The sequence below is a fragment of the Pterocles gutturalis genome, unplaced genomic scaffold (genome assembly GCF_000699245.1).
Source record: "Pterocles gutturalis isolate BGI_N339 unplaced genomic scaffold, ASM69924v1 scaffold2656, whole genome shotgun sequence".
Classification (NCBI taxonomy): domain Eukaryota; kingdom Metazoa; phylum Chordata; class Aves; order Pterocliformes; family Pteroclidae; genus Pterocles; species Pterocles gutturalis.
In genome coordinates this window covers 123,601-195,379 of record NW_010099999.1, presented here as the reverse complement: position 1 = coordinate 195,379, position 71,779 = coordinate 123,601, and the positions used below count along the sequence as shown (strand labels likewise).

Below are 71,779 nucleotides of genomic sequence, written 5' to 3'. Positions count from 1 at the left end.
GTTCCAATTTTTAAATGAGTGGTTGTGAAAATCCCTAAATGAATCACCTCCTGCATTTTGTGTATGGGAGTGGTGCCACGGGTACAGTCACAGGAAATGTACCATCAAATAGTCAGAGAAAGAGGGAGTTTTCAGGCCCAATTTGTCATGCTGTTAACAATTACAAACACACCTGAGCTGGAGATTCAAATCAGAGGAGTTGAGAGGAGGTAGCAGGTACCCTCACTGTCTTACAGGTGGGGAAACTGAGGCACTGAGTGGGAAGGTGGCTTTCCAGATATCACCTGCTGGCAGAGCTCGGATGAGTGGCTGGACCTTCAGTTCCACTTATTTGCTCTGTCCCTTTGACAAGTACAAGGGATTCATGCTGCCCTGTAAATCCGTCCCTGTTTCCTTTCTGAGAAGCCTGTAACTCCATGCTACAGGCAGTGTTCAGTGTTAGGTTACCAGAAGCAGCAATAGAAATCTGCCAGTGAAAATCTTTATTGTTCCCATTATCTGGACTGTTTTGAGCATCGTCTCTGTATGGAGGGGTGTTGCAGGGTGTAGACATCACCCCCACATGCACCAGCAATGCTTTCTTAGGCTTTAGGAGCTGCATGCTTTGTTCCTCAGTAAGACACCTCCTGTTTTACCTGGTTATTTCTTTTAATAATACAAAATGATTGTGGATAGATTTCTGTGGCAGAAGACATGCCACACTGTTGTGTCCACAGAGTCTCTTATAAGCACAAAACTGCATGGACAGGAGGATTTTTCCTGCTGCTGCTTTTCTGGCAGTGGACTCCCAAATTAAAAACACAAGGGGATTTTAAACAGAGCAGCCTTATCCCACAGTAGGATTATCCCTGAAACATGGCCCCTTCCCCACCTCTAGCCATCCCAGGGAGAGGGATCTCCATCGTAGCAACGGTCTAATGTATCAAGTGGAGAGATGAAGGATGCCAGTGTAATACCTAGTCATGCTGGGATTCCCTTCTGCTTACAGATAGAGACATTCCTGTATGACAACAATTTAAAAAAAAAAAACCCAAAAAATCCCCCGGGTAATGTAGAACTCTGCTAGAGAGCTGCAGCGTTCAGGCACTGGCTTGAATTTTTATTACCGTGATGAAATGACACAAGCTTTGCCTCTCTCCCTCTTTGCCTGCCGTGCAGCTTCTCGCTCTCTCTCCCTCCGCATGTTCCCTCCCCGCTCGTGGAGGCAGGGATGCAGGTAGGGCAGGCAGCTCTGGGCTCCCTCCCAGCCCTGGGCTCCCTCGGCTGCGATCCCCTGGGCTGCATCATTGGCATGCGGTGCCCGGCAGGACTGCATCACTGCTAGAGGAGATGCCAGCGCTGAGCCTCCCTGCACCGCGCAGGCAACACCACCGCCGATGACTTGGGCTGGCCAAGGTAAGAGACGGTCACTCCCTCTGCTTCGCTGAAAAAGGGTCAGACGCAGTTGCTGGAAAGCTGGCAGCCTGTGGGGTCTCGGTGTGGAGTGCTGGGAAGCCAGGGAGGCTTAAGGGACAGGGAAAAGCTCTCTATAAAAAACTGCAGCAATAGATGCTACTGAAAACGAGGATGCTCAAGGGTGCGGAGTTGGGGTCTGACTTGGGATGGATTGGTGGGAACTGTCAGGGGCTCCGTTAGCTTAATGAGATTGGAGGGATCAGTTTAAACCAGCCCCCTTAAACCAGCCCCATACGCTGCCCGCGCTCTCTGCAGGGAGCGGAGGAGCTGCGGGGCTGGAGAGTTTTAACACGGGCTGAAGCAGTTTTAAAGGCGCATGTCCAGGTCGCAGTGGGCTGGTGGGGAGAAGGTGTTTGCGTGGGGAAGGGGCTGTCGTGCCCACATGGGAGCTGGGTGTGCTGGCGTGGGTGGTGGCACCCCAGGACTGTGCGTGGGTGTGCCAGTGCCCCCTTAACCCATTGGTTACCCCACTGCCACTACCTGTTTTAATTGTGCTCCCCTCACTACCCTCTCCAGTCTGCAGGAGAGCTTGAATGCAGCTAAAGCTAAAAACTGCAGTTAGTCACCTCTGTTAGGTGAAATTAAGCCACAGAGAAAGTGATGATGTTGGGAGCTGGCAGGGCTGGCTCTGAACTGTTGTGAGATGTATGCTGTCTGGTGAGAAGTTTCTGTGCATGGGTGAATGCCTATAGCACAGCCTATAACACAGACACACATCCCTGCAGGGGCTATATTTCTTTCAGAGGACAAGCGTTGTTCAAGGGAGGTTTTCATTACATGTGTCAAACTGCAGTAATATGATCAGTAATGCCAAGATCCCATTAAAAATAGTGGGTAGGAACTGGCTCCACAAGGAGGTTAATTGCCATAGGTGACCTCACTTGGGTAAAAAAGAAAAAGAGTAACAACCTGATGACTATGTAGGTGAGGAGCAGCGTGGTGCTCCATGTGTGCTGAGGGGATCCCTCGCCGTGTTTAGGTCAGGCACCTGTAAGCACACACAAGACCTTACTGCTCTCCTGCCATGGGGAGTCACGGCAGGAATTACAGGTAGGACCAGAGTAAGTCACATGTCTGACATGGCATAAAAATTGCTGTGCCGTGACTCCTCTGGATCCCTAGTATTATTAATTGGGGGAAGAGAAAGGAAAAGTGCTAATTCTCTGTCTTGTTTAGCCAGGTATTAAATATACCATAGTGCTGCACTGGTCATCCCAGGGTGAAAGCGCTGAGCCAGGTGTCTGCTGCTCATTTGGAAGCACACCTTAGTGCCTCTACCCTAAATGACGTGCAGCCCTATCACTTCACACAGGGGGATGCCTTTGGTCAGGCCGCCCTGTCCTACAAGACAACCTGGAGGGAGGAGTGGGAGCTGAGGCAGCATCCAGGGCTGCTTCTAATTCATCTTGCTGATGGAAGAGCCCTCTTCCAGCCTCCAGCAAAAAGGGGAGGGGAACATCTCCCTCCCCTGCAGGAGGTGTGCCCCAGGCAGCGGTCACCTGCACAGGGGCCGTGAGTCTCAAGAGCTCCAGGAGGTCCTGGTCAGCTCCCGATGTCTCCCCTCATCAGCACCTTGCTGTGAAAGCCATGTCCACTGGTATTAGACGAACTCAACTGGAGATCACATCTGCAGTGACACCTTTGGTTTTCCTGACACGATTTTGCGAATGTGAGTGCTGGGGGAACCCTTCCAGAGCATCCAAACCAGACCTAGAAAGCAGCAGACAGGAGACAGCACTCCTGTTCAGCTTGTCTCCAGTTAGGAGAGGTCTGTCCCATGAAGCAGCTGTTCTGTTTGCACCCACCTGTGTTCTGGGACATCTTGGGATGGAAGTCACTGGTACCTGACAAGTACGGATTGAGGGAGCTGAGCTGGAGGTGGAAGCCCAGCCTTCGTACCTCTTTGGGCCAGGCTCTGATGCAGCCTCTCAGTCTGCAAGGGCACAGCTGGGTGCTCCCCAAAAGGCAGATGACTTCTGCACATCTGGCTGCTTGTCTGCTGGTGGGGTGTGGGCACCAGCTTTTGGAAGTGCAGTGAAACTGAATGTGAAAAATCCCGTGATGAGAGTAAAAGCACATAGCCTGGTGTTTGGTACAGGAGGTGTGTGAGTTTAGGTTCAAAACAGGAACTGATCCAGCCCATACCTGTAGGGGAAATGCAGGATGCTGAAGGTACATCCCGTTCTTGCTTGTATAACCTCTGAGCTGGAGCATTGCTTTTGGTAAAACAAAGCAGGAGAGATGAAAAGGGCAGGAAACCCCCCGTGATCCACAGTGATCCTGTCCCACCTACACAGCACACTGCTGGACAAAACCAGGTGAGGAGGGTCTGGTTTTTGAGACACAGCCTGCATGTGATGCAGTATGAGCCTGGCTCCCTTCCTTGCCTGTGCTGGGTGCCAGCCCCCTGGGTCCTCCTCGCCAGCTCTGAGCTGTTGTGGGTGGCTTTTTTCCTGGCCTGGCCACAAAGTCCCAGGGTTGCTACAGTCCTGCTGGGGAAGCCAAAGCCGGCCTTGAGAATCCTCTTCCTGCATCATCAAGTCAGCAAATTGATTTTCCAGATCATGAGCTGAACCTCTGAAATTGTTCTCTTCTGAAAAGATTATGGAATTACTCCCGTGCTAATGAAGGCTTTAATGTCGTGGTGACTAAAAGTCCCATAAGGACTTTAACAGCCAAAAAAAAAAAAAAAAAAGACACTGTAGGAAAGGGGAGCCTGCGTCACTGCGTCGGACCCTACTTCACCGTTTGGGGCAGAGGCAAGGAGGAAGACGACTGAAGTTGGAAAACAAGAGAAGGGCGAGGACAGATGTGTGGGTCTGCCGGGCAGCGGCTGAATCCATCAGGGATATCTTCCGCAGCTCCCCACTTCATCCCTCTCTCTGTCAGGGCAAGCAGGGAAGGGAACACGTTACCTATTCCTTTTCCTTTCCAGCAGCAATCTGGCAAATACCTGTTCCCTCGGATAGTGGCAACGGGGACAACTGGTGACCAGTGACCATCTGGGAGAGCCCCGAGGGTGGACAGCAGAGTCAGGTCGCCATCCCCAGCTCCCCAGGGCAGGCTGCTGCAACCTGCCAGGGGATTATCTGAGTTTAGCGCTTACCCTTCTACCCTCCCGATGCACTGCTGTCGAGCTCTGTAGTTCAGGACTGTGACACTGGTTTGTGAAGAAAGAGTAGGACAGTGTATGCCCTGACCCCACCAAAGGAGTTTGGCATTTATTAGGGAGAAAAATATGCTTCTGGGGATGAGTCTGCCGTGATCCTGCCAGCTTTCACAGAGCTGCAGCCTCACCTCTGCTTTACTAACCTCGGTTTTATTGCGCCGTAACTCCGCGGGTTGCAACCGGGTTGTCCTGGATTTGAGTGAGAGCGTTTCGAACGTTCCTAAGAGGGAATGGAGAAGCGGTGCAGGGAAAACATCTCCTGTGGGCTGCAATACAAGGGGAAGGCTGGTCTATATTTAGGTAAGAGCTCTGCACAGAATGGATAATCCTCTTTCTGTACATTATCCAGCCTGGGGATTAGATTGCTTTAAACTCCCCCCAGGCTGGGAGGGAGAGGGGATGGGGATGCTGATGTGGGGGCAATGGCTGGAGGCAGAGAGGGAGGTGCGGGCAGGTTGCTGATGACTCATGTGGCCGCTGACAGCCTTGCCAAGCCCTCCGAGAGGTCACCACAGGCCCAGACGCAGAGTGACACACGAGTGACGTGCAAGGCGAAAGGGAACATTATGGCATCCCGATTAAGAAAGAACACGGAGCTTTATAAATAATTGCGGAGACGAGGGAGTGCAGCAGCAGGTAGGAGGAGGGGCAAGAGACTCAAAGCAGCAGTTTTTCAAAGTGTGATATCCTCACTAGACTTTTTTCAAGCTGTTTCTCTAACCAGAAAAAAGGACGCTTTCTGAACTGCAGCCGGTACATCTGAGAAAATGCTCCAGACCCACCTGCTTGGGCTGGCTCTGCAAATGCAATTCCAGGGATGCAAGTCAGGTTCATCTATCCGGAGGGCAAATAGATCACTGTCAATACTCCATTAAAATGTTGAAGAGAGGCCAATAAAACAGCTCAGGGCCAGCAAGGGTGTGGGGGGGGGAATGGGATGGGAGGAGGGAGGTGGGCTGGATTGCACCAAAGCCTGAATATTTCACTCATGGTCATGGGACGAGTGCCCTGTGCGCAGAGAAGGCAGATTTCTGTATGGTTTGTCTTCCTTCACTTCACTTTCCAGGCTTTAACTAAGAAATCAGTGCAGGGTTTTGATTTTGTCAATTCCCTTTGCATTTTACTGCTGCCTGGAGGTCTTGTCACCTTGTCCTAGAGGTACATCCCCCTGGATGCTAACCCTGTGGACCCCCACAGTACAGCTGCCACCCCCCAAACTCACCCTACCACCCTTGCCTGAAATGCTGAAAAATCGAGTTTATTCACAGGAAGGTCAAGCGCACCAAGGCACTTTTTTTTCCCTGCTTTTAAATCAATTTGTTCTACTCCCTGCTGCTTATCCGATATAACCTAAATCAGAATTTCGACCCTATTGTATTTTCCCTTGCCCAGAACTGGGACAAATTGAAAGCCTTGTCCTGCTGTTCAGCGTTCCTGCTTTTACTCACATCATCTAGAGGATGTGATTTAAATAATTTTGGGGGAGTATGAGTTAAACAGGGAATAAATGACTGGTCTCACAAGTTATGGTCTAGGAAGGGAAATACCTTGGCTGGCCCTGCAGCTCCTGCCTTACCTGGACACATTCAGAGTCAGTGAAAACCCCAGCTTGTCCCTGCGTGTGAGGTTAGAGCTGGAAATCTCTGGAGACAGCCTGGATGGAAGAGGGACAGCAAAGAAGGGAAAGACCAGGGAAAGCCTTTGCCTTTAACGTGAGCTAGTGTGTCTTTCCTCCCCGTGTCGAACATCCTCAATTTCCTGTTTAACTTCAAGTCAACACATCTGTCACGCGAGCATCTCCCGCTGCCTGGTTCCCCCAAGCCACCCCCCTCCCATCTGCTCTCCCTCCTGCCTCCAGCCTCCCTCCACTCCTGTCGCTGCCTGGCTGGGGGGGGTGCGTGCGTGCGCCGGGGTTTTCTGCTGGCTGATGGACTTTTCCATTGCTTGTGTGCTTCAGTACCTGGATGTGGTCGCAGCGGGATGATCAGCTTGGCTTGCAGAGCATTTACTTCTAATCTCCGGCTTGTGACATCCTAGCAGAAAGGGGAGACCCTTTAACAAGCAGATCCACGGGCTAGGAAGAGGGGAAATGGCTGGGGAATGGCTGTGATGAGATATTTCCTAGTTCTGGTAAGCGATGCTTTTCTCTTTGGTACCTTTTCTAGACAATCAGTCTGGATGCAAAAGTAACAATAAGGCTTAATAGGGTAAAAGGCAGAGGGAGAGGAGCTGAAAAAGAGACAGAAAAAGACAATGAAGCCTGTTTGGTTTGTACTGAAGCTTTTCTGGGGGGGCCATTGCTCATCAAAGCAATTTAATTACTATTAGTGAGAGGCTGGGAGCTGAGCAGATCAGATATTGTGTGTGCCCAGGCAGTTGGAGCAGCTTTCCCTCGCATGCAGTTTCATCGCCCACTCTGTGTCTTTTTTCCCTGATGATTTCCAGCTTGGTCTGGGGCACATTAGGAGCTCACAGCCAAGCACCAGTGATGCTCTCCATGGGGTAGTCCTAGGTGAGCCGCTACCTGAATGCTGCTTTTTTCTGCCCTATGCTCTTTACTGCAGGAGTTTTGGAAGGTCATTCGTGAATTCTTGCCCCTAAATTGATGCATAAAGCCCCTCAACTTTTCTAGCTGATAAATTATCTCTATTATGAAGTCTAACTGCATTTTTTCCCTGAAACCAGTCTCCTAAGTTCTGCAAATAGCTGATATATAGAGAGATAAAGATAAAGATGTTTGGAAGGAAGAGGGTCTAGCTGGACAACACGCTGCTGGGACTGAGCTAGCTGATGTCCTGGACAGTGGCTGACTCTAAATGACAGGTTTGTGAGTCAGTTTATCTCATAGGACTCTCAAAATGGGCATCCTGCTTCTGAGTTGAGTGATAGCAGAGCTCTTACACTAGGAATTAATTTAGGGCCCTTGTTTAAAGAGGATCAGGGAATAATAAACCTAAGAGCAGCCTTTGCAATCTGGCTGTATTGAATCTGCAAAGGTCTGTTGACAAAAAAAATAAAATAAAATAAAAAAAAACCAAAACAAAACCAAACCACCAACAAAAGGAAAAACACAGTGGTGAAGCTTTGGCAATTTTGCTGACAGGTACAAAGCTATGACCTTCTTGACAGACCTGTGTTCTACCCCAAAAAAAGGAGCAAAATTTGGTTTGGGGATACCAAAACAAATGATTTCTGGATTTATTTATGAGAGGCAGAGTTAAAAACTACTCCTGGAGAACACTGCAGAGATTATTTGCTTGTAAAAATATTCCTTTCATTATGTATTCATACAGAAACCTCCACTTGCTAAAAACTCACACATTTCCTCCTTTGATGTTAGACACCGTGACACTTAGAGCGGGGAACTCTAGTTATTGTGCTTATTCTAGAGCAACCTTGAAGTCTCAAGCACCGGTTATATTAAGTCTAAAGAAAAACATCCTTCTCTCCTAAGCAGCAAGTTTGGGTTTGGATTTTTGTTTCACGTCTGTTTCAAGGTGACAATCTTTTGTACCAAATCTGTGTCTGGTGAACGGTGGGGCGAACATGGGAAAGTGGAAGGGGCTTTGCATGACTCTGAATCCCAACACTGTGCAAGAGGGAGAAAGTTCAGGAATCACCAAATCTGTTGTCTTTGAGGGGTTGATGATTGATTGTATCTGTGAGGAAATCTTAGAGAGGAGAGTTTTTGCTTCTTCTAACCAAAATGCCATGGTTTGTTTCAAAAGGTTGAAAATCCTTCATTCCCTGTTTCCTGGAAAAACTCTTCTGAGCACCAGAAATTTCTATAAATTGTTTTTCTTGTTGAATTATCTTCTGAAACCTGCAGGAATGTTGGTGTCAGCGTGTCTTTGCTCTCACTTTAATGTTTGTGTGCACTTGACTTTTCTCCCACGTTCAGTCTGAGATGCTGGCCAGTGGTGACTGTGCTTTCCGGGTCCCTGCTGCAATGCTGCCTGGAAGGGTTAATTTCCCCTGTTTAATTAATGGCTCTGTAATATTTATAATGAAAAAATCTTCATACCCGTCTGCGGTGATTTTGGTACATCTGCCAAGATGAAATTCTCAGGCCAAATGAATATTACAATATGCTAGATATACAGAGTTCTGTAGCATCCCGAAGATATTTCCTGAGAGATGCTGATGTCTCTGGATGGAAACAGAATTGAGTGTGCTACAGAATTAATGAATGTTATGACTTCTAGTTGAGTTTTAGTATTTTCTCATAGACAATTGGGTTATAAAGGATGGATTTCCTTGTGAAAAAATCAACTTGGAAAGGGCAGGGAGTCATATGAGGTCCTAAGTGAAGAATAGTCCAGATCATTCCTGTGAAGACACTTGGCATCAGTGTCATAATGTCTTCAAGACAAGATAATCAAGGAGGTGCAAGATGAAACCTTTCCTTGCCAGGGAAACTTACACATTATTTGACTGAAATTGTAATCCAGTCACCTCATGCTTGTCTCTCCAGATTTTTCTTACCACATCTGCTAAATTACCAGCAGCTATTTGCGTTTTAAATGAGGGCTTCCTCCCGCACAACCCATCTGCTCAGCCTGTTTGTTCTTCCCATGCAGTCACGACTTTGTGATGATGTTTATGTCAGTAGAAACACACTGGTGTCGGGGGGAAGGGTGGAACAAGGTGGCCTCGCAGATTCCATTAGCTGGGTTGAATTCAAAAGAGGAGTTGTGTTAAAAGAAGGGGAAGAACCTCTTATGAAAGAGAATTAAGCTAGGGCAAGGGAGCTAGGAAGTTCAGGCCACTTTGGGAACAAACCTTCTCTTTTTCTAGTACTATCCTAGGGGATCTTTACAATTAGACATCATAGACCTTAGGTTTTCAGAGATGTTTTCTGCTCACCTTGGTGTGACGAACCTGGGGATATGACTATAGATACAGAGGGATGTGATAGAGATGTACAGCATTGTGAGTGACATGCAGACGGTGAGTAGGGCTGTTGACTATCTCTTCAAGTCCAAGACCCAGGCAACATCAGAACTAGCTGACAGAAGCCAGGTACAGATCCGAGATGCCTCCACCTGAACATTCAAATGTGAGGCAGTCCTGGCCCATAATCAGAGGTGTGGGCTTTTCCAGAGCCCTGCAACAACTGCGAACTTGTTCTCAAAAGCTTTCAGACCACTGCAAGGGAGGAAATCTGACCTGAATTCCTCTCACCTACTTCCACTGAAGCTCACAGTGGGCACCAGCGAGATCAGCCACTTCTTGGGGGGATACATTAGTCCTTCTGCACCCCCACGCCACACACACTCCCAGCCCAGATTCACAGATATTTTAGCAGGGCTGTCCTCATTGCAGGGATCTAGCGTGCATTAATTATGAGCATGTGTAGATGAGGTGTTAAATGATTTATACACAGACCCAGAATGAGAAATCCCAGTGGTTTCTTCTCCTGATGTGTAGCCACTGTTGGCAAATGGTCAAGCTTCCCTGGCATTCAGGTGGAGCTGAAGAGCCTTTTTGCTTGCAGTACAGACCCATAATTGCTGGGCTTGGTGGAGGCTGAACCTCCTCGATGAGCCAAGGCTTGTCGTGACCAGCTTGAAAGGAGCGTGGAGCCCATTTCCAGCAAGGCAGGTGCATGCACGACAAATCCTGTTATCACCGCTGGCATTTATTAGCCCTTCTGTGGTCTGTGGCAATGCTCTGGTGTCACGCCACACTTGGGAACATGGGGAATGTCTTTTGCATTCTCAGAGCCAGAGAACTGCAAATCAAAGTGGAATGATTTTAATTAATCTTATATTTATTATTTCTCACAAATTGAATGTGCTTTCAGTGCTTTTTTCACTTCTTTTGGATAAAGGTGCTTAGGGTTGGTTATTAGTATCTGTTTTATAATGCTAGCAAGGCAGGATCCTTTGTTCCTAGGAGCTCAGATGCTGCAAACCATCAGAGATGCTGCCTTTGCTGTGGCCGTACCTGCCATGGAGCCCATGGATGCTGGGCAGGATGGTCACATCCAGCCCTGGGTGTCCAGCAGCAGGGAAGGGTGAAGGCAGAGCCTCGCTGGGCTGCTGGGGGGGCTGCAAGGGGCTGGGGGAGTGCACTGCTCAGGGACTCTGGTAGGAAATGCTCATGGACCATTTCTGACCAGAAGGCATTTGACATTTTGACACTTACATTTTTGAAAAGCCAGCCATGATCATAGACTAAAGCAGGACACTTCAGGGGCTCCTTCTTGTGGCTTTATTTTAAAGCAATGCTGCTTTAGCATGGGGGCTAAAAGCAGAGTCTGCTTGGAATGCTGCAGAGGCAACCCACTGACGGGTGCTGTCCTTTCTACCCCTCTAATCCCCCAACACACACAGGACAGGCACTAAGGGAATGCGGAAAGACTAGGAAAAGCCTAAATTTGCCCCCACACACAATGCAAGGTCTGCAAAGCCTGGTCTGTAGCCAAGATTTACACCCTGCCTTTAAAATCAGAAATAAGTGGGTGAGAGCTCAAGCCCTGCTGACTTCCAATTACAAGGCTCTGAGCACAGCAATTTCCCAGCCATCACTAGGAAAGAAAGATTTACACCTGGAAGGCAGCCGAGAAGCTGGTATAGAGGAATGAAAAATAAGGTGCTTCAAAGCCATGCTGTTTGAAGGCTGCTGGAGCTGAAGCAGGAGGCTGAAACAGGGCTCCTGGTGGGCTTTCTACCGCAGCAAGTGTGCAGAGCAGGCGAGTGCTGAGGATGGAGAGAGGCTTGGTGAGAATGGGAGCTCCCATCCCACCTCACCTGCCCTGCAACAGGCAGCTGCTGCCCATCCCCGCTGTTTCAGGCTGTGCACCTGATTAAATATTGAAAGGGTTTGGTTGCTTGTTGCTTGAAAGCTTCTGTCTGGATGAAAAGGGAGTTATGTGAGGACAAGTTTGTACTGGTGAAATTAGTCTCTGTTTAAATACGGCTGACCATAAACAGACCGAAAATAGCTTTGTGGGTTTTAACATAAAGGCACCATTAGGGTGTGAAAGTGGGTTACTCCTTTCTGGAGCCAAGGTGTGGGAGAGTTCAGGGGGGGTGGGTATTGCAGATGGGGTCAGGCTGGTTTCTCAGAGAGACCCTGTGGCATTCAGAGGCTGTTACAGGTGCTCAAAGACTGGTTGTGGTGGGAGCTAACGCCTGAGGTTTGTGTGTTCACGCAGCAGCCTTGCTCCAGCCTCACCTCCCACACAGCCCTGGCAGCCTGGGAGAGCTGGCGAAGGATGGAGATGCAGGCAGAGAGAGGGCAGGGGGAAGGGATTTGCGGTGGTTTATAGGATTAGGCAGAGGCAGCAGGAGAGTTGGGATTACAGGTAGGGGCCAAAAGTAGATGGAAGGAGAGATGAAAAGGGTTAATGTTTCTAGAAGGCTGCTTATGAACAGTGAGAGAGCTTTGTGGGGAATCGTGGGCACCTTGAGGTGACCAAGCAGTGGAAAAGGGAAGCCAAGGGTGAAGGAAGGTCCCTTACTGACTAGTAGCACAGCCAAATCTCAAGTATAGACAAGAAGAGTTGCTTTCAGGTGGAAGTAGAAAAAAATTACTATTTTTCTGCTCTCCAGAGAGGCCCACTTTTGCACTCTCATCTTCTGAGAGGACATAGAGGGCATTTTCCAGCTTGTTAGCTGTGCACAGTTACGACCTTCCTTTATGTCTTGGTGCCTTCATGACAGAGCACCAAAGGGGCAAGCCTTCACGGTCCCCATCAGTGGGTACTACAGATTTTCCATCACCCCCCAGAGCTTTTAGATAGCTGAAGCCACCCAAGGAGGTCCCAAAATCACTAGTAACACCCATTTATGCTTCCCTGAGTTTGTACAAAATTGGTCCTTTTCTGTGTCCAGCCCCACTGAGGATGCAGTGACTTTGGTCTCTTAGTGGCCCTGGGTACTGCAGGGAGCAGGGAGAGTGGCAGGGCTTGGCCCAAGACATTTGGTCGCTTTGAGTAGGCAGAGAAGACACATTTGAGCTGGAAAAGAAAGTTCCCTCCATTGTCTGAGTGTCCAAAGTAGACGTTCAAATTTTCTGTCCTGTGACCAAGGGAAAACTTTGGAAAAACCTCTCTGACCTGGTTAAGTACAAATATATCCAGAGAATAGTTATCCACTGGATTTTAATGTTGCTGTACTCTGCACAGATGCTGGATACTGTGCCACCAAAGTCCCAGGAAACCCAGTGGGCATACAGGCCATCCAAACTGGGGGGAAGGGACAAGCTGGGTTAACAGCTGCTTGTTCCACTGGGTCACATAGAGGTTCAGGCAGAGAAAGGAGAGGCAGCATTTCTGTCCTTCCTGCCAGGGGAAGTCCTTGCATTGCACTGCATTTGTTTTAATGTATAATCATCACTGAAAATTGGTTTCTGGTTGTTTTAATCTATAAATTCAGTCAAAACCTGCCATAATTTTATTAAATATTTAGATGGCATACTATGGTAAGAAGTCCTGTAGAAACACCTGTGAGTAAATGTACACACAAAGCATTGCTTACTCGCACCCTAAGTGAACTGGACAGTATTTCCTAAACCCAACAGGAACTTAACAGCTGATTTTTTTCAGTGGTCAGGAAAAAGAGATCATACTTACCTTTCTTGCTCAGGCTAAGACGGTATGTCTGCAGCAGAATTTGCTGTTCACATTTTTATTGTTCTTTAGAGCTAATTGAAACTTGATTTCAAAACTTACATTTACCAGTTCAGCTTATAGTAGCCATTCATCAGTTCCTAAGTGTATTTTAATGGTATTACGAGACAATTGTTAATTGTACTTGATTAGAAGACCATAATCACAACAGGGCTGATGGATGGATTCTCAGCTGAGCAAATGTGGATTAATTTACAGCCCTGACATTCTGATCCATAACATTTGAAATCAAACTAAAAATCCAGACTGGTGTTATTAGAATAGGATGTGTGTTCATGGTGAAAGTCATTTGATATAATCTTGGCATCTTTTTTGTTCTTTCAGGGTGTTTAGCATAGCTGTTCGGTTTCAATTATTTTTTCGTAATTGTTATAAAAAAGTTGTCTTTGCACTGGGAAGTATTCCATCTGGAAAATTTCCAAAACAAAATATTTCCTTTGACATTTAAAAATCAAATTCTGAAGCAGATTTTTATTCCTACTGGGTTTAGATAAGCCAGTTGATTAAAAACCATTCAGAATTTCCATCTCCACACAGTGTACTGTAAAATGTAGGATTTGATAGTAATTATGTAATTAACCATTGTTCTTTTTTTTTCCTCATACCTGCTATGAAATAATACTATGATTTTGGCAGGCTTACAACATCTGAGACCATGTGGCTCAGCAGAAGTGTGACACATAAGAAAAAAAAACCGAGTTTATTACATTTGTGCTACACAGGTTTTCCCTCAAGCGGGAACTAACGCAGGGTCTGCCAACACCAAAAAGTTGCGTAAAACTTTTTGGCCTGGCATATCCCCAGGCCAATGGTTCAGACAGTTCCCAGGTGTCCTGATCTCCTGTGCATCTTCCTTGCTCAGGACTAGCTGAAGGAGGGGATTTTCCCTTTTGATGCTTTGTGAAGGCAGCAGCTGTGGGGTGGGGGCTGAGGGCAGAGGCTGAGCCCTGCTGTGCACAACCTGCTGCTCTCACCGAAAGGAGCTCTTTAACTCCCACGGAGCCTGTGGCACCTGAATTATAAGAGAAAATCTTTGTCTTCTTCCAATTAGAAAGTCTAGCTTGCTTCCTGGCTTCCATTCCTCCTTTCTTTCTGTTTAAAGCAGTGGGAGTGACTCTCCATAGAGGGATCTCTCCTGGATGGGAAAGGCTATCGTGCAGGGACATTGCAGGAGCGATGGTGCAGGGCTCGGGACCACCCACCTACAGACATCCAAGGGTGCCAGTGGGTGCTTCAGTGGCCTTTCAACAGCAGCAAAATGAGAAGCTCCTCTCCCTGGCTCCGCAGCAGCCTGGTGGATCCCAACCCCGCGGGGGTACGGGGGATAATGGGGCTGCTTCCCTGATTAGCTCTGGCAGTGGTTGCTGAGTTAATTAGTGATTGAATCGGGGATGCTGGCAAAACAGTGTTGCTAATTTGTCCATAAATGCAGCTTGGAGCTGGGAGGATTTGGGGTAAATTTCATCTATACCATTAGTGAAAGTAATTGTCAAGATCTGTTTCAAAACGAGTGTCTGAGCAGGAGATGCCATGGTTGTTTCCACTGTGAGGTTCCATCGTGAGATTCAGTCTGTGTGATATTGTGGTGATATTTTGATTTTGCGTCTGTCTGTCCCTGTTTGCCCATGTCTGGACTGCCTTGCCCTTGACAGGGGTAGTCATTCAGGTCTCATCTCCCCACCAGGATGGGGAATCTGGCTTGCTCCAAGCACAGGAGATCAGGTGAAGCACGAGAGGCTCCTGAGAGGTGTTTAGAAATAATTCCTTTCCTCTGCAGAAGCAAAGGCTTGCTCTGACCAGCCATGCATGGTTAAAGCACATAAAGGCAGAGATCTCTCAGGATCCAGCTCACATGCAAAGGACAAACAGGATCCACAAAGCTTTTAGTGGTTTTTCACAGGGAGCAACCATTCAGGCTTGCACATGCTCAAAGCATCCCAGGGAGCATTCCTGTCCCTGCAGCTGGAAAAGAGCCGTTAACAAAAGTTCATTACAATAGAAACCATTTAGGCATTGGCGTGTCTCCACGCTAAGATCTGTACATCAGCAGCTCTTTGTTTCCTGCCGGTTCCAGGTAGACAGATGTTTTCTTTGGGGCTGTCATGGAGACAGTAAATGGTTTGGATCAGGATATTGCCTCTGTGCTGTGTCTGCTTTCATCAGATGCTCTTTCTAAAGGACACTGGAGATAACATTCTGAGTGGGTGATGGAAAAGGGGTGGAGCAAAAAGGGAAAAAGGGTGAAAACAGAATTGTTTTCTTCAGTTACTGCTCAGTTACTGAGCACAGAGGATGGTTTTTCTTTATCTTTTTTCCCAGCAATTGCTGAGTCAGGTGCATATCAAAGTTTACTGATCAAGCCCTTTCTGCATCCTTCTGCAAAACATTTCTTCCTTGAAGACAGTGCCAATTACTGTGGGTGTATTTACCCGGCTCTAGGAGCCTGCCGAGCTCCTATCTATATTTCATGAGTCTCGACACTCCCCGAGGCTTGCTGCACTCCGCTCTGCCTGCAGTGAAGGGCTCCTCAACTGCAAAAGCAGCAATGACTCAAGAAAAAAACACACCGACAGATGAAGCTCCCTGGATTTACCTCCCCTGGCAGCCTTTGGCCTTATCCCCTTAATACCGGGTGGCATTTGGATGCTCTTTCAGAGCCTCCCAGCAGCCAGGCACAGGCAGTAGCCACTGACTGGTGCTCAGTCAACCTGCCATTGGGCTGGCACAGAAAACAAGCTGCTCCTCACACCCTGTGCAAGCCAATAACAGTACTAACCCCCTCCTGCCATGCCCTGGTGTCTTTTCCATCTGTAATTCATAGAAGGGTTAAAGCAAGGTCTCTGACATCTGCTAGCTCAGCTGTACGGTCAGCGCAGGGCTCACACTCACAGGATACTTCCCAGCAGTTTGTCTTTGATTATCAGCAACCTCAGTGAGGAGGTTTCTCTCTTTCTGCTTGAGATCCTCTTCTTCAGCCCTAGAAATATCGCTGTTAGGAAGTTTTGGCTAAACTTCAGACACAGGTGGAATTTCAGACTTGCACATCTAACTGCAAATGTCCCAGCACCTGGCCAAGTTGATCTCCCAGTTGGTGTCACTGGGAATAGATCAGTAGGAACACAGCACTCCAGCTCACCGCCCAGATACTTCCCGTGCAATCGCAGCCAGCTCTGTTTCAGAAGCAGACAGACTGAGGTTTTTTGACTCATTGGTTACTTAGAAATTTTCTTTCTATTCCCAGCTGAAATATCTTTCTGGCCAGTTCACACTCTCCTTGCTCTTGCATTCACATTAGATTGGGAGCATTTTTTTTCCTGTTTTCTCTTCCACTGCTCTCAGCACAGCTGGGTCTGGCTGGACAGCATGGACAGTCCATTTACAATATCCAATGAAGCCAGTGGGTTAATGTAAAAGAGAAGCTCCCCATCTCTCTTTGAAGAACATGCTCTTGCCCTCTAGTTAAAGAATGTTCATACAAACATTTTATTCTCAAAAGAAAAACAATCTATTCTAGACAAATTAGAGATGTTTGAGAAGCAAATGTTCCCTTTTGTCCATTTTCAGTGAAAATGAATTAAATCTCTGCAGAATTCTGTCTCCTTGGGGAAAACATGCCAAATTTTGAAGAAAAGCATTGGCTGATATGAAGAAAAAGTTTATTAGCATCTCTTTTTTTTTCGTAAAACCCTGGACTATTTTTGACCTTTTCTCCCTGCTTTATCTGCTTGACTGAAATGGACAAACAAGGAGCAGAAAACACTTCAGACTCATTTTTTAATATTCAAGGTTATTCCACTAGTTTCTAGCAGATTCCCTGTTTGCTGGGCTCTCTTAGTCAGAATCATGTGGAAGACACAATGTCTGTTCCTATCAGCAGAGCTGTATTTTTAGAAGGTGTGCAGAAAATAGAGATAAGGTTGTATTCCTTAAGTAATATGTGGGCTTTCCAGTGGTGCTCCCCTTTTTTTCTTCTTTTGAATTTACATTAGGATTGAAATATTGTGGGTCTTGACTGGTATTTGAACCCAACTGGGCCTATGTGATTTCTTTATATTGCTTTTATTGTGGAAAGGACAAATGACACATCAGAGTTAAATCTTCAGTCGTGGATAGTGCAGCTTGCTGTTCTTCCAGTTGGGATCAAGCCAAAGGAATAATCCTGTTTATTATGCAATGCATATCTCTGAAATCTGCAGTTCACATTGCTCTGGGATCTAAACCCAGGTGATTTTATGACAGCTAATAACCACTGTAATTAGGAACCTAATTAAATATCCTCTGATCTTACCCTTCTCAGAGTCGATCAGCTCAGGGGGCTGATTTGGATTCTCCATCTCTTTCTTCACACAGCAAGCAAAGCATGGATGCTTTTTAGCATCCTTTGAAGTGTTAGATACTGCTCAGCAGCATCCCAGAGCTCAGGGATGAATAGACCAGCAAGATGAGCCTATGTAGCTAGTAAGTTCCTACAAATTATATTGCATGTGTTAAAAAAAGAAAAATAAAAATTACAGAATATGACTGAGCTAGAGAAGAGCCAGGAAGGGCAGGAAAGCTCCGACACCTTCCGGCAGAGAAAGTCAGCAGTGCCTCAGCCATCTGTAGCAGCACAGCAGGCGATTTGTCAGGTTAACGTTAAACCCACTCTGAGAAAGATCTAATCCGTGGCTGGGGGCAGGTGCTGAGGGTGCTGTACAGAAGGATCAGCAGTTTTGCCTTCACTTGGCAGCCAGGGTTACTCTACCAGAAGAAATCAGTGCTGTCCATGAGCCAAGGGAGCTCTCTGCATGATGTCACGCTGCAGGGGAACCCCTTGCTGCAGAGACCCGCGGGCAGCGCTGCCCTCCTGCAAAGCACACGAGGGGGGAGAAGCAGAAAGAAAAGTCAGGCAAAATTTCCCTGCCTGTGCTGTCAGCGCTGCCCTCCTGCAAAGCACACGAGGTGGGAGAAGCAGAAAGAAAAGTCAGGTAAAATTTCCCTGCCTGTGCTGCGGGCTGTGCGACCTCAGGCTGGCTCATGGGAAGAGATAAGCATCCCAAAAGAGCTGAGCAGAAGTGGCTGTTGATCTGGAAAGATCATCACTGAGGCAGCCTTGGGATTATAAGGGGCAAATATCAGGGATGAATCTGGGTTCACGAAGCCGTGCTATGCTTTGCAATCTACTGTACCTCCTAGGACACTTGTACTGGGCACCCATGTCTGACCACAGGGGAGCTCCCTCAGGCTTTGTAACAGTCAGACACATAGCAGCAGACTGGGGACCCTCGGACAGAAACATTTTCTCAGTTTCCAACAAGTGAGGAGACTAATTTCTAAGAGATCAGGTGGAATTATTTCCCAGAGACGATCCTGCTGATTTCACAGCAAAATTTCAGGGCCCATTTCTTGCAAACAGGAAATGTCTGCAACCTTCCCAACCCTACCTCAACCTCTGGTACCCCAAATTCAGGCACTGTGCAGCTGGTGTTGAACAGAGACCTTCTGCAGAGCCTGGATGTCCACCAGACTTGGAAGGAGAGTCTTGGTGAGGACAGCAGGACAGGTGACACTAAGGAAGCAAGTAAAGGTGTCACCTGCACTTTGTAGAGGATGGATGCTGCTTTTACCCACCAATTTTTACAAGAGGCATGGCCTTACTAAAAACCAAAAAAATCTGATGGGCCAAATGCCTCACCTGGAGGAAGTTGCATCTGGCTTAGGTTAGTTTGGAGATGTAGTGGGTTGGTCTGTTTTTTGCTCTCTAGCTCTGTGGAAAAAATATTGTATCTGGATCCTATGTGGTGGTGAACAGACTTGCACAGCAATGCACGGTGATGTAAAGCAGTGGGCTGTGAACATGCACATGTCATGGTGGGGCAGCTGTGGCATGTGGCCCATGACTGCTTCCAGTAAGGGCCGTGGGCAACCCTGGAGGAAAGTCTGGGCACCAGCACCACAAAATCTCAAGGTCTGGACAGGACCCAGCCCCAGTCATAGGTTATTGGTAATTATGGAAGCCTCTTCTATCCAAGACATGTCCAACCCTCTGGTTCTCCCTAGGGAAGCAAGAAATGTGTTTTATTTGGAAATAAAAGATCCTTCCACAGACCAATTTGAAAACCCATCTCAGCAGCAAAACCACTTACTATTGAATAAAGGCAGGCAACGCTTGGCCCTCTTCCAGCACTGAGCTTAAAACACAACAGACACATCAATGCCTTTTGCTCACAGCTCGGTGCCCATTACTAGATCCATTTGTGGTTCTCATGTATACAGGAACTGCAGAGACTCAGAGCTGTCCTCATTCCGTATTCATTAGCTGGATTCCTCATATGTGCTCCTCTCAGGAGAAAGCTAACGTGAGTTTAGTGTTGGGGCCAAGCACCAACTTTACAGCCCTGAAACCAACCTCCTCAACACCACAAACATATCAGTTTTCCCAAGAAACAGCCTTTTGGCCGCCCTTGTCCAGCTAAGGTACAAAATCATCTGCTTCTGTTTCCGCAAACATATCAGTTTTCCCAAGAAACAGCCCTTTGGCCGCCCTTGTCCAGCTAAGATACAAAATCATCTGCTTCTGTTTCCAAGCATCTCACAGCGTGTTTGGGAGGTGGAAAGCACTCAATCCCATTTCCAAAGTGGGAAATAAAGGCAGAGACAGCAGCCACACAGAGCCTCACAGAAAACCTGTTGCAGAGAATGCACTTTCTATGTAAAATGTCCAAAATTGGTACGTTAATCATGGGTCCATATTCCTCTTCCTACCATCACTTCCCTCCAGGGATCTCATGCAAGCAAGAGGGTAACTTTTTGGTCCTTCTGCTTGGCTTGCAATGACGGGATCTGTTACTGCAGGCTTGGCACTGTGGGCTTCAGTGCTCTGGCTGCTTATTCCCGGGTAACCAGACAGCTTTTGCAACCACCAGCAGATTTTGCATTCATCACTAAAGTGCCATCAGAAAGCAGTCTTTTTCTCTAGCTGTTCCAGGTTAGATGAAAAGCTTGATATCCACCCGCTGTCTGCAGGCCATTCCCTGGCTCCCCGTCAAGTAAGTCTGATGTTACACTTTGATAAATAACTTTTGATCATCATCTCCTTCTTGCCACTTTCTTCACCTAGGATATTCTATCCTCTTTCCCCTGAAGAGGCACTAGCATCATCTGCCTTGAAGTATTCGTTATCCCCTTGAAATTTGGCAGCTAATCCCCCCAGGCTCATCATCTGGAGGACACCTGCTCTCACACTCCATTTCTTGCCTGCCTTCTCCCGTATATCATCCAGGATTCCTGCTTCTAGCAAAAGTCATGAATTTATTTCATTTTAGGTTTACTCAGGGTGTGACAGACTGTACTTCTCTCTTCCCTCTCAGGAGCAGAAGCCATTTGCTGTGATAGCACTATTTTCTGGTGTCACCTCTGTGTGAATAGTCCCAAATTATCTGGTCAGCAGAAAGCCATTTCACAGCCTTCCTGTTACTATTCCCAGGGAACCCTCTAGGCTGGGGTCCACTCTATGAGAGTGGGTACCAGAAAATACACCCAAGAAACTCCTTGGTGGACAGTTACAGAATAGCCTACACCAGCATGAAGTTCTCTTGCTCTTTGCCTGATGTCTTGAAGAAGAATAGCTAACTCATTTCTCACAGTGGAAAAAAAGGTTGTAGAAACTCAAATGAGACTCAAGTTCTCCTTTCCCTTAAATACATCCAGTCCCCACTTGCAATGCTGCCAAGGCATTGCCTTTTATTCCCAGAAGCCCCCCCAGGTTAGCATGTAGGTAGGGATTTCCTTGTGCAGGATTTCAATCTCTTGCCTTTCAAATTTCCTGAATGCCCCTTTGTCTCCTATTATGAGACTGCAAGTAAGTCCATCTCACATTTTTAGGACAAAGAGAATTATTTTTTGCTTTTTTCCCTATTGCACAAAATAGTTTTCGTGTCCCAGAGCATGCTTGGAAACAGAGCCCACACAAAGGGTAAGAAAGGCAGATACAGCATGAAGACCCCTCACCAAGCCCACTGATTCATCATTCCTTCCCTTCCACTGACACGGGGCTCGGGTGCATGCTGATTTGGCATCCGCTTGGCCACCGGTGCCATCTGCCAGCTGGTGACTTCACCCAGTCCCAAGAAGGCATCTTGCAGAACGTTGCCAACTGACATGGGGTTGAAGGAGGAATGAAAACAGAGTTCTGCACGGCAGTGCAGGACGTGATCTCTGAAGCTAGGTGGGGATGGATAGTATCAACAGTAGGAGGAAGTGCGATAAACACATTTCAGGCTGCACTGGGCTGCACACTCTGCCAAATTCTAGAGTTCCCTTATAAGCTGGAGCTAGAGGAAAGCCCACGGTCTGTTATCCCACTCGTCTGCTCATCAGAAGCAAGGAGAAGGGACACTGCTGCGGGGAGGGTGGGCAATAGGTGCACCCAAAGCCCAAATCCTGGCAAGTGGTCCCTAGCATGCTTTTCAGAAGTAGCTTTCCGTGCTCTTTAAGGCCCGTTGTGCCTGGCTCTGCAGCACACAGAGCATAGCCAGCTCTCCTAGATCTCCAGACTATGAAAGTGACAATCAAAAGGATGGGCAGTCAAAAAGGCCCTGAGGAGCCTGGCGAGGTTCAACCTCAGCACGTCAGGACATGGACTGGAAGCTGGATAATAACACGCTGACAGATGAAATCCTCAGAAGGGGCCACGTGCAGCTGCCCACCACAGTACGCCTGCTGACAAGAAGAGCTGTGCTCCAGCTGAGGTTTAGAGAGGCATGAAGGGGAAAGGATGTCCCCGTGCCAATAATGTTTTTGCAAGCAGGCTAAGTGGAGGCCAGCCGGCTGTGTGGGAGCAGACAGTTGCCAGAGAGGCACAGCCTTGAGTCCTGTCTGTTGGTGACATGCACCAGGGCACATGGTGACAGCAGTGGTGGGATACACTATGTCCCTGACTCTCTGCGGGGAGGAAGATGCTGAGTTCTTTGATGCTTAAGTCATGCTAAAAGCCATATTACTCCATTAAACTCACTTCCAGGGAGACTGCAGCTGGGATTTCTGCTGTACAGCCCCTTGGCAGGCTTGAGCTGGCTCAAAGAGACTGGGCTTTGGGAGGGGGTAGAGGGATTCCCTTCATTTCAGTATCTGCAGGAAGGAGCATGCTTAAACCACAGACAATGAGGACTGGTCCCCAGGTCACAAGATCCCTGCCCTTCCCAGCTGCCAGAGCAGCTCCTTGGCATGGAGACTCCAGAGTTTCAGGATCTCTCTCCATTGCCTTTCCATTTTTTGAGAGTCTGATGATCGTTTGTGTCTTGAGCTTGTCTTCTTTGGGGGAGAGCTGAAACAAGAGGAATGGAAGGATGTGAAACAGGCTGGAAGTATTGACTCTGGTTAGAAACAGCACACTGGAGGTCATTCACAGGAGACTCTGTCCTTCTAAGGATAATTTCAAGATCACAGTGGTTTTGGCAAGGACAATCTGAAGTCCAGAAAGTTGAACTTTTGAGCTCTCCATCAGCAGTTACAAGATTCACTTTTCATTTCTGAATCTCTGACAGGTAGAGAAAGTAAGTTATTACAGTTATTTTGCAGACAAGGAACTAAGCCTAAGAGTAGCTAAATGTCTTCTTTAAGGTTAATTGATCCATTTGTGGCATTACAGAAAACTGTACAGAGCTCTTGATGCTGCCCATGACATTAAGCCATCTTTCCTCTAACCAAACCTGTCTGAGTCCTGACAAATGGCTGCACAGGCACATATTTTTCAAACTGTTTTCTTACCGTTTTCATATTTAATAGAAGAACCATAGGTAAAACATAAGCAGAAGTAACCTGAATTCAACTCTCCTGGCATAAATTACTCTGACGGCAGTTTGACTTTAACTCCCATCTGTACCGTCGCGCCCCTACCCACAAGCATGAGTCACACTAAGCAATAAATAAGAGCTAAATCCTTCTTGTCTTGACGGCTGATTTTGAGGGTTTTCTCTCTGCATACACACGAGGTATGGTACTATAGCTCGATGATATATTGTAGCTATTAATTTTGGGAGATGAAGCTTTTTCATCATTAATGCCCAACCTGAACAGAGGAATTTATTAGGCTGTTTGGCAAAAATGTGAAGCAAATGCACAGCCTTCTCCCTGCTATGAAGTCATATGCCTAATGACTTTTTTTTTTAAAATTTTTACTGGGTCAAGGCAACATTAGTTTCCAAAACTGAGGGGGTACTCCAGCTACTGTTCTACCTTCTCCCCTCCCTTTCTTTCTGACCTTCACTCTCCCACCTCCTTTGATATATCTCATGCTCTGCTGTTGCTTTTTCTCTTTCCTTGGCTTCTGCAGTACCTGCTCCTTGTTTCAGTGGTTCCTTCCTATCCTCCTCTTCCTCTCTTATTCAACAGAGGCATGAACATCATTTCAGAAGACTGTGGGACAGTAGATGACCCATGGCACAGCTGAGAAACACATGACTTTGGGCTGTCAAGATACTGCCCGAACTTAAGGCTCTGTGTAAATGAGCTCTTCTTGCCAAGAGCTATCCTAAAGACTCCTGCAGGAATAAGAGAGGAATATGGGATGCTTGGGAAAAAACGCTGCCATGCAACCCACCTTTCCATAACGTTAGTAGACCCACAGCATGTGCTCAAATTAGCCATGCTCCTCTTCTGCTGTATAGTGCACAAAAAGTGCTCGGGGCTCTTTTGAGTTGAGAGTCTCCATATGGGTATAAAACATGAGCATAAATTTAGTGTTGCTATACGTGAGGACTTATGTTACCGTTAAGTCAGTGCCAACATATGCCAGGTCCTATGGCAATTTTAGTTTGTGCATCTAGTCAATGAAAAAAAAAAAATCTATTTTTGTGATTTTCCGCAAGAGGCTTGTTTCAAAAACAGGTTCTTCAAAGACTTATGAATCTGAGATATTCAAGGTGCAGTCTCCCAGCTAAGACAGGCCTTGCAAATTGCCTTCTTACAAAAGAAAACATCCCTTTGTGGGTATGTTTTGTTTGTGCTGCAGTGATATGTGTTATGCACATAGTGAATTTGAGAACCAGGTAATTGAGTCTGTTGAATGATTCTGGATGCTACAAAGTGTGGGTGTCCTCAGTAGTGTTTCGTATCCAAAAAATGGTCAAACTAATCAAAATGCTATGAAAATGGATGGAGCAAAAGCAATTGCTCCAGTATTTTCTTTGCTAAATAACCTTGAAAGGAGTCTCAGAGTGAACATCTTTAAATCTGCTGCTGCTTGCATTTGTGTTTCTCCACAGGCAAGGTGCATAATGAACACTGCATTTGCAATTTTTAAAGCTCTTGTGGCCACAAAACAATCATATTGGAGGACTTACACACAAAAAAAGAAAGAAGCTGAATTTAGTTTGAGAACCACCCCTCTTATTTGATCTCAGTCTTAGCATTGTAATAACCGTGCTCCTCGAACTTGATCGCTGAGCAGCCCCAAAGGGAAACAAAAGCAGCAAAGCTATTAGAGACATGATGGAAGCATAAGGTTGGCTGTGACTGTGACAGGCTGCGGCATGGGGGATTTATTGGAATGAGCCTGAATTCTGGCATGGCTGATGCCTCGGTACACTTCACTGGAGCTGGCAAGCAACTGTCTCTAGGGACTGATGCCTGAGCATCCCAGGCTGGGAAAGAGGGCTGGGAATGGTTCCCTTCAGGGAGATCTCTCATCCTGGGGAAATGTCTCTGCTAGAGCCCATTCTTAAGATGCTCCAATGCCATGGTGGAAAACAGGAGACAACAACCCTGCAAGGGCTGCTGTGTGGTGTGTTAAATGATTTGCTCTTCTGTCTCTGGTTCGTGGGGAGGTTTGTTGGTTCCTCAGTAATGGGAAGGTGATCCCAGACAATAACTGATGTTGCTTTTCAGTATCTGAAACACTGCAGTCATTTCCCATTTGAGACAGGAGATGATGAGACATTGCATCCTGGCCACAGCTGCGTGGTAACTCTGGGCAAAGGGTGATTTTGTGGCACAACAAACTGAAGACACCTTCACTGCATGGAGACAAAGGAGAGGGGGGGCTTCAGGATTCGAAGGCAGAAAAGAGGGAAGGACAAGAGCAGGGAGCACTGAGGAGGGGGGAACAGACACAGCAGACTTTGGTGCTGCTCAGTTAGCTAGAGGCAGGAGAAAGAATGAGCTATTTAATAAAGATGCTTGCTCAAATAAAACCCCTTCTGAAAGCAAGCAGTGTTTAGAAATCATTCAGGGTTGTGTCTGCTTTCATGACTCTGTCACTGGAGCAAATCTATTCATCACAGTCATGTATTAATGAATTAGTTAATTAAGTGGCTCGTTATTTAATAACACAGATTGCAAGTGTGATGAAATAAAAGTCCCCTTTGTAGCTAGAGGCACGTCTTTGCCAATAAGCTAAGTAGTTCACAGTTAATCAGGGATGTTTGCTATCTGACAGGCAGAATTTGCTGAATTACAGGCACTTTATTTCCAAGGTTATTGCTTACACTCATCTCTGGGAGCTTGTCAGGGCCTCCAAGCCCATTAAGGTTAGACCTAATAAACTGTCCAAGGGCAAACACACGTAGAAATGTTCAAACTCATTAGAGGGCACCAGGGCACCGTTGTTTCTGAATCAACACTAAATTACCTATTATTTTATACCACCAGGTGCAATGCTGATAGAGAGGTTGGTTTATTAATAAGCAGCAAAGCCTCAGAGACTCTAGCTCTCCATGATATTTAAGACAACAAGGAGATAACAGAAACTTGGGCTGAATGTTTGGCACCGATATGGCTTCCCCAGGTGATCTTGGGAAAAATTCTTGATTTACATCTACATTGGGACATCTCACAATACTCCTTGGTATCCAGGTCAGGCTTTGTGCGTCAGTTGCATATTAGGAAAAGATTTGTGGGGCAGCAACGTTCACCTTTTTCTTGGTCATCATGTCAAAGAAGAAGAGGTAATAGATATCTAGGAAAGGTTTAGAAACCGTGAGGATTTTCTCAGTTAAAAGATTGTTAATCTCAGTAAGATGGCCAAATTCCAGTTCAGGCATATGCATGTCTAAGTTGTCTTTGGGTAAATCATCATCTCCACAAAACTTTGGTACTTGAAACTAAAAGATTGTTAATCTCAGTAAGATGGCCAAATTCCAGTTCAGGCATATGCATGTCTAAGTTGTCTTCATCATCTAAATCATCATCTCCACAAAACTTTGGCACTTGAAACCAGACACTCTTCTCCCACCAGTCCTCCTGCTGTGATTCTCTCCCATCCTTCGTGGTTTTGTTCTTTTCCCCTTCACCACCTCCCTTCTGACTAAGCTCTCGGCTGTGATTTCTCCCTGCTTTTGCTCCTTGAAGCAAGTCTGTTCATTATTTATTAGCTACCATACTCTTACACCATCTGTCTCAAGTCATTATCCATATTCAGCTTGTCAAATTGACCTTTTAAGGCCTTTCTCTGGAATCCTAATGTGTAGTCTGTCCCGCCTTACATAGCTTCGTGCTGCTAAGCCATTGCTTTCCAACTCCTACTGTTAAACATTCCTCTCTGTATCTCAGGAACACCCAACTTGTTTGTCTGTGTCCTCAGCTTCAGAAAAGCTGTTTATTCTGCTTGACTGATGCTTGTTCCTTGTTTCATCTGCTACACACTCACTGTGCCAGCTTGCTGCAGCACACACTGTCTTAGACGTGACCTTTAAAGCATCTGCACCAAAAGAATATCAGGCTTTAAGATATAATCTCCCCCTAACAATCTGGGGGACTTTCTGTCCCTTAATTCATAACATAACAGAACATGGTGGATTACAAGTTAAATTCAGCCCACAGCCACTTTGCTGTGAAAGTCACCACCACATAAGGCAATGGCATTTTAGTGCCCGATGTGCTGGAAACCAGAAAGCTCCCCCAGAGTGCTTGGGATAAGTTAGTATGAAAAAATGTAATGGCATTAGAGCATTACAGCCAGAATTTTGCTCAACATAAATCACCATAGTTCAATCAAACACAACTGAGCTATTCGTGTTCAGACCACATCCAGCTCTGCTTCCAAGTTCACGAGCTATAGTAAATCCCTCATCCTCAAACATTATAGCTTCTCTTCACAGAAAAATCTGTTGCTGTAACACAGCAATGCAGGACTCCAGGGCCACATTAGACAGTAGGTATTTTGCCACGGTGCAACAAAATATACATGGTATTCACCTGCACAAAAATGCCTAAAACCCACCACAGATCAATAGAGATTACCCAGAAATTGTAAGACAACTTAAGTTCAATAGACTCTGTAGCAGAGGATTTTGAACTAAACTGCTTTCTCTGTTAAATAATTAATCTGATCTGCTGGTAGCACACTAAATTGCTTCAGCGGTGTTTCCCCTGCATTTCTCAACATACCAAGGCTGCATCAGCACTGATGATCTTCCAACCTACAGCCTGGCCAAAGTGAAGAGATGAGTCCTGTCCCAGAGACCCCAGCAGCATCTCAGAGCAAATCAAGGATTTTTACACCAAACAGAGGACTTTTACCCTACATGTCCCACCTGTGCTGCAGGGGAGCGATCATTAGGTGCCACCTGTACTGCTGAAAGCCAGTTACTTGAATCAAATAATTTCAAGTCAATGACTTTCAAATATCTTGCTCTTCTTTTCACTCCCAGTTACTAATACAGAATCTGTGGCACAGATAGCTTGCTTAATAAGCTCCATGGAGAGTTTTTGAACCTGTGTTACATCTCCATCAAATAATTGCTTAATAATAAAAAAAAAATCTCAAGAGAGATTTATCTTTATCCTTAGTTTTCACTAAATGTGGCACTCTCCTCTGAAGCCACAACAAAAGACACCTCTTTATCCAGAGTTCAAAGCAAATTCTTTTTAAGGTAGGCCTTGCTACAGACTTTGATTTTTTTAATCTCTTGTTGTCCAGACCCAGTTAGACTCCTGTAAGTATTGTCAGGTACAATTGGTTGTTGTAGCCATTAACACATAACTTTGCACCTGGAAACCATATATCAACATGCCCATACACTTGATCATGGCGTCTTTGGTGACAAAATAGCTCCTTTTTGCTTCCAGCTACCATGTCACTGGTTAAGCAAGTTAGAAGATTCACTTACCCACCTTGATTTTTCTGAACAAGAACAGAAGAGACCTAAAAATTACATTTGGAGCTGACATTCCTCCAGGTGCAAGAGGGTTTCCAACCTGGGACTGTGATATGGTCCTCTCTCAAGAATACTTGATGACCCTGATTTCTTTTGGATATTATTGCAAGGAAAAGTTTATTTCCAATGTTGTGAGACTAGAGAGGGAATGGGAGGAATCAGAAAGATTCCTGCCTACAATCATATATAAACTTGCTTCCCAAGGGCTGACCTGTATTTCCAAAGAAGAGACCAGGTCTGCAGCTGATTAAATCACAGTGATTCACTGGCCAGTGTTCACATCTGAGAACATCTTACTGGAAATTCCCCAGGGACTCTTTTCTCATCAGCACCATGCGATTAGGATATTTGGTGGAGACATAAAGTAAGGAAAGTGACTGCTGAAACCCTGCAAGAGATGCGACCTATTTCAACACAATCACCCCCTTAAACAGAAGTCAATAATTTTTTTGACCAAGTGATGTTCCACACAGCCCACTTCTTCCAAAAGTGTTTCAGAGTCCTATGCTTGGAGACTTTTCTTCCTGCCTGTTTACTATTTTGGCAGTGAAATAGACTTGCAAAAAGTCAAGCAAGAATTAGTAAGGATTAGGGCTGAGCTCTAACAGAGATGGGCTGAGATGGGTTTATAATCCTTAGATATGAAGGTAAGAGCTGCTGTTATTACTAAGCAGTAGGTGTCATTTTTTTCCACAGTCTGTGGATCAATAATATTTCAGGGCTTCCATCCTCCACTGGCCATTTCCCCCTTTATTCTGAGCACAATCTGGCCCATTAATCCCTGTCCTTCCTCCTTGGCTTCTGGTTTCACTTGGTTCCTACCTCTCTGCATTAGAAACCACTCATTTTCTTTTTCTACCTTCACTCACATATATATTCTCTCCAGATCTTGTAGCTTTTCCCTCTGCAGGATGCTTGCCAGGAAGCCAGCCTTGCCATCTGTCCAGGAAAATGATGATACTGCTCAGCTCTCTTCTGGATGTTGAATCATGTGGCTGCAGCAGCAATGTTAATGTTAGCAAAAAAAAAAAAAAAAAAAAAAATCAGGGCCCTGTAGAAGAAAAGCCCTTTTCTGTCTCACAGCCCACAGGTCAGATACTTTTAGTCATATGCATGTAACTAGCAGGATTACTTTTTCCTACATTATATTTTTCTATATTGCCTTCTTAAAGATGCACTTGAGAAAATATATCCATAGGAGTAAACTGGAGAGTTTCTGATGCAATTTTTATTGACCAGAAAATTCTACTTTTTCAAAGCCTGATTTTTTCCGGAGAGAAAAAAAAAATAGTTTCAACAAATGTTTCTAATAAAAAACGGATCAAGCAGCTGACACAGTGGCATTTCTTAAATTAAATGTTTGGTTTTCAGTCTGAAACAACCCTCCATGCACCTGATTTTTTTTTATGTCAATGAAAAGGGCAGCCTTTTTTTGTGAACTGTGGAGTTGCAGACTAATGTTTAAGTTGGTTTTTTTTTTTTTAATTTGTATTGGTTGGAAAGAAAGGAAAGTTTCAGAATTCTCTTGAGGGAAAATAGCAGTTTTCTTGGTTGGAAAAAAAAAGAATAAAATGCTAGAGTGCAAGAGTTCAGTGAAGACCTGACCAGGACTCTGGACAAACCATTTACTTTTCCTGGACCTCAGCTGTGAAGCAGGGAGCACAGGGACCTCTTTTCTCCAATTTCTGGTTTATTTAGGTTTTGGGGGGCACAAGCTGCCATCCATCTACTCATGTAGGCACAGCTGCAAGGGGTTGGAGTGACTGATCTGCAACTCACAGCAGAGGAAGGCTGTGCTGTTCCCATGTGGGAAGGGGGGGACACAAAACTGCCAAGAAGCCAAGGGACAGACCCCAGGGTGCTCAGTCTGCAGCACAGAGCTGTGTCCCAGGCACTGCAACGCTTCACCTCCACGTAGCAGCACGGTGATCAGACCTTGCTGCAGCAGTCTGTCTGTCTGATAGTATTTGTGTAACTGTTGGCTGCCTGAAATCCAAGATGCTGCTCCCCTGGGAGCTGTGAGTTGTTAAGCGTCTCAAAACTCTGGTTCTTTGTGTGTACACACGGATCCATTAATTGCATCCTTATTACGAGCCTGAGATTGGAATGTCACAAAAACCTAGCTGCACTGTTTCTTTCCTCCTTTCAATGAGAAAAATTTCCTCTAAGGATTTTTTTTTTTTTTTACAGTCAGCTTTGTGACTGCAGAGCATCCTTACAGCCACTGTAGGAGCTGGGCACCTTTCCATTACTGCCAGCAGAAAGCAGCTCTGGGGATGAGGATGTTTTGCTAGAAGAGTTGTCCTTCAGGCAGAATATTAAACTGCTCTGCCATCTGTTTTACAGGGATTATTTTGGTGAACGCTAAAGATCCCTTGAAAACATTTTTATGCTGAACTGCCCCTTATCCTTAGGATTCATGTAACCTCTCCCTTCAGCTGGTGACTTTGAGAGCTCTCCCTTTGCTAGAGCTCAGCTCTCTAACAAGCCCTAGATTCTCTTCATTTAACAGCAGGTACAAGAAACTCACCCTTCTCTCATCTTTTCAAGCTCTGCTGCCCTTCAGCTTAGAGTTTATCACCTGAACATGCCAGGCACCTCCCTTATATGCTCTTTCACAGGGGCAAACACAGGTGTTAATCTGCTCTTCTTAAAGGTCCCTTTTCCTAGAGTAGATACGGTTTCTATTATGAGTATATCCAAGACTTTAGGTTACTATTTTAAGTTGCAGAGCTCAAATGACTGAATTCCTGGCTAAGTCTGCAACATCTGAGCTGACTAAAGAGCTAAGGAGTGCAAGAAAACTGCAAGGTGGATAGAGTGTATTGAAGAGTTGCTGTTAAATAAATTAGAGTGTGCAAGATGCAGGACTAAGTGAAGGATGCTGCCTAGCATGAGGATAACTGATGAGACTGTGGAAATAAGATTATGGTAAATATCAAGCAGAATATAGACGAAAAGCTCTAGTGTAAAAATTACTTGGGAAGAAAAATCAAGGTAATGTATTGAGAAATAAGTACTGTGCTATGGAGAATTACAGGCGAGGAAAGGAACTGTGTTCCCACGTACTTCAGGTTTTTGTGTCCAAAGCCCAGTTTAACAGGCTACCTTGGGGAGACCCAGAATGAGACTTTCCTGCCTCTGTCCCTCCTTCCCCTGCAGACTGTGCCTTCTGGAGTCTTACACTCGTTGTATGTTCAAACCTCTCTTGTGTGTCTCAGAAAGGTAACTGTCAGTTTAAAAGGGCCCAGGTTGTAACAGGCTCGGTGTGATGTGTGTATTTGTCTCAAGCTCTCGTGCATCACTGTGAAGGGTAATTATAGCAACCCAAGCCTGCGATCTTTATGAGAAGTCATGATTTCATGTCGAAATGCTAAACGGGGCTGCTAATATGAGTAAGTGCAGCTCAGCATGAGTGAAAGGGTGTTAAAGAATCAGGTCTAGTGTGAATCAGCCTGTGCATATCTGGCAACGAAATAAGTAGTGTGAGGTATCAAAGTAAAGCACTCAAGAGTCCTAAGTTACAGCCTGCCTTTGGGCACTGCCCCTTCTCCTAGGGTGACCCCAGAAAATGTCTGCCCTACAAACTGAATGGGAACCCAGTAGCTATTATTTGCCATGATGTTTTTTCTGAATTACAAATTCTTCCCAACACAGGTGTCTCTCTTGGTCTATGAGACTTGTCAGCTCATGCCATCATTTCCTATGCTGCCCAAGATGTAAGTGGTTCCATCCATATGGTAAATAGCAATATTTGTGTATCAGTGAAAGAGCACAAATGCTTCAGCAGGTCTTTTCTCAGTTTGTGATCTTCTTTAGTCCTCTTATTGTGGGAGGCAAAGAGCCCAGCTTCCAGCCCTGGCATCTTTTTAATAGAAATCGAAAAGATTTCCAGTGCTTGGTCTTCAAGAACTTACTTCTGCCTTTTGAAAAAGTAGGTATAAGGCTAGGGGTCTGTGGAGACCTGGGATCTGATCAGTCCTGTTATTGATCAATAGTATTATTATTACTTCATTTCCTAAGACTAGTTTTCAATCCACTTTTGTAGCAAGCAAAGTGACAAGTAGGATGATGTCGCTGCGCTTCCTGCTCTGATGTTTGAGGTCACTTTGAAACATAACCTGGCAACACAGGATATTGAAAGACTTCCAGAGCAGATTCTAATCTTCCTTAGCTCATATTGTTTTTTGTTTTTTGTTTTTTGTTTTTTTTTTTTTTAAAAAAAAAGGCCCTTTCCCCTACTTTTCGAAAGAAAATATGTCTCTGGAATGACATTTTTAATGCCTTGGAGAACATGATGTTCAGTCATGACACAAGTCTTTGTGTAATCAAGAAAGTTACTTCAAGTCTGGGAGGTTCTGAGACTCAAAAGTACTCTTGGATTTTTTAACCGTTAGTGGTGACACTCCAGCATTGAAACAAGAGCTGTAAAACACCCTTAAGTGCTTCTGATGGCTGGCAGCTGTATGAACTCCCCTGCACATTAACACCTCCATTGCGGATGCAAATGCTTCTCTTTACTGCTGCCTGCACTGTAGTCTCCTGATCTTTCTAACCTGTTCAGAATGCTTTTGGGGTTTTTTTAATTTTTTTTTTTTAATTTATTGATTGCCCTTTTTCAGCCCTGGAAGGATGCCCTGCTGCCTTTTTAACTTCATGCAAAATGTATTGTGTGATTCAGCATAAAGAAAGGGAAGAGGAAACACGAAAGGGAAAGGGAAGATGCTCTGGCAGGGCCTGCAGAGGCCATGTTGTAATCACATGCCATAAATTTACAGGCAGATGAACAGAAATGCAGGGGAAGCTTTTGTGAATTTCTTGGAGCAGCTCCACCCATGAACAGCAGAGGCAAGGAAGGCACGGCCATGACTCCATGCAGAGAACTCAAGCCTCTGCTCTTTCCTTACACTGAATGTTTGGGCTGCAAAAAAATCATCACAGCATTTGCAGAAGGAGTGATGCCTTTCTGAGCATTTTGTGGGAGTGCTTCTACTGAATTTCCCCTCTGAAGTCATTTTAGCTGCATGTTGTTTAAACCCATGCTGGCTGCCAAATAAATAAGATCTCCAAGTGCAGAGGTAGCATCACTATTTACAGTGAGTGCATTAGAGTACGCTTGTACAGGTCAGCTGACTGTGTAGGTACCAAAACCCGCATCTATACAGACATATGCCTGCCCGTGTCATTTCATAGCTCATTTACACTTTGTTTAGGCAAGTAGCTCAAAGCTTACAGTGAAGTCCACATTTTGTGCATGCCTACGCTGTGCTGGCTCCTGTAGCGTGACTCTGCTCAGTTTCCCACGTGAGTCTCCTTTCAAACTCCTTGTCTACAGCTGCTGCGTGCGGCAGCAAACGCAGGAGAACACTGGAGAGCCAGCTGGCTGAAAACAGCTTGAAAAATAATGGAAATCAGGTGTCCAAAATGGGAATGTGTGTAGATGTGACTTGGCTTCCCTCAGTTTTCCCTGCAGAGAGCAGTGATTCCATATTAACTTTGTTTTTTGCTCTCTGTGAAAATCATTCTCCGCTGCTGTTTAGCTATGGGAAGAACAGAGCTTGGTGTGACTTTTGGTGACTTTATCTTGGCAGACACTGCGTGCTAGTTGTACATCTGTTGTACAGACGGGGAGACACTAGGGAAGAAAAGAAGCCATTAAATAAAATTAAGTTTGGAATCTGGATGAAAAAGCAAACCAAGCTCGTATTTTGTGTCATTATGATGTTAGCCAGTTGTAGGTACCAGGCATGAGTGTGCTTTGGGTAGATGGACAGAAACATGTTCAACAACCTGAGAGCTGAGTTCCAGCAACCCAGCTCAGTGCTGTTCTGCTCTCTCTAGAAACCAGCGGCACATGTGGGAGGCAGGACTTCTGGGAACGACAGAAATTGGGACTGCACATTGCTTTACATTCTGCTTTAGGTTCCCACTCAACTTGGTAATTTTTAATGCTCTCTTTCATTCTGAGGCTTTGGGTTTTGACGATGCAAAAACATTTCTCAAACACCCTATTGCCACTTTTTTGCAATGCAAAAGCATGTATTCAAAATGTTAGGCATCAAACTCCATGCATATATGCCTGCAATGCAAAAGCATGTATTCAAAATGTTAGGTATCAAACTCCACGCATATATGCCTGCAAAGTTTACTGCTGCCTCATTGCTATTGTTTCTTCTTTCTCAGGACATGACCTTCACCACCACAATGAATCAGGACAAACCTGCCAAATCCTCCTAGCTCCCTGGCTGTGCCATTTGCTGTTCCCTTGCTCTTCACCGGACAGCAGCTCTTCCCACCCAAAGCACAGAAGAAGCCAGCAAGTCGCGAATGACTGCTGAAAAGTGAAGCTTTATCAAAAGCTGTGTGAGACTGTCAAAGAGAAACTTTATATAATAATTCTCCTTCTGAGCCTGGGAAGCCGTGTATCCCATCAGTTCCAAAGAACAGAGAGAAGATATGTTCAAGTAACCAATAACAGAAATTACACAAATCAATAAATATCTTACAGTATCTCCACGCAGTGATCAACAGCATTTAGAAATCTCCATTCAGAATGGATGGTGGATATAGAAACACAAACCTCTATCAAGGGGGCAGGGAGGCAAACCAAGTCTCAGATGACTACAGATACCAGGATGGTAACTATGAAGGGTACGCACCCAATGACGGCTACTATCGTGGCGGGGATGAAACCGCTCATGAAGAAGATGCCCAGAGTGATGTTACAGAAGGCCATGATGAAGATGATGAGGTCTATGAGGGGGAGTACCAAGGGATCCCGCACCCAGATGACATTAAAGAAAAGCAGAAGAAGAGAGCTCCTGCCATGGATGATGAGTACAGAGACCGTGCCGACCTTATGGCAGAGAGGATGGAGGATGAGGAGCAGCTTGCCCACCAGTACGAGAACATCATTGAGGAATGTGGCCATGGACGCTTCCAGTGGACCCTCTTCTTTGTTTTAGGGTTGGCACTGATGGCAGATGGGGTGGAGGTGTTTGTGGTTGGATTTGTTCTTCCCAGTGCTGAGAAGGACATGTGCTTATCCAGCTCGAACAAAGGGATGCTAGGTAAGTGCCACTTGCAAACAGCTCTTCTAATGCAGTAGGCAGTAGCTAGAACATCTTTTTCTAGTGACCAGCTGGTTTCAGGATGTTCTGATGACTCTCCTCTTGTGTTGTATGCCATAGTCATGGCTGGGTGGATCTGGGTCAAGAGGGGTTTGCATGCTGCTGAGAAGGCAGCTACTCAAAAGCAGCAGAATTGCACCTCATCTAAGTCCACGTTACGAACGTGCTGTGGCCCAAGTACAGGTCACTGCAGGCTGGATCTGAACAAGGCAGCTCACAGTCAGCCAGTCTACAGGGCAAAACTCGCAGAGGTGTTCAACGACAAACAAGTGAAAGGTTAAAGGTGGCTTTTCCTACTTGAGGACCAGCTGACTCAGGTGTCAATGCTTTTAGAAACCTAATTGCGATGAGAAGTGCACAAAGCAGCACCATCCAAATATGATAGATATAAAAGTCAGGGGTCTGTGTCTGGATCACTTTGCTGTTGCACTGTGGCTCCTGATGCTGCCCCACTTTCCAAAGTTTTCCACTTTTCCCATGTTTCTCTTTAGCCTCAAGTCCCAGCTGGCAGATCAGCTGTGCAGCCGGTTCCTTCAGCACAAACTTCTTGGTCAGAGCAGCTTGCTGGGTCAGAAGCAGCCGATGGAGGTTTCTCCTTAGGTCTGCGGAATGCAGTTCATGTGCTGCATGGGGATTAAAGGCTGAGGCTGCTGGCAGCATCCCTTTTGCATCACCATTGACACCTCCCTGTGGTCGTAATACAAAGGTTTGGTTACTGTGAGTGAGTCTGGGTGGAAAGGTCTGGATGAACAATTTTTTCCCTCGTACATTATAAGCCAATGTCAGCAAAGTCTTCCAGATCTCCAAGAACCAGGAAAGCATCCAGCATGGCCCGTAGTGAGAGACAGCTGTGCAATAGTACTGTGCAGCTGGAAGGAAAATAAAGTAGATCTTGGAAGAGCTGCCCTAGGAGGGGGATAGTGTGTCTGGACAGACGTGTACTGGGTTGTAGGGGAATCGTCAGGGCCTGCAGTTCAAACATTCTGTCCCAGAAGCCCTGCCTGATGCAAGGTAAATGCAGATTTTGGATTAGACCCCAGCCCTTGACTCCTTTCTATTTGCATTATCTTCATGTGACAACGGCAATAGGTAATTATCCTTAGATAGACCTCTCATCTTGGTGTACTGAGGTCCTAGACACTTTTCTCCTCTGTTTCTTCTTTTTTCTTCTCTGAACTCGAGGATCAGGGTGTCTGTTTCTATAGTTTGCTACGTTTGTGCTTAGTTTTGGGCCTTAAAAAGTTTGCTAACATTTTTTTTTCTTCACAAATCACTTACAAATTCTAGCTCAAAATATCTCAGGTCAGATATCTAGAAGCAAATTGCTCACCATTTCAAAGGGACTTCCAAATTCACCAGCTCCCTATGGGACATGAGGCTGGGTGCTTTTTCAGTGATGAGACCCTTTTTGAAAAGCAGGTCATTTATTTTGGTGACTACTTGAAATCTGAAATCTTCTGAAACTCTGACCCCATAAATGTCTGTCTCCATAGTGCTTAAGCTCTGGCAGGCACCTGAGTCAGAAAACTTCAAATGTCACAAGAAAATGTATCTTTGAAGTATTTCTGGCCCAACCACAGGTGTAAATGAACAAAAAATCTCCCAAGAGAGCTTGTTCTTCTTTTTCCAGCTCAGTATTTGCAAGGCTGAAAGTTCAGAGTGTTCTGATAAGTGTCGAATAAGCAAGGAGACATTTGGGTCTGAGTCCAAGCCCAGCTCCAGCCTCCTGCACGTTGACCAGACTAATCTGGAATGGATAATTAGTGGAATAGCACTCTTCTCACTGCCTTTCCTGCCCACATTTAAACACCTTTTGAAAACCTGGTTTTGCAGAACAGTTTCCCCTGTCCTTAGCTTGTTTGTTTGGGGGATCTGCTGTCCAAGCTTGTATTCACACTATTTTGTGGTTTAAATATGAGGGGAAAAAAATTTCTTAAAAATTAGAAAAGTTGATTCATCTTACTTTGAGGCAGAGAGGAAAGTGGATATTTTTTGCAGCACTCAGTTGTTACTGATGGGTGTTGTACATGAGGCAGGTCTCTGGTTCAGTCCATCGTATTTGTTAAACAGCTTTCTCAGCTGCTGGATATTTCTCTGCTGCAGGTTTTCTCTTGGATCTGAGGTTTGATCCTTTGTGAGAATGAATTAAGTGTGGCTTAGAAAACCTTAGGTTGCAGAGTGGTGTGTGCACTATGAGTGACGAATGCCCACAGGCATCACAAAGGGAGGGTGTGAGGAAGCTTGAGGGTCAGGGGGCTGCTGGAGGATAGCAGAGGGGAAGAGGGAAGATCTCTGGGGATGGAGGGGAGGAGGAGAGCTTTCTGGGTGCAGACCTGTCCCCAGCACAGCCTGGTGTCCCAAGTGCTGCCCTTGCAAGAGGGTTTCATCCCTTTGCTGAGCAGCTGTGGGTAGATGGTGCGACAAGAACAGACAGATAGCGGGTGCTGAAGGGAAAGGCTGGGGAAGTGCTATTGATGGAAACAAGAACATAATCTTCCTCAAAATCTTTCCTGGATTAGCTTCAGCACCCATCCACCACCAACTAGAAAAAAGGTGTCTCCTGACAAAGCTCAGAGCCTCCAACACATGTTCCTTTCCTTCAGGGTTTCCGTTCCCTCGATGGTCTATGGGTTGTGCTATGGCAAATTGATCTTGCCAATACTCAGGGTTCAATGATACTTATAGATTGACTTGGCACAATAATGGGTGGCAGTCAAAGAGCTCTTCACCTCAATCTCTGCCTAATATGCAGTGATGATCTTGTTGGAGTGTGCCTGCACACAACGAACGGAGGGTTGATTAGAGAAGGTACAGCTTCCATCAAATTATAATGAGCTTTTAGGGATGCAGGGTCATTATCCAGAGGAGTTACTGCCCCTTACCTTATCCCCATCTACCAACTGATGTCTAAACATGAGTTTATGTTTCTTCTCAATGCATTTTGCTGAAGAAACATGATCAGGTTACCCCAGGTGGAGTTCAGGTTGCTCCCAGGCAGCTGCTAACATTTAAACACACGAGAAGGTCTCAGACATAACAAGAGGGGCCAGGAGGGAAAAAAGGGGAAATAAATCAGGTAAGTAATGAAACTCTAACAGAAATAGGAAAGGACAAATAAGAGAGCTAAAGTAGATGCCCCCTAAAGACCAATTTAGTGAAGTTCAGCTTCTGCTACAAGGACACTTTGTGTTAATACTATATATATTGCATATTTTTCCTCCCTCAGAAAGCAAGCGTGGAAAAATATCAAGCAAATTATGGCCAAATTATGCAAAAATTACAAATAAACAGATGCCCACAGTGTTTCATGAAATGTGTGAAATGGATATGACACATCTTAGAAAACGTTTATATTTTATGCTGAAAATAAACCTCTTGCCATCAGATGCAAATTAACAGCTATTTTAGCCCTAAATATCCCTATTGGGACAAAACATATATTTGGAGGTTTTCTGTTGTGCAAAGTGATATTTTGAAGATGATTGCAGGGGTATTACAAAAAAAAAAAAAAAAAAGAGAAAAAAAAAAATGAACCAACAACTGTATATGTTTTAGCAGTTTGATTCCATCAATTTTTAACACCAGTTCTTAAGAATTAGTTTGATCATTATTACACATTACTTTTACATATTCATTTGATAAATCTGCTTTGCTGAGCTTTCTCCAGCAGTATCCATAATAATAATAATAATAAATAATTTCTTAAATGTATTGAAACAGAATATTCCTTTTCAGTGTAATGCATCATGTCAGAAACAGAACATTTTTTGATTTGCAAAGGATAATCGTACGAAGAGTCATAATTTTTCTATTTACGCATTTGCTGACGGGCACACTGTATCATTATTTAGAAAAATATCATATAAATGTCTACCTTCAAATGCTTTTAATCAGCTCTCAGAGGACTAAATATCATATTTGCAAGCGTAAGTACACAGCAAGTATAAGAGATGATGACAATGTTTTAAACTTTTTCATATCCTGTGTATAAAAATGCAAAGCACCGTTCAAGCATCAGACTTCCCAGATCCCCAGAGCTGCAGTTGTGTTATCATCATTTCACAGTTCAGTACACTGAGGCAAGAAAAGGTTTAAGGGTTTTGCCCGTAGCTGCAGAACAGCCACACCAATGCTGAGAATAAAATAATTTTTTTCAGGCACACAGCCCCCTTTGCTTTTCATGATTTGATAATAATATTTTAAGGAGGATATCATCTTACAGAGTCTTAGCTTTACAGTGTTAGATTTAAAAAAAAAATAGAAAAATAGTTCCTAATAGTAGTTATGCAGCTATGTAGCAATTCAGGCTTGGCTGTGTGAGTCAGGTTAAATAGGATGTGTAACAAGATCCCTGCTTTTAGCTGTGTGGAGAGGATATTTTATTATCACCTGAGATTCAATCTGGCCTCAGCTTCTCATCGACTTGAATTCACCTGATATGACAGTAAATCCTGATCCCCTCGGCAGAGCTCGGTGGAATTCTCCACTTTTATTTTCTGGATAAGCACAGATGAGCCCAGCCGTGGCTCTGGCTGCCTGTTTCGCACCTCCATGGCCACGGCCCCCCAACACCAGCTGAACCCGCTGAGACCTGCCCGTGTCCACGTCCTGAGCATCGGGCACGAGCTCCTGCCTGCAAATTTGCTCTTGGGCGAAAACACTCTTGCAGCCCAAGAAGCATCATGACCCTGAGCAGCAGGGATATGTTAGGGGAAAAAAGGGTGATTTTTGTGATTTGGGAACTCCTTGTGCAGGTCTGATATGGGGATGGCTGCGTCCCCATTTATACACACTGCGGGAATTTCATCTGACGAGCGACAGCAGGAACAGGTTTTGTTTAACAGCAGAGGATTTGTTTGACTTCCTCTGTTGAAAACTTTGCTTTAGCAGAGGGATTGGGTGGGGGGGAACCAGATGGTCCCATGAGTTTTGTAGTGATGGACAAGTCCCGTGGGGGGACTGTGAAGCCGGCTGAGTGTAAACAGCCACCCATGCCATGCTGGCAGCGCTCGCTGAAGGGTTCGGTGTGCGTTGCCTTGCTGGTGCTGCATCCAAGCACTCGTGGATTCCCGCATCCACCTTTGGATTTAATGTGCAGAAGCCTCTCGACCTCAGCAGCCAGATTTGCCCAACATCCACCCCCTGATCTTTGAAAACCGAAAGCCACCTTTCACATGGGCAATCCATTTCTCAGTGTCAGAGCCATTGCCTGTGGATGGAGTCTCTCTACTTATACTTAATCAACAAGGCAAGCTCTATGAGACTGCCCTTTCATTTGATTTCCATTTACAAGGTCACGGAGATTTATGAGGAAAGCTCTAATAAGCCTAAAAGGAAAAGTAGATAAGAAATTTCAGGAAGAAAGGGAAAAAAAGGCCACTCAGCCCTCAGTTCATCCTCTGCTGAGACCATCCCCTGTTCTGGGACATGCTGGCCATCACTAGAACGCAAGATAGTCAGGACTGCCACTGCTTTATTCCTCTCTTTAAACTACTTATGCACAATCAGATCCCGTACCTTGCCTCATCCATCTCCCAAATCACCCAGACCTGACTCACAAAATTCTGTTTGCGTCCGTGTATAACAGATGCTGGTAAAAGTGTTTGGATTTTGTTTTTATTACAGTTTGAATTGCAAGATACATGAGGTCCTAACCCTTTTCTGTTGTCCAGATGCTTTCCCCCTTCAAAAGCCTTGTCTTTTGCTGTAGGGCTGTACTGGTAGTGGCCTGGGCTTTGAAGGCAGGTAGGAGCTTCCACGTTCCTGTGGTTACTGGCTCCTTGCAGACCTGTCAGCAGAAGTGAGACAACCCTGCACCTGGACCCTGACAGCCCCGAGGACTCTGGGACTAATTCTTCCCATTGAGCTTCGTTTTTTTCTGCTCAAATTTTCCATTAACTCCCCAAGTCCTTGTCCTGACTCGAAAGGGATTATTTTCAGATGTGCCTCATTTTTAAGAACTTTAATCCAATTAACTGTCAATGGAATAAATTCATACTGGTGATGGAGATTTATGTGAACCTTCAATTTTTTTTTATTTATTTCTGAAACCCTTATGAGTCTCCTATTAATTACATTCAAATAGGAAAGATACAGTTTAGCATAAATACAGCCGTATAGTGTATCCACCTTATTCCTAGAATTTCAGCTTTTAAGGCCACATTCCTGTCTAACATGGAGCACACAACTTCAATAAAGGCTAAAAAATTTCTCAGTGTGAAAATGCTGTATATGTTACCCCTTTTCTAGTGGGAATAAGCCCAGTCAGTGATCACATATTTTCCTCATAACTTCAGCATTGGATGAGTCATAACTTGAAATTTCTTTGTAGAATTTCTGCTCTTTGGTTTTCCACCAATTTTATGAGAGGCTATTGCAGACTTTCCCACAGGCATTCATTATACTCCATTACTCGTGGAACAGTCTGCAAATAATGGCTTATTCAGAGCTGCCCTTAGCATTTCACCAACGCACTGCATGTGTTAATTCAGAAGCTGAGTCCTCTCAGCACAGTCTGGGTCTGCGCGGTTTGAAGCCAAGGTTTGAAGTCAAGTTTTTGGTACAGACCATTGTAACATTGTTCTGTAGAATACCTGGTGGACAGAAGTAACACAACAAAAGAAATACCATTTAGTCATCACTTTTCTAATTCTCCTTAAAATTTGATTTTCCTTGATATGAGCTGGATCTCCTTCAGAGGTAACAACCATCACTATCTTCTCCAGAAGACTCTCTCCCCACCATGGGGAATTTATGAGTAAATATTCCACCAAGGGGTCACCTTGTTGTTAATCCAGGACACAAAAATCTGCAAAACTTGATGTCGTTCTGCACCTTGGGTCCCAAGATCCATCAGCTGACAGAGTGTTTTATAGGAAATGGATGAAACGTTTTAGTGATGTTGGCCAGAACATGCAGTTTTCCCAAAAGAGACCTCTCCATCTTAACAAATTTCCCTGCTGATTTTGTTTCAGCCCTGAAGTACGCATTTCTATAAGCAGGAGCCTTCCCCTCAGAAACTGGGCAAACAGACAGTCTCTACTCATCTCTGAGGTTTCCCTTACTACAGATTTTCATTTTTATAAATTCCTAATGGACAGCGCATCCCTTGGTTTATCCTATATAACAACCAATTAAAGCCGCATCCTCTAAGTGAGTTTGTGACATTAACAGCTCTGCTGTGTTTTCTGTTGCTCACTGTTTGGTGGATGCTGTGTTGCTAAGTTATAATCTTCCCTTCCATCACAAATTTGAGCTCCTCATTCAGAATCTGCAGGGTTTTGCCTAGAAAAGCAGCTCCACTCCGCTTGATGCCACATCCCATACCAAGCCCTGCCACCAGCCAAGGTACAATTCAGCTAGAATACAGCAACAACCTCCTCCACCTCCTCCTGACCTGGGATATTTTTGTTATTAAGAGGATTTGGGTGAACATCTGCCATCCAGGGATTTTCTCCAGAAAAAAAACAAAATAAAATTGACTGTGGCAGATCATTTTTTCTTCCTCATGGAGTTCTGGCAGTGGGGGCTGAGCTGTGCTGTGGGCTGCTGGCACTGTGCTGTCAGGGCTCACTGTCGGATGGGTGGCTGCAATGCACCAGGGAGTAGACACAGGGTGCATCATCACTTCTGTCTGCTGGCTGCAATCAGAGCTGCTCCATTAAATGGAGCTCAGGAGCCAGGGTAAAAGCATTAAGCCCTGCAGCACTGCATTAAGATTCTTCCTTCAGAAAGATTTTGGACTGGAATAGTTTTTTGCCTCAGCTCTCCCTTGCAATTTGAACTTCAGTGAACAAGCTGGAAGCCAAAGTTAATAGAGAAAGAGATCCCGCATTCTCAGGTGTGTAGGTATCTTCTCTAACCGCTGCAGATCACCTTCAGGTCACCTCACCAGGACAGCTCGGGTCAGGAGGACAGGGAGGGCATGTGGGCACTGGTTGCATAGAGCCACATGCCGATGGTGGAGGTACAGCTTACTGGCAAAATCCTGTGCCACGGTTCTGGTACAAAGGCTGGTAAGAGGCAAGAACGGATTTTTTTGCCTTTGACACGCAAAATCCCAATTGCCTGTTAGATATTGTGTGGATAGAAAAGAAAGCAGAACTGTTCGCAGAGAGGTGACCCCACCCCACCTATGGAACGGGGGAGATGTCACAAGTCTGAACTTTTCCACTTTTGATCAATGTGAGGTAAGCATCCTTCAAATGCTGCAGTGGCTCTCTGCTGCATAGCTTTTAATTTACTAATGCATTTCAAACCAAGTGCAGGCATTTGCAGTCAAAAGAAAGACAGAATCAGCTGCCAAATAACTCTCTGCATTAGTCCTCAGCTAGCTTTGATGGATGGCACGGAACAGCCTTCAGCCATCAGACTGGTCGTCTTGTTTAAACATTAGTAAATTGCAGAAAAATTCATCATCACCTTGTTTCCCAAGTCATATATTTGACAGAGCAGGTCCTGGGGAAGACATTGGCTCTCAAGAGAAGTCAACACTTGGTTCACGGTGAGGAATGACCCTCCAAAGGGATGCTCTTCAACCATGCCTGAAAAATGTTTTTTTAGCTGCATTTCTTCAGTCAGTGAATAGGAATGTTTCCTGTTAAGGCAATGTATTTACTTGCTCAGCATCCGCTGCCTTCACTAGGGGCCAGGGATGCAAGGGACATTGCTGCTTTTCTTGAGTTATGATGTTTCCTTCAATCCCTGCTCAGTTGGGTCTTGAACCTGACGTGCCTTCAGTCTCCAGACATCTCCAAGAATTATTTTTTGCACAATTTTTTTCCTTCAAGAACTCCCTGCACTGCAAGTTCTGCTTTCCAGCAAGCAGATTTTCCTCCATCCTGACATAGTTCAGCTCCTCTGGATCATATCCAGCCATGAGCAGGTCCCATTAGGATCTCCACAGCAGGACTGTGCAGTCTATAGGCAAAGTGTCTGAGATGATAGAGGAAGTGTTCTGGGAATAGCCTCTTGCACCTCTGTGCTTCCCAGGAAACATGTGCCAGCAGCTGGCAGAGCCATCAGAGCACACTGTAAAGTCACCTGGTCCCCAAGTGTTTTGGTCCTGCAGAGCTAAGGCAGAAACAGCCGCAGCCACGCACAGCAAGTGGACAAAGCGTGAAGTTGGCTTTGTCTCTTGCACTGCGTAACTCAGAATAATTTAAGTAGCATGTAAGTATAACTTAAGTAGCATAGATCCACCTGCTGATAGTCTGTCTCCTTGTGGTCTTGCCTCATCTGGGCTTTTTCAGAGGTGCCTTGGAGACATGTGCTCCTGCCTGATCCCTTCCATCCTTACATCTTTCCTGGCTCAAAGGAAGGAACAGAGATTGGTTCACAGACAAGCCTAAAACAAAAATCTGAAGCTCAGAGGCAAATACAGCCTGCAAAGACCTGGTCCGTGTGCTGCCAGCTGGTGGACTGATCAATTCTCAGATATTGTTCTTTAACAGCAGTACAAGTCATTTCACTCTAGCTGATCAATTTTTCCAACCCTCCAGCGCTGATTGCTACTAGATTTTAAATGCTCAATATCTGATCCTGCTGTCCTTTCCTATCATCCCTCCTGCAGACGTCAACAGGAATTTTGCCAGCAAAGGGACCATAGCTTGTGATTCTTCCTGGGAATATTCTTGCCCACTGAAGTCTCTAAATTTGACAATTAGACAAAAAAGGCAAACAAAAATATTCCTGGACCTGTGAGCATTAATAATTAGTGCTATTCACATTGGTACCCACAAAAAGGAAAAGGCAATATAATAGGTGGCAGTGTCAGTAGAAGAGCCAAGGACAACTGCTGTGTTTTCTAGGCCAGTGTTGTCAGAATATAGTGAGCTGGGTTCAGGGAACCTATTTGGAGAAGAAAACCATTCTCTCCTGTTCAGTCCAGCGCTAAACATAGTCATTGAAACTGTCTTTTGAGGACCCCATGGTAGAAGATCTAATGAAGTCAAGTTAAAAAGAAGAACCCATTTTTCTTAACAATGTCAGAGTTTGTACTTTATAGAGCAGACTGTGAAGATGAGCAGCAGGTTCTCCATTCTCCCAAAATTTTCAGCTCAAGACTGCACACTTTGCTGTAAGTTGTGCTCTACTTAGACGCCAGATCTTGGCTCAGTAACGAAGCAAGTAGCTGTGCTATACAAGGTGAGTCTTGGTAACAGACCGATCCTTTAAATAAAGCTAAGAAAAGCAGAGAGTGAAAGAGATTATATACTGGAAAGGAAGCACGGGTAGGACAGGTAACCTGCAAAGACATTTAGCCATGCTTTAGCAGTCTCTCTGCTCTCACAGCTTTCTGAGCATAAACAGCAGCCAGAGAGAGACTCCACCCTACACATCTTCAGTCCTGTTGTGCTCAGGGGGGTTAGCAGAGTTAAGACATCAGACTTCTGTTGTGTCGTTGATGGCACATAGCTGGAACACGTGCATCCTAAGCTGCTTATGCCTGGCCATTGCTTACGTGCAGGGGATATGTGAGCAGCGAGGTTGGGAAGGAAAGATGTGGGTCTGGTCAAATGAGGGTATGTCTGTATCGCATGATGCAATGCAGCAGGGAGCAATGCAACCTCACAGGCAGAAGATGGGGAAATGAGGTTCCACCGATGGATAGAGTTTCTGGAACCTGAGATAGCTATTTTTTGGGGGGTGGGGGTATCTCTGTTGCATAGTGTACTAAGTCGACATCAGCTGCTGTACAGGAGCTTTGAAATCTGCTTCTACATTGCATACTATCTCTACACAGTTACCAAACTCACTGTCTCTCTGTCTCTACTCTAGGCTTGATAGTCTACTTAGGAATGATGGTGGGGGCTGTCATGCTGGGCGGCCTCGCTGATAAACTGGGAAGAAAGAAATGCCTCATCATATCACTTGCAATCAATGCTGCCTTTGCATTCCTCTCCTCCTTCGTCCAGGGATATGGATTCTTCCTCTTCTGCCGCCTTATCTCGGGCCTCGGGTGGGTAAATGGCAAATCCATCTCATGTCCTGGAGGGTGGGAGGAGGAAAGCAGCTCCAGAGCTGCACCTCTGGTACCGAGCCAGGACAGCACTGCTGCTTAGCATGTGTGGTTGCAGTGCCTCACGCTTGACCCTTAAACTGTTAGCAGTAAGAAAGGTTGGGGATTGACATTCTTCTGGTACTGCCCAAATTGTGCAGAAAGGTAAGTGAGGCTGATAAATGCCCACCTCATTTTTCAATTCTTACTGCCAGGGCCTCCAGTGGGATCATCAGGAATTCCCATCGCCTATCTGTGTTTTGCTTCCCTAAAGTGAGTGACAACAGAATAGCGACAGAGAAGATGTCTAGGTGAAGAGCAGGGCATTACACTGGGTTTATAGGAACTGTACAGGAAATTCAACTTCCAGAGCATGAGAAGGATCTTGTTTATCTTTGATGTCTAAGACAGGTCCAGCCAAAGAGAGATTTGCATTTCTCCTGGAAGTCTCACTATTGTGCAGCTCATCTATGAGTGTGACTTTCCCTTTTTATATATTCGGTCCTAACTACAAAGATATTGGAGAAGACTCTTCCCATGTGCTCATGTGCTGTTTTGTCTCCTCAGTATCGGGGGATCCCTCCCCATTGTGTTTGCCTATTTCTCTGAATTCCTATCTCGTGAGAAGAGGGGGGAACACCTGAGCTGGCTTTGCATGTTCTGGATGATCGGTGGCATTTTTGCTTCAGCAATGGCTTGGAGCATCATCCCACATTACGGTAATTGGTTTGTGTTTTTATTATTCCTGCACCACTACACTACCCCAAAACCCCACACAGGAAGCACTAGTCAGTCCTTACACATCCCAGTGTAAACAACGCTGAAAATAATAGATACATGAAGCATACACAAAAGTTGTGATAAATTGACAGCGTGATTGATTGACTGATACTAGGGATGTAAATAGGACTGATGAGGGTTGTTTTGCATCAAAAACTTCAGTACACCCCTTGGATTATACCACCAAAGCCTGAGCTCTTAATCTAAAGAGCATGAAGAAAACCACTCACATTTACCTATCTACTAATTCATTTTTACCATGTTTAGAGTACGTTCAGTATAAACTCATTTCATGCTTTTGATTGATATGACAGAGACTGTTGGAACAAAAATGCAAACTTAGTGCATAGTGGTGTCAGGTTGAAATAATTCTATTATCTGCAACCACATTTGCTTTAGAAAGCCCTTATGTATTTACACCACGTTTACTTTTCAGGTGACTTTTTGATGTTGTGTTTTTATAGTTTCTCTTTTTTGATTTCCCATGCTCCCCTACTATTTTGGAACTTTGTGAAATGAGTAGAACGCCATGACTGACACAGATGGGACCTCTGCCAAAGCCATGATGATTTCCTTATTATGTGAATAAAAATGTTTTTAGAGAAAAAATTGAATTAAACATTCCTTCTGAGATTTGAGCCTAGGGAAAGTAAATGGAGCAATGTAAGAATGATGTTGTACTTTCTAGTCCTTAGAAGGGGAATACCTGACCTAGTCAGACATCAAGAAAAAAAAAAAGGAGAGAGAGGATCTCAAATGTGGGATTAGGATCTTCATTTTTCTAAGTTTGAATCCCAGCTCAGGTTTTGTAGGTGTGGAAAAAAATAAACTTACTTTCCTAACTTGCTTCCATACAATGTGAAAAACACATGTGAGGTACGAGATGGAAAGGAGCTGTTTCTAACATGCCTCTCAGATCAGAGAAGATTTAACCTTCATAAACTTTTTGTAGCATCACTGAGCAGCAATAAATCATGGCCCTGACTGCTCTACCTTTTCCCAGCCTTACTTGCCTACAGCTGCATGGAGGTATTCTTATCACAAGATGATTTCTAAACTCAAATAGAAAAGAAGGTTTTTGAAAGGCAGAGCCTGAGCAAGTATGTTCCATTTTCTGTAACGAACGTGAACTTGCTGTTAGCTACTGAGCATGCTATGGAACCTCTAAGAGCCATCATTACTAAGAATAGCAAACTTCCAACCTGTCCCCATGTCACACAGAGCTGTAAAGTTCAGAGCTGTTCTATGAGAGAAAAAATCAGAATGCCTGGTCAGTACATTCAAGAGAACAGGAGGAAGAGGTAGTTAAAAAATAATGGGTTGGACTTGATGATCCTTGAGGTCTTTTCCAACCTTAATGTTTCTATGACTTTTACTTTTTGGCTCTTGCTGTTTCCAGGCTGGGGGTTCAGTATGGGAACCAAGTACCACTTCCACAGCTGGAGAGTCTTTGTACTTGTCTGCTCTCTGCCCTGTATCGCCTCCCTGGTGGCACTGAAATTCATGCCTGAAAGCCCGCGGTTTTTGCTGGAGGTAAGATGATTCATCTGAACATTGCGGTCTGATATTAGCAGAGGACAGCTGGTCCCTAATGTGTCACTGTCTTTCTTTGTCCCATCAAACACATAAAGCACAAGCTCAGAGGCAAAACTACTCCTACATGTCTACACTAGCTCCACAGATTGCTTAAACCCCAAAGACTACAGGGTCAATCAAGTATTTCACTACCAAATGTGGTAGAGAAAGGTGGTGAATGCTGGGAATTTTATAAGTCAAACAAAGATATTTTGAAAGCATCTCACAGAGTTTGGGCATGTAACTATTGAATCCTGGTGGAAGAGCAAAGGACAGAGTACATTTTACTGAGTAAAATACACAAACCTTGCTCTTAAGCAAGTATTCTTTATTCTCATTACACAGATAGGCAATGTAGCAATACTTAGCTCACTAACCATGCAAACCTTTAGCAGAGGGGAGGTTAGAACCCAGCTGTCCTCGTTTATCTCATTTTCTTTCATCTGGTTTTAAAGCTCCGTGCCTATCCTTTCCCCTTTCTCAGCCAGTTTTAGGGTAACTCTTCAGCACAACAGTGCTGCACTCTGTGGATGCAAACTGTGCTCTTAGCATTTGATGTAGGCAGTGCTGTATGTCTGTTTCTCCATTATACGGGACCTCTTGAATTAGTTTATCTCTGTGCTTTGGTAAATTACAGAGCTGGGAATTCCAACAGTTGTTTTCTTTTTCTTTGGTGTTTTCAGATAGGCAAACACGATGAAGCCTGGATGATCCTCAAGCAAGTTCATGACACCAACATGCGGGCCAAGGGTGAGCCGGAGAGGGTGTTTACGGTGAGTTTAACAAAGCCATTGGTGTGTGAAAAAAAAAAAAAGGTTGGGCATCCCTTTCTTGGTGTAGCACAACACCAATTTATTCCTCCTTGAGAGCCTTTCAACATGACCTCCCCTAGCAAGCAGAAAAAGGACTCTGAGACACATTTCATGCATTTAAAGTTAGATGCCAGTCTGTTTTTCAAGAACTAGTCAATCCTGTGAATTGTAGTGAGTACTCTTCATTCCCGCTGTTACTCTATAGCATGTAGACCAGTGATTTTCCAATTACACACACACTTAATTGGTCTCCTGTAAGAGACTAAAACCAAATAAGAGATATTAGTCATGTGGGAGATCTGAGTCACTCCTTTCTCCATTCTGACTTCTAATCAAACTCTGGTTAAACTCCACGTACCTTCTAATGAGCTTCCCAAACTCCACCTGCCTCATACTCAATCTTTAATCTCTCCAAGGGAAAGTGGGATGAGTGGCTATTGCTCATTAGTCTCCTGCTTGTTGTGAAAAAGGTCACACCAGTGGACTTCCTTAACAGTAAAATCAGGCAAAAGGTGTATGCTGGGGTTAGTTGTAAATTACTATAATTCAGTTGCAAATTCCCAGTGAGCCAGCCAGGGAATAGCTCTTGATTTAGGCTTTTAAAGACAGAGAACTTGTGCTCTTAAAGGATGGGGAAAAGGAGATATGGTTGTGTGTAAAACATGTGTTTTTGAACAAGAAGGTGAGCAAGGCTCCGTGTTCAGAAGGGTTGTCAAGAAGCAGAGCCCCTCAGGAGGAGTTCTTCAAGAAAATTAAATATCAATGCATGGCAGTTGTGTGCAGGTTCAGGTAGGAACTTAATGAGCATGTGTTATCTTTATGTGAACAACCATTTGATTAATATGAAACTTGACAGCAAAGGTGAGAGAGAGTCTCTTTAAATCCCTTCTTGGCTTTGCTGTAACGTTGAGCTGAGCTGGCCAGTCCCATTGTGTGGTGGGGGAAAAGGAGGACTGAAACTTAAAAAAAAAAAAAAAAGAAAGAAGAACAATCTGTATATATATATATATATCTATGAAAGTAGGGCACTGTGAGAGTTTGAGCTGAGCAGGACGATGAAGAAGCAGTGGTACAGCACCCATTAGTGCTCATTACTCCACCCAACAGTGTAATCGCTGCTATGGCACGAGCTGATCTTGGTATCACACCTTGAGGTATGGTGTACCAGCTGAACCGAGATTTACTGACATCTGCTGGCATGGGCAGATGATCCGTGTGGCTGGTGTCACGCAGACTGACAGATTTTGTGTTGTTCTGATAGGCCAAAAGTTGCTGGTTTGTGGTGAGTCAGCCGGTACCGGGACATTTCCCAGATCTGACATTTAAACGGTGCCAATAAGAGGAACACGGAGACTCCACAGCTGAGCCAAGGCGCTCATTCATACTCAGAAATTTATTCAGTAAATTTTCGCCTCCTTCTCATGTTTACAAACAGATCTGGTTTCCTTGACTGTGTCCCTTATTCAAAATTGCTGAGCAAATATCTTCTGGGACCCATTTTTAAGGTTACTTGAGCAGTCCAGTTTGGGTATTCGGTGCTGAAAACTCACATTATTTTGGTGGAGAGAATTGATTACATGGTGTGGGCTCACTTGATGACAGGATGCATTTTTGGATGCAAAGATTCCCGTTTACACATTCATTTGTCATAGGAGTTGTGCCAGTGGTACTTAAAAGGTGCTGAATGAGAAATATTCCTGCCAGTTGTCTTTGAAGAAAGGGATCTTGAGGGCACAGCTGGATGCAGATACAAGTGGCTGATCATGGAGATAATTTTTACTGTAATTGCCTAGTCCTGGTTTCTAGCAGGAATCTAAGGGATAGAGAAATAAGGTAGTACAAAGACACATTAGCCAGTAAATAAAAGAATGAGGTGGATGTGATGTACTAAAAATATGTCATTGAGGGGTGGAGGAGAGAAAGGGTTGGAGGGACAGAGGAAAGGAAGGCAGACAGGCTTCTTTCTGTAATAAAATATCTGGCTGTAATTAAATCAGTTAGCTCAATTGTTACCCACAACTTACAATGAAAAGATTGTAGAAAATATAGTAAAGGATATCATGTGGAAAAATTGCCCAGAAGACAGTGGAATTTAAAATCTACCTAAGATCAGTTCTGGAAACTTCAGTCCAATATTTTTTTCTCTTTTTTTTTTTTTTTTTCCCCCCCCCCCAGGTTTCCTATATCAAAACTCCAAAGCAAGTAGATGAATTTATTGAAATCCAGAGCTCAACAGGGACCTGGTACCAGCGGTGGCTAGTCAGAATCACGACTACTTTCAAACAGGTAAAGAGGAAAAAAAAAAAACCATCCCAGAGAAGCTTTTGAGATGCAGGCTCCAGTTCCTCATTGCTTCAAGTCATTGCATCTTGAAACCTTGGTTCTCACTCAGAAAAATCTGCTGGTATTTGCAAAGGGCTGTACTCTGATTGCACTTTCTGTGCAGATGTGTGGATCTGCAAATTGCCACACTGACAGCCAAAATGTCCCTGTGAGCATCCCAATAGTCCAGCTGTGCAGAGCTGCCAGGACGAGCCACAGCCCCAAGCTCTTGACACTCCTGAGCAGATAACTATTGATTCCCTCTCCCCTAGGCCTAAGTGAATTTAACCCCCGTGGTGGATTAAAAAGAGTGTTTGCCCCTTGCTCCTGCTGAGACTGAGTTTCTAACAATGTTATGTTGTCTCTTGGGCTATTTCAACCTTTCACACGTGCTATGCTGCTCACCTATGGCCATGCAGACCTTTCTGGAAAATCTTGATAGATACTTCCAGCCTAGGAGGATGAGCTTGAAGTAATGGAGAGTCTTAATAGCAATGCAGGTGCTATACCATTCCTATATTTATGTGGCAAGCTAAGAGCGGGAGGAGTTATGTCCCCTCATGTTCCTGGCAGTATTTTCTGCAGCAGGTCCAGAAGAGCAGATCTGGGTCTCTCTCCTGCCCTGCTTGGCTTCATCCCTACCTGAATTCGTCTTGCCTCTTCTAAAGTACCAGCTGTGTTTGGGGTTTTGCTCTTCAGTGAGCTTTGGAACTCTGTTTGAAAGCACCCCTGAGACCATACATGTATTTGAAAAGACAAAATTGTCAGAGGGTCTGAGAACAGACTCAGATCCATATTTAATGGTCTAACCTAGTGATGCAGCCCGGCTCATTACAGAGGCTTCAGACCAAGTACCCTGGCACGTAGCTGAATAAGTAATCTTTCTGTAAGTTTTTATCTCAATAAATATAATTTTGAATAAACACTGCATATAAGCCATACATCTGTCCTTCCCCCGATGAGCCCTTTTTACTTCCATTAAATTTATGATGCACTCAGATATGAATCTATCAAGTCTCTGCTAGTCTTTCCTTGCAGCTAATTCCTTCTTGTGGATTTGTAGGTCTGGGACAACGTGCTATACTGTTTAACAGCCCAGTACAGGATGAACACACTGATGCTGGCTGTGGTTTGGTTTACAATGGCCTTAAGGTATGATGGTACTTTAAGATTTTCAGGAAACTAGAAGGCTCTCAGAAATTGAATAATTATTTACACATTGAAATAAACTATTACAAAATTAATCCCAGTCTTATTTTAAAAAGTCTTTGTGTACTAAGCCTTGCTCTCCTATGAACTATTGATCAACCTGATTGCTTATGTGAGAGCACAAAGTGCTTTGAACAAATCAGGACTTTAAGTGGTCGGTGGGGCAGCAGTGTATCAACTTTCTCAGGTCTAGATCTTTCTTTTGATTTTGCCCACACAAAAAAACCCACAACTCTACCCAATTCTCACCTGTTCCGTAGTCTAGATCAAAACTATTCAGATCATCCTAAACATAAACTACAGGTGAATTTTGTTTAACTCTCACTTGAACTTTACACTTGCAGAAATTTGCCTTCTGAGGGAGTTTCCAAATTTCTTATCGCTCTGCTGGTATTTTGGGTAGCAAGAACAGCACATGCTATATTTCCCAGCCAAGAAGTCAATATCACTAAAACTTAAATATGTTGTCCTGCTTTAGGTGAACGAGTTTGCAAGTAGATAATTGCAAAAACACTCTGATATTTGCAGTGCCAAGATCTTGTATCCCTGATGTATTTCTCCCTCCTGCTACAGTTACTATGGCCTTATTGTCTGGTTCCCTGACATGATCCGCTATCTCCAAGAAGAGGCATATGAATCCCGAGTGAAGATCTTTGATGAGGAAGAAGTGTCACACTTCACCTTTAATTTCACCCTGGAAAACCAGATCCACAGAAATGGGGAATACAGAAATGATAAGTAAGTGAACAGAACTTGGTTCAATTTTTTTTTTTCCATTTTCCAACAACTTGAAATCTCTGTTGTTCTTTTGGACGCTCAGTCTATAGCTCTCAAATCCCACAGACAGGTTTTGCACAGCCCAAATATCCCTTTTCTCCTGCTTTTCACACACTCTGCCTCTGCCACTCCCATCTCCAGACCCAAGGGGATGCCCAGAAGAAGTCCTGCTTCCAGCAGCCCCTTGCTGGGAGCAGGGCAGTGGGGTCCCACCTGGCTGTGCTGGGCAGCAATGGATGCAGAAGTGATTTCTCTTTCCTTAGAACACACTGACATCTACTGGTCTTGGGCAGCAGAGACCATCAGTTGTAACGAAACCCTTCTGCAGGTGCATTTACAAAATAAAAAGATATTTTCCCCTTCAAGTCCTCCATACGGCTTACCTGTCTCCATCCTGCAGCCCATTCATGTGAGCTGTATCACGGGCAGTTGTACCGGTGGGCTTCTCCTGCACCGGTCGGCATCTTCCCACAGAATGAGCATGTCACCTTCTCTTTTAGTGCTTGGAAATCAGTGATGTTGCTCTAGCAGAACATCATTGCTTTCGTCTCTTTCTTCTCCTGTTGGGCTGGGCATGTTGGTTTTTCTTCTTCATCCAGCCCAGAACTCCATTGCTCTGTGTTCCACAGCCACAGAAGCCCCAGTGATTTGTAGCAGGCCGTTACTACTTTTCTAAATCTCAATAAAATGAGTGTAAAAATACCCCTATGTAAATTCTGTGGAGATCTCATTGCCCCAGATAGACTAGACAGGGTGTTGCTCCAGCTGCCTTGCACTACGTGGGGAGGCCCCACTGGTCCTCAGTGTTACACAAAATAGTCTTGGTTTTAATCTTCATGGCTGAAACTACACCTCATTGCCCAGGCAGTTTGTTCCTCTCCTCTCAAGCTATTTGTCTCCATTTCCTTGGCATATATCTGATGGACTTCGGTGGGGGACCCCAGTATGTGTCCCCGTGTCCTTCTGGACACCTTCCCTGCAGTAAGGAGCTGTTGGTGATGGTGCAAACCTTGCCCCGTAATTCCTGTTCTCCTGCCTATCGAGCAGCCAAGCAAAGTTTGGCGAGGAGTGGACGGTGGTCAAATCTAGGGACTGGGGACACTTATCTGAGTAGATGCTCAGTTTTAACTAACTTAATTGAGAACTGAGGATGCTCAGCACCCTGCAGGATGAAGATGTGAAACTGTGCTGTACATCACTATTCTCTTGCCTTGGTCCTCTTCAATTCAATAACTCAAAACCTGACCAAGGTACATTCCAGTAACGCCCAGAGCATATCTCTGTATGATTTATAGCTGCATTTTCCCCTCCAGTATCTGGCTGTGAGTTAAAACTCCATTGAACACCAGGCCACTGCTATATGACTCTTTTAAAGATGGATGTTAAGAAAGCAAACTGCAGGAAAAGGGCTTCTAACAGCTTGTGGGAGTAAATACATCACAGGCTATTACTGAGAAAATGCAGAACAGCTCAAGTTTTGCTGCAACCTGTGAGACCTACATGGAGCGGAAGACTTGAATAGTCTTCTTGTGGTAGTTTGAGCATTAATAATATCTGTTAGCAGCTTCAGTTAGGAAGCCCTGCAGTGCTCATTTAGCAGTGTAAACAGCTATCATGCATGACTTGTAAGTGCTCCATTCAATTAGGTTTCTGGGTATATGTTAAAAGGCTTTTTATTTGGTGACAGTCATGCCCTCCTTAACTAGAGCAATAGTGCTTCCTCTTAATAGCTCCTTACATCTTCCAAACATGCCTGTGCATTAACTAATGCATCTTCCCAGTGTCCCTGCTAAATTTCACAGGTAAATCAATATTGTGTCATCCTTCCAACAGGCAGGGCAGACATGTCAAGCTTCCCATCAGAGGAGAAATCCATCACCTGACACAGCTGATTATTTTTAGTGTAATCTGTTTTCATTACGTGATAAGCAATAGTCCTCAAACTGAGATGGTTACAGACAGAACTCAGATAATCTGCCCACTCTCTCAAGAAACCCTACTGCATTTTTGCTTAAAAAATCACTTTGAGTTTAAACAACTGTCAGAAACCTTTCGCCAAATGTCTCAATGGCCTCCTGATAATGTCTGTTTGTATTTATGTTGGAGGAAGGGTCACAATGAGCAAGGCAGCAAGGTCAGCTCACAAAGAAAATGCCACGCACTGAGTGAAATTATGTCTTCTTCATATGGACTAGAACTGAAAGTGAGAGGATTTATGTCCACTCAGCCTTAGAAGCTATTTTCTTAGATGTGACTATTTTGAGGAATAGAAAAACTGCCAGAAATTCTAAAGCATACATCTCTCTTAAAAATAATAATAAAAAAAAACCACAAAAAACAAAAAAAACCCCAAAAAACCCAACCCCCCCCCCAAAAAAACCCAAACCCTCTTCAAATCTGTTTCTCCTACTAAAATACAAAATAGGTAAGCAAGGACTTAGGAGGACAGTTCTGCATTCAAGCAACACCTTTTCTGTAACTGAGCCTAGAAACTGCCACTAGTGCTCTGTTTCTTGAAACAGCCATCACATGCGACATGATATAGAATATATTGTCAAGTACAGGGTGAAGTTCTGTTTCCTGCCCCACAGATTTATTGGCATGAAATTCAAGGAAGTGAGATTTGAGGATTCATTATTTGAGGAATGCTACTTTGAAGATGTGACATCCAGTGAGACCTTCTTCGAAAACTGCACCATCATCTCTACTGTCTTTTATAACACTGGTAAGGGGATTATCTCTGTAATTAGGAACAATTTAATCAGATTCTGGGAGAAGGGATGATAGGGATCTGGTGTTTGTGTGTGTGCTGGGTAATGAGAGTGATGATGGGGGAAAAAAAGAGGATGATGCATTTGGAAGGAGGCTTTGGGATACTCAATCAGTGTTTTTAACCACATGGTTTCTGGTGCCATTGGTTGCTGCATGGGAAATGGAAAAGTCTCCACCCAGACTTTGGCAGGTTAAAGTAGCAGCAAAATGCCTAGCAGTTGAACAGCTTGATTCGACAAACTTGGCTTTAATATAATTTTAACCAACTTGTGTTTGATGATTGCCCTGTACTTGTAGCATGAGGTTCCTGGTCCAGGTGACACTACAAATACAAGGAGTGCATGAGCTTACACCCACCAGGTGCCAAGCATCCAGACAGACTTTGCTACTAAGATAGGAACTCCCTGGCTCTTTCTGTGCAGTGAGGAGCACATCAGATCTTTGATTTGGTTTTGATCCTGACTCCTGTTGCTGCTGTATGAAGGGACATAAGCCAAGAAGGATGAAGACTTTGCGTCTTTCCTTTGCAGATCTTTACGAACACAAATTCATCAACTGCAGGCTGATAAACAGTACATTCCTGAAAGAGAAGGAAGGCTGTCACCTGGACTTTGAGGAGGACAATGATTTCCTGATCTACCTGGTCAGCTTCCTGGGTAGCCTGTCTGTGCTGCCAGGCAACATCATCTCTGCATTACTCATGGACAAAATAGGGAGGATAAAGATGATCGGTGAGTGGGGACAATGTGTGCATGGCCCAGGTCGTGAGTGGGAGCATGACTCTGCAAAGAGCCGAGATGAAGTGAAGGTCTTGCTGCATCTGCAGACACTAATGCAAGCTGAGATGGCTCAGATGGGGATGAGTCATTCCCATATTAAATGGAGCAGAAGGGTGAAAGGACTCGAGGGTGAGGCAAGTGATCTGCTCCATGGCAGTGGGCAAGTTATGTGCTCCCTACCTACCCACCCTGCTTTTCTGTGACATCCTCCTCTTTTTCCTTTATTTTGACTCTAATGTCAAAGCCTGTGTGTTTATCCAGTGCTCAGCACAACAGGTTTGGAGCTACAGCAGGACCTCTTGGGGCTGATGAGTTGGTGTTGATGGCCATAGCACTTTCTATAAAAAATAAACACTTTGCTTGTAGCAGTGGATATTCACAAAGATTATTTGATGCAGCTGCTTGACAGCCCAGGCATTCCCTTTTTTGGCTTTCTGATTTTCAGCTGTTTTTACAAACAGCTTCAGAGAGCATATGGTAGATTAACTGACCATGTCACAGCCCAGCAAGATGCCACCCTTTGGCATTATGGGAATAAGTTATCACCTTATTGGCTTTATGATTACTTTGGGAATATCTGGTGTTGGTTCCTTCAGGGTTCAGACCTTCCTCTCCAGGTACTGTAAGAATCATGCCTCGAGGGACAGCCAAGTGAGTTTAATAAAATCAGGGATGTGGTTCAGGGGTAAGGAGCTCACCTATCTCTCTCTTCTGAGATCAGAGGGAAGTTTATTTATCTTAGCCTCACCATCAGACAGGCTAAGGTAAGCAAGATGACCCCACCAGTGTGTTAGGAATGTATGCTGGGGGGAAAATTGAGTGTTCATGTGGGGAATTTGGGAAAGATCCAAATAAATCAGAGGGTCTGTGGGAAATAAATAAAGCTGAATGAGAATCAAATTGTCCACCCTGCAAGCATGTCAGCATCTCAGCATTTTCATCTGGAATTGAGATGACAGCTGGAATCCTAAATGCTTATTTCTTCTGCATAAGGACAAAAATTAGTAACGACATGCTGAAACGTTTTGCTATGGAATATTCAATTGAAACAGCCTTCTGGCATCCCACCCGTATCACTCTCTTGAACATATTATTTCTGGTCAGCTTAACATGGAAACTGAATTTTGCTTTTGCGTTATGTGCCTCGCTGGGACTTCAGTTCATTGTTATCATGTTCTGCTAAACCTTCTCCTGTGCCAAATGTCAGCTCTCTTGGTGCACCCGCGGTGACCCCAGTGCTGCAGTGTTCCTCTTCAGCAGAGGGAAAATCCACGCCGCACAGTGGAGGACGTAGCTTTGCTGGGTACCATGGACGAGAAGTGGATATGGAGTCCTGCACAGCAGCTTTTTCACAGGCAGTGGCAAAATGTAACATAATGTCCAAAACGAAGCATTTTAGTTCCAGTTCAGCATCCAAATTATTTTGGATGGTGTCAAATTGACTCAAAAAACCCCAAACAAATTATTTGGTTTCCTGGTAGTAAGTGGAGATATTTCAGCAACAACAGAACTTTCCAGTGAAAGATTCTTTCATTTTGTAAAAATTGTATCTTTCAGGTGAAAATTCCCAACAGGGTAGGAGGCGGTGGTGTAGCCATTAATAGTTCTGAATCTGAACTGTGCCTAACTGAGCATGAATGCTCTCACTTTCTCCCTCTGTGGTGTTCATAAAATTCTGGCTCTTGTGCAAATGTACCATGAAATCTAATATGTTCTTATAATTAAGAGAGACCTCAAGTGCTTCATACAATTGGCTGTAAATTATCCTAATTGAGACTACAAATGTGTCAAGTAATTTCAATACAATATGAAATGCACCAGCTCTTCACTCAAAACTCAAGTTGAAAAACCTTCCCAATGATTTTTCCTCCTTGTTGAATTTCATGTTTACTTGCCTCTGCTCTTCCTGGGTCCATCTGGATGTCTGAGATGCTGGAAACCTGCCTGGAAAAGCCTGTCTTCAAAGTCTCCATAGAACAGAACTATCAGCAAGATCAGATGGTCAATGAGAACATTTTTAGGCTGGTTTCCAGCATAGGAGAATGAAAGATAAGCAGCATCAAGGTATTTTTAGTTCCTTGCAGATTTAATTCATTTTGAGGTGAAATGCCGTCACTTGAAACCCATCTTTATCAACAAATGTTTGCTGACCTGTGGACAGGGGGAACTGGTGCCAACTGTTTTTTCTTGGTTTCCCCCCATAGGTGGCTCGATGTTGATCTCAGCAGTGTGCTGCTTCTTTCTCTTTTTCGGCAACAGCGAGTCAGCAATGATCGGCTGGCAGTGCCTCTTCTGCGGGGCCAGCATTGCTGCCTGGAATGCCCTGGATGTGATCACAGTGGAGCTCTACCCCACTGACAAAAGGTGCTCAGGATATTTCTCCTTTCAGTCTCCACCCTCTGACTTTGTCCTCTCAGTGCCTGATAGAAGCAGTCACTCTAGATACATGTAGATGGGGGAGGTGTGTTTTTTTTGTTTTGTTTTTCACCAGTCCTTAAGGACTGGGTAGTCCCGCGGCTATACTGGATCAGCACAGAATTTGCAAGTATAATTCTGCATGCACGGTGGCTTGTATGCAGGGAGTTGTGTGGGTGTATGGAAATTACGGGCAGATAAAATATGGAGTCTATTTTTCCATGGATATGCACAGAGGTCTGGCCTTTTCAGACTGTATCCCTGAGCCTCTTGTCACCACTCATCACCATGACAGCCTTCACTTCCACAACCTGGAGACAACCATGTGCACAGAACGGTTTGGGAGATGAGGCAGCCCAGGAAACTGATTGAACATGCTGCAGACGAAATTTTTCCTTGCAACAAACTTTCTGGCTTTTTGCAGGCTGTTGGGGGGAGCCAGCAGGGAAGGAGAAGAACTGTACTTTGAAGGCAGCATGTTTTTAGCTGCTGGGTGAAGCAGGATTTGGAGGAGAGCCCTGGGTGTTTCTCTGGTCACAACCCACTCCAGACAGGGCTTGGAAGGGCTGGAGCAGGTTGCGTCCTGCTGTCTTTGGGGGGGCAAAGGCTGACACAGTGGGCAACTCTAGGGCTAGGGAGAAGCTGAGATGAAAGGGAGGGATGAGTCTGCACAGATATTCTCCTCATTCACAAAGACACGCAAAACACCGACAACTAGTTATCTATGTATTTATTCTGCCTGGCTTTACCTGCTAGGAGGATAGCCTGGGCAACATAAGAACATTGACAAAATTACCCATCCAGATCTTCTGTAGTTATGCTGAGAAGCTCTCCCCTAACCATTGCTTTCTGCTTTTCTTCCCCACAGGGCAACGGCCTTTGGCATCCTCAATGGGCTGTGCAAGTTTGGTGCCATCCTGGGAAACTCAATCTTTGCCTCTTTTGTAGGGATCACCAAGGTAGTTCCCATCCTTCTGGCTTCCTCTGCTCTGGTTGGAGGTGGCCTCCTCGCTTTACGTCTGCCAGAGACTCGAGAACAGGTCCTGATGTGAGCAAACAAGGCAAGGGGGGTTGGGGTGCAGACATAGAAGAACAAAAAAGAGCCATGTTTGGAAAAATCAAAAAATGTCCATTTTTATACTGTTCTGTCAATACCTCAAAGAGAGAGGGCAGGGAGAAAGAAGAGCCCGAAGGGACACAACAAACCCCTAGTTTCTGACCCTTCTATAGCCATGGCTGGTGCATGCAGCTACTACACACCCCCTGCAGAGCTTGGGTTTGACTTTTTCTGTGCTGGGAGTCTGCCCTTTCCCTCTCCATCCCCGTGTAACAACACAGGACGTGAACAGCAGTTTCATGCATGTGTGTACCTGCGTGGGCAGGAGCATCTCCGATGGGAGACCAGATCCTGACCCCTTTATGCCTTTGCCGAGCTGTGAGATCCTGCCTTGCCCAGCGCTTCTTGGCAATTCATATCAGCCATGCTCAGACATGAAGGGCATCCGAGGGGGAGACAGGTAACGAACCAACTGCAGGTGAGCTCCAGCAACAGGGACAAGAGCTACAAATGTGACCAGTGACCCAAGCTGTCTTGATTTTGGGGTACCAGCTGAACCACCTGGAAGAGAGAGTCCTGATTTCTGGAGGATATGAGGGTGGGTGCTCAGCTCACTCAGAAGAATCAGGGTTTCAAAGCCCTTTGCTGTCTTCACTTGGGCATAGAGAATCACTAGGCACCTTCTTGGTCTGGAAGATATATAATTTTATATATATATGTATTTACACATATTTGCAAATGTGCGTATTGAAGTGATCAGCTATTGAAATGTATGATTTTTAATTTCTGCACCCTGAAAGAGCTGAAGAGAAACACTAAAAACTAATCCCACTAATTCACGATTATCTAGAGTCACAACCAACTTAGTGACACCTCTTTCTTTATATCCAGACATGCAATATTTAAATATATTGATGGCTAGGAATATATATTTCTATGATGATTAGGAATTTTCTTCCTACAACTTTCACAGAGGAAAAATTGATATGATGGAGCATTTCACAAACCAAATGTGTACATATTATCTAGTGTAAATAGGGGACTTTTTGTCTAATACCTGGAGTATGGTAACTGTGAATTTACCAGCATTTTAGCCATATTATTTAAAGACTCTGATGCTTGATTTTCTTATATACTTGGTCTCATTGAAGCACTGTAAGCACAGTTACTTAAAGCCATTTAACTTGTTACACAGGGAATATACACAGCAAGATTTCACTGTACAGAACATTACATTCTCCATAAACAGCGCAATTAAGTTTGATATCTTGTAAAGAACATTTTTGAAATTCATATGCCCTTTTTATCATATGTTGCATCTAGAAGCAAAGTGAGCTGTGTATTTTTGGATGTATTTTGTTGGGAAGCAAGAATGAAATGCATAGTTAAATAACACATCAATTCTCACAATTGACTAGATAGTGTTAATTAGAGCCTTTCAACAAGCTCAGCAATAGACCAGAATTTAGCAGAAACTGTCACATAAATGCAGGGAATTTGTCTCACCAGGATATTTGGTGGCATAAAAAGTTATTTTGTATTTTTGCTGGTGATTGTCCTATTAACGTTTCTTTGGATCCCTCTTTTTTGTCTTTTTTTTTTTTTTTTTCTTCCCCCCCCCCCCCCCAAGAACAACAAGCAAGGCTAGGCTGAAATCCATCAGGACTGAAGTGTAACACCTCTGCCTTCAGCTGTGCAGACAGTCACAGATTAAGAGGTGACATTAGGGCCAGCCCCACACAGCCGTGGGAGTCGGTGTCGGTGCTGCTGCAGGGGACAGATGAAGGACACAGAGGGTGGTTGGATGACAAGAAGCAAATCCTTGCCGATTGAGGCAAAACCCTCCTCTAATGAGCATCACTTTTATTGTTGTGTCCATCAGGGATAAACACTTACAGAGCAGCTAGGCTATAATGGGCTATTTGGGATTTTTGAAATTTATTCTGAGGTTTATGAAATTGATAAAATCACAAGCGGCTGTTATAACTGAGCTTATTATGCCTCATTTCTTCATTTTATGGGTAGCTTAGGGCCTTTTTTTGATTTGTCTTCAAAACAGCAAGGTTCCCTCTCTAAGGTAGGAGTGAATAATTATGTCCTTTGGCAGCGTTTCACAGCTTCTGTTGAGAATCACAGCCCAGAACATGTGGGTTTTTTTTTTCCTCCTCTAAGAATGTCTGGTCCTTTTGCATGGTGAGAAACAGCTAAATATGTATTTCAACACAAAAGATCACCATGGTCTTTATGTTCCATCCATTTTGCTGGGCTGTGCACACTGATTACATTGCATTTGGGGAACAAAAGCTTATTTCATTTTCTGGACTACTCTGTTCTGTTGCTCCATGGAGCCAGAACTTATCTTTATTTATTTTACAAAGCACTCTGCGTTACATGTCTCTCCAGTGCTCTGAGAGCAAACCTGACTATTTGTGTTCTCTGTTGACATTGTACAGTGATGCTAATGATATTTATTTTTGTAAAACTTCTCTGTTAATTTTCAGAGAAGGAAGAAATTGAGGTCTTGAGGAGATAGAAATGGTAAGGTAATATTAGGAAATGTTATCCAATATCAGAAACCTTTCTTCATTACCAAATGGCTCTTTCACCGGCTGCTAAACCTCACCTTTGAGAGATTATCTTGGACTAGATAAGGAGCAATAGGAACTTTTTTTCAATGTCACACAGGCTACCCAGGTGGCTGTAGAAACTCTTTGCACCCCTAAAATGCATGGTTCAGTCACTGAGGGCTAGGGGATGATGCCTGTGTGTTGTGACAAGGCTCCCATCCCTGACAGCTCACCAGGGAGCTCATGACTTGATATGAAAGTGCAAACACACACTACAGCTGGCATGCAAGGGCCTGGGAAAGGACAACAATGACCAGAGAAGAAGAAAGGAAAAGCTAAGGGGAAACCATACCACCCAGCCTTGGACACCTATGAGTTAGATGTCTGGACCTGAACTCATCACCCTGGGTCCCCGTTATTCTCAGTTGAAAGGCACAGGTAATACATGTGAGCTCTCTCAGGCACCCTGCCAAGAAGGTGTGTTGCCCTGGATGGCCCTGCTCCTCTCTGTCCATGACAGAGACATCCAGGGTGACGGCTCCAGCTCAGGCATTTGCCTTTGTGACAGCTGGGCTGACGTCTCTCATCCAATGTCAGTGTGAACAAGGCTTAGTCAATACTCCTGGTGTGTTTTTCTGTTGTCCTTGTCATGGTCTACGTCAGTGTAGGCTTCACACAATCGTTCTCCAGAGCAAAACAGTTGATGGGTGCAGTCCCTGCAGCGGTGGCTGTTTTGATTTGGGTCTCAGTTTCAAGCTGTGGACTGCCTGCTAAACGGAGCCTGATCCACAGAGCCCTGGAGCACCGTGCAGGGGATTTCTCATCAGGCACCTCCTCTGACAGTTCAGCTTTATTTCTGCTGTGAAATCAGTGTTGTCATCTGCAGTGCTAGGACCAGCATGCCTGCTCCATCAGTTCCCCTGCCCATGTTTGCCACAGTCAACAGTCTCCTCGTCTTGGATACAGATATTGGACCATCCTCAGAGAAAACTGCTGACCACAGCTTCACTGATGATCCTCACAGAGCACTTTTTTCCTCAGATTCATGAACTTTACTGCAACAGGGGCACAGAGGACCAAGACAGGAAACTTGCCTTAAATCCCAAAGACATCTCCTAGAGGACAGCTGGACCTCTTCATGCATGCATGGCACACCAGTCCAGCCCCTTAGCCAGGGACATTGTGGCATGGGAAAGGTGAGTCTAGGGAACCTGAACTGGCCTGCTGTGACCTCGTGTCTTTATCCATACAGCAGTGTAACGGGAGTCACAGGAGGAGTTCATTACTGAGCTGCTGGGCGTGAAGAAACAGACACTCAGAGGAACACAAAGCACTGTTGATACTACTACAAAAGACCAGTGGTGTTATAAGTGTTCTGCCTCCTTATATTCCCCATTGATTTAATGGGTTGTCATATACCTATTCCTTTACTCAGCTCCTGCCACTACGTTTGGCTCTGCTACATCTCACTGATGGTGGCTGCAGCTTGGGCTGGGTGGAGTGATTGCTCACCCCTTGAAATGCTCTGTGACTTATGAACAGTGGTGTGTGGATCTTTTGGACTAAGAAAAGGGTCACTCTTGGAAAACCCGTGTCCAAAGCCAGATGTTCTGCACACTGAGGAGTGGTCAGGCAGCCTGGTGTCCTTTGCTGATGCTGGAGAGGTGGAACTAAGGGATATTCCCTGAGCCTGGGAGTGGTGCAGCTCCTCAGCTGGGTTCATACAGGGGTCCAGAGCAAGGCTGCATGGAGCTGAGCTTTCTGCAGACGTGCAGGTCTCTTCCAGGTCCTGCTTGAGACCTCCAACAGCAGAGTATACTCTGATACTGTTAAGGAGGCCCTAAGTCTATTTATGTTCCCTGCTTATGTCCTTTGACTTTCCAAAGGATACATAAAACTTGAGAGTATATTTTTAGGTTTATGTAGATTTTGAGCCCCGTACATTATATTTCCATCAAGTCTATCCCTCAGTTTCAGCAAATGCTGCTTTTAGGAAGAATCAAGCCTGGGAACTGCAAAGGAAACAAAATGAAAGATATTTCTTTGCTGTTTGTGATGCTAGGGCTGTATAAATGTACACACTCTGCAAGTTCCACTGTAAATAACACCCAGTGTCGTGTATTTAATGAAACATTTCACTTAGATGTTCTGTCAGCTCTGTGTGTGAAATAGCCATTTCCAGTCCCTTGGTTCCTTTTCTTCATTTGAAACCTTTCTTCTTTTATTTTGTTTTTTATTTGATTTGTGTCTGGTTGTCACTGGAAATTGAAGCTGTTGCAATGGACTTTGGTTTTGTTCTCTCCGTCACATTAAAAAGCTGGAAGAAAAAGAATTACTCTTGTAATGTTTGTGTTTAATGGGCACTTGAAGTCTTCTACAAGGGCTGTTGGGTGACTTTGTACTCTGACAATGTGGGGACTTCCTCTGATGTTTGCTACATGTACATCTTTGCTCTCTTAAACAATCCTGCCTCAATTTAGTCTCCCTTCCACCACCATTTTATCACACTGTGCACTTCCTAACTCACTACATGAGAAACTCTGTAGCCTGAAAAGTTTTCTGGTGGAGGAAGCATGAAATATTTTTAAGTGCTATGCAAAACCAGAAAGCTAAATTCTGCTTTGTAACAAGAAAATGTCAAAAAAAAAAAAAAAAGTTTCTTCTCGTACCTAGGTAACCATTTAACTATAGCATATGCTCTTCTGGCTGCATTTGTAAGGATGTGTGAGATTTTTTTTTGTAAATGTGCAGATCTTTGTATAAATCTGCCTATCCACCCTGTGCTTTCAGAGCTTTTTTTTGACATGAACTGAGTGGGAAAAGAGACCACGGGATAAACAGTGGGGGATGGCTGGTGGACGATGAGGTTTATGCATTAATTTAAACTTTATATATGTCATAAAATGCAGTGATGTCTCTTCCCCCAGACCCACTGAAGGTCAGCAGGGTTTTGATTCTGAGTCAGCTCTGGGTTGTTAGTAAGACATTCAGGTGCTGAAAGGTTGTCAGGTCGATCAGCATTTAGTCCTCTCTTCACATGCCCTGAATAAGCAACTCGCTGAAGTTACTATTCAAATGAAAGGTAAAGAGCCAGGAGATATTGGATATTGGACACCTCCAGCATCAGGAGATTAAATCAGGTGCTTTTTCCTCAGCTCAGGTTCAGCCAGGTCTCATAAGTCCCATCTGAGCTGGGGTCCCTCTGGGTGAACCAAAGCCAGAAAGCCAGCAGTGGTCTGGGGGAGCTGGTAAGGACTGGTCTCAAGGGGGAGCTGCCAGCCATGAATTTGGCAATGCTCATGTCTGACTGCAGAGTACAGAGCTATGGAGTGAACAGCCTGTAAGCCTCTTGTGTGTGTTCTGCCTTTATATAGAAAACCATGTATTAGCAAACACTGTCAAAAAGCCTTTTCTAAGAAGTGGGCTTTTAAGTAAAGGTCAGAGATTTGCACTGAAAGCCTTGGAGGTGCTTTTGAGTGGTCCTTACTCCAGGGTAGTTGACATTCTGCTGAAATCTCAGTAAGCAGAAAAATCTCCTATTTGAATGTGCAGACAAGATTGCTGATAAAAACTGCATAAAAACCCTCTGACTAATTTTAAAGCAAGGTACAGGGAATTTAAGAGCAGGATTATGTGATATAGCTGCCTGATATAGCATAGGAGGGATTGGATTATAAGCAAACCTTTGCAAATCTATGTTCTTATTTTTCCATATTGATGATTCTACCTTGACCATCTCATGTTTCTCACTATGGGGAGTTTCTGGCACAGATTCTTGTAGCTACTACTAAGTGACCCAGTTTCCCTGGATGTGCAGGTTCACCCAAGCTGTCACAGAAGGTTACCCGGCAGAGGAAGAAGGCTGGAAATGATGGCAATTCCACCAGCCACTAAATCCAGCAGTAGGTCTGAGTGATGCTTCTGAAGTGACTTGATATTGGGAATATGATTCGAGTTAGGTTATGGTAAGCTGGCCCATCATTTTATCAGTGCTCCTATATCTCAGGCTCTGGTTTTGGGACTCTTAAAGTAGAGGTCAGAACTGGCAATCTTGAGTTCACATTTGTTCAAAATTTTTTTACAACTCGGCCAGGCACTTGGTGCTGGGAGACATAAATTTATTGTTCAGCACTTGTTTTACCTATAAAAATATGTGCATATCCATACCTACATGTATATAGGCACGCGTATGCTTTTATATGTAAAACTAAATGTTTACACCTGACCGAACTGATTCTGCCTCAGCTATTCAGGGCCCGAAATCAGTCTCAATAAGACCAGAAGATGGCAGCAGTTCCACACAACAGAGACCGCAGGTCCCTGCTCACCGGTCACTGCAGGAGGCTGAGCCCAGGACCGGGAGTCCTGCTCAGGACCCGCATCGTGCACAGACAAGGGGGTCTGACCCCCAGGAAAGTCGGGGCAAATGGCCTAAAGAGAGTAATGATTAGTAGGAAGTTTCGATAAGAAAGAGCCCTGTCTAGTGCTAAAGCTTTTGAAACGGAAGCTGTGCAAACCTGAAGCAAATGTAATTATGGAGGGGAGAAAATCAGAGTTTCTGCTGCACTAGTCTAGTGCAATGGTGTTCACGTTTCTCAGCCTGCAGCTCCTACGTGTTTTCCAGTAGAGATGCAAATCCCTTCTAAAACTGTGGTGAGACTCCAGTTAGAGGACAAAAGCTCTGAGCTGGCCAGTGCCTTACCTACAGACCTCAGAACAGGTCAGCACCCACAGTGACTCCTGGGCCAGCCTGCTGAGATACCACAATGTGTGGGGTTTGTGGACAAGGTCTCCAGCCCAGCAAACCATTGCGACACATCACCAGGACTGTCCCATGGTTTCTTCCTTTTCCAGCCTCAAGCACAGATGGAACCTTCTACAGTTAAAATCTGAGCTCTTAAAATGAGAAGTCTCTCCCCAGTGTGGTTTTGTGAACCCCTCCCACGTCCCTGTGTCATGAATCTAAGACAAAAGACACCACACGTGTTTCTGAGTGCTTTGGTTATCACCTCAAAACAACCTGTGGCTCCTCCCTATATGGGTGGCAGGTGATTCAGATCAGGGGACTGAGCCTGCTGAAAATTAACCACATAAGACCAACAAACATTGCAGTTGCCCTTCTTACAGCTTGTAGAAACCATGGAGCCCATTTTGATCCTTGTGATCTAGTTATCAGGGCTTTAACCCAGTCTTTTAAGCTCACTCCCACCACAGCTGGATGCAGCTGCTGTCCACCGCAGATTTTACATTGATAATTTCTCTGAGCACCAAAAGGTTGAGTTTACCTGGAAAGCTTTTGCTTCACCATAGAAAACAAACAGAAGAGCTATCCAGTAAATAGAAACAGACCTAATTGCAAGGAGATCAAAGCCAGATCTCAAGTGCCTTCATTCCCCTCTTTTATAACCCTGGCAATGTAAACACCAGGGACAACATATCTTCCCAGGGCTGAACCGTGGTGGAGTGCCTCAGGCAGGACAGCAGCCGGAGGAGGCTCTGTGCTGGCTCTGGGGTTTCAAAAGAAGTTGGTAATATGTCTCCAGAGGGAGCCCTTTCTCAGACTTGAAATCTTCTGCTTCAGACTGGGAAGAGAATATTGGACTCAGCCTCTCAAAACACGTCTTCGAATGATAAATTCAGCACTTTTATCTTTTCTCATTCAGGATAAGGATAAGAGCTTCGAAAACTTCCCAGCAGCCCTGTTCCTTCCCTTAGACCCCTGAACAGCAAACTGCTCTGCAGAAACCAGCCACGTACTGAGCCCTTAGGCCTATAAATATTTCAGAACAACTTTTGTACAGCCCTCATTTGACCTTATCCAAAGAGACCATAAAGAGTTAGCAGCCCTGGCTCATCCCAGCTGTAGAACTGTCCTAAGTCACTTTGTCCCCTTTCAACATCCCACCGGGAAGAGGACAGTTCATTATCTTTCCTTTCTTAGGACTGGCTTAAGATTTGGAGGCAGGTTTGCATAGCAAGTTTAATGTGGTATTGTCTGGACTTTATCAGATGAGTAAAACATTTTACTCTCCAGAGTTATATTTCTGGTAGCATTTGCCAGCACAGAATGCTGAGCCCTTGCAAAGAAACAAAACAATATCAGACAATTTCCACGAACCACAAGCAACGTAGACAAAAAGCTTGTATACATGAAATAGTTGCTTTCAATGAAGGGGGGATGTGATCTTAAGGAGGGCAGCTATTCTTGAACAGCCTTCACCTGGATGGTCTCATGCTGGAAGAGGGATGCACTAAAACAGGAGCAGTTACCAAGCTAATCAGAAGACAATAATCCTCTTCTGACCACTGGTATCCATTTGATGTGAGGCATTGCAATGGGACTTGCCAATGGTTTCTGGCTTCTCCCACTACAACACTGGTCAAGGTGAAAAGCAAAGGCAAAAAACCCTCAGCCCAAGTCTCCATCATGCATGCAAGCCAAGGTGTGGGTGGCAGGTTCTCTGAATTAAAATTCAGAAGAAAGAGTTTCTGAACTGGGTCTGTGAGGTGACTCATGGCACAGCAAAATCTGTGAAAATCACCCTCTGTCTCCTTTTCTTTCTCTCTGATTTATCTCTTCATTTTCAGGTATGACTTCCCCAAGTATCCACCCTGGGTTGATGCAGTTGGAATCTGGTGATGTAATGCAAATGCAATGTTGATTTCTAAGCAAGGTTATGTAAATCCAATATGTTCAGTCACTGTAGTCCTGGGAATTCCCTTATCAGCAACATAATCATTGAGAATGAATTCCTCCAGTATGTGAGATAGTGGCAGGGAAGGAATAAGGGCTGAGCTAATCACCAGGCACATCTCAGCCGGGATTTCCTCATGCATGACAAGGAACCAGCACAAGGTGAAATGTTTGTGCACCAGAGATTTCCACTGCAATGGCCCTGCTTTACAAAGGACACAGCAGGCATTCTCATATGACTGCACAAAGCACTAAAGCCAATGTGGAGGAATATCTGGATATTTCTGTTTGTCACACAGAGGTCCTAAGTGAGTTTGGTGTCTGCCCTTGAGCTGATTTAGGGTTAAAGAATCACATTCTTCTGTCGTGAGCTGCTCTGCGGTTGTGACCCTCAGTGATGAGTTCTTGTGTCTCCCTTTCCATCTGTAACAAGAACCTGTCGCCTGACATTATACCTCTGAGTAAAGTCCTTGGATGGGTGCCTGATTAATCGGGTTTCAAAATGAGACATGGAGGATGATGCTGTCAGTACCTGTATTATGTCCTTGCTTCCTTCTTACCATCTATCTCTGTAATCACAACTCAGAATTGACTACTATTTTTTTTTCCGTTGGATGTAATTTAGCTTTATTTATTGTCATCGTTATTACTATTCATAAAAGAAATTATCAAGGTAACCTGGCTGATGGACTTTCAAGCATTTGGTAATGACTTCTGCAAATCATAAAGAAAAATGTAGCTCCCAAACTGAAGCATAAGCAGAAGCACGGCAAGGTGATGATGAGCTTTAAAGAATAGGTGTCCTTTCAAGGCAAAGATTCATTCCAGATTGAGATTATCATGCAGTAAATAATGTACTTGAGCCTTTGACAATAGGAAGTGAATTTACCCTGTTGCAAATATACTAATCACTTGCCTAGCAACTCCCATTATTAGCTGAGAATAATTATTTTCTTCGAGGAAAGTATAGACCTTCAAAAGAGATAACATCTTAAATCACAGCAAATTTTAATTTAAACTCCAAGTGTAGGAATGCACATAATACCCCGTCTCTCTGTTATCTGGCTGGGATGGTGTCATTATAGTGTTTTAAAGACAGACCCAATCATTGAACTAAATACCTGCAGCCTAACACTTTGCAATTTCATTTTCTCCTTGTCAGACTGTGTAATTGATATTTGTACTGGAGGCAACAAAACAGAAAATGGGAAGGTGTTGATAACTTTGCCATTACTGTCTCTTAAACTGCCTGAGAGCTAGTGAGGACTGGATGGCAGTGAGGAACTGGTACCTTTATAATAGCATAAAAAACCCATTCAGATGACCTAAGCCTGCAGTCAGTGCCTGCCTGGGTTGGCATAGGTATGTGACCTGACACTGGTTATCACAACATCTCGTGTGATCGCTTCTGCTAGCAGAAAGCCCAGTCCTGCAAAGAGCCAGGTCTGCTGACTTCATCAAGATCTCAGCTTGCTGCAGAACATGACCAGGAATT

The 71,779-nt window shown here is 44.6% G+C and overlaps 1 protein-coding gene across 1 annotated transcript; it reads left to right on the top strand.

Moving 5' to 3' along the window:
• Window positions 1-34,949: 34,949 nt before the first annotated feature.
• Window positions 34,950-61,018, top strand: LOC104464987 (synaptic vesicle glycoprotein 2B-like). The gene is made up of 12 exons (XM_010077875.1): window positions 34,950-35,466; window positions 46,306-46,486; window positions 47,093-47,244; window positions 48,705-48,838; window positions 49,564-49,653; window positions 51,868-51,978; window positions 53,078-53,166; window positions 53,797-53,961; window positions 56,592-56,725; window positions 57,303-57,503; window positions 59,756-59,915; window positions 60,835-61,018. Exons 1-12 carry the CDS (start codon window positions 34,950-34,952, stop codon window positions 61,016-61,018), a joined length of 2,118 nt encoding a protein of 705 aa, XP_010076177.1.
• Window positions 61,019-71,779: the final 10,761 nt, after the last annotated feature.

Excerpts from the sequence above, each read along its gene's own strand:
- LOC104464987 (XM_010077875.1), top strand. The coding sequence starts at position 34,950 with ATGGATGGTGGATATAGAAACACAAACCTCTATCAAGGGGGCAGGGAG. Across the intron at positions 48,839-49,563 it reads GCCCGCGGTTTTTGCTGGAG|ATAGGCAAACACGATGAAGC; the intron begins GTAAGATGATTC and ends TGGTGTTTTCAG. Across the intron at positions 53,962-56,591 it reads GGGGAATACAGAAATGATAA|ATTTATTGGCATGAAATTCA; the intron begins GTAAGTGAACAG and ends CCTGCCCCACAG.